The 60,948-nt window shown below is 55.2% G+C and overlaps 1 protein-coding gene and 2 long non-coding RNA genes across 3 annotated transcripts; 2 read left to right on the top strand and 1 right to left on the bottom strand.

Moving 5' to 3' along the window:
- Positions 1-1,074: 1,074 nt before the first annotated feature.
- On the bottom strand, positions 1,075-24,362 carry TTC34 (tetratricopeptide repeat domain 34). Its single transcript, XM_017882417.1, has 7 exons — positions 24,206-24,362; positions 21,918-22,143; positions 20,227-20,431; positions 18,865-19,031; positions 5,020-5,290; positions 3,996-4,210; positions 1,075-1,637 (listed from the first exon to the last, which is right to left on the bottom strand). Exons 1-7 carry the CDS (start codon positions 24,292-24,294, stop codon positions 1,110-1,112), a joined length of 1,701 nt encoding a protein of 566 aa, XP_017737906.1. The 5' UTR covers positions 24,295-24,362; the 3' UTR covers positions 1,075-1,109.
- On the top strand, positions 10,138-11,114 carry LOC108535979 (uncharacterized). The gene is made up of 3 exons (XR_001887384.1): positions 10,138-10,218; positions 10,381-10,867; positions 10,944-11,114. It is a non-coding gene; the product is annotated as an uncharacterized LOC108535979 (long non-coding RNA).
- LOC108535978 (uncharacterized) lies at positions 11,476-14,224 on the top strand. The gene is made up of 4 exons (XR_001887383.1): positions 11,476-11,669; positions 11,821-11,940; positions 12,063-12,997; positions 13,200-14,224. It is a non-coding gene; the product is annotated as an uncharacterized LOC108535978 (long non-coding RNA).
- Positions 24,363-60,948: the final 36,586 nt, after the last annotated feature.

Raw genomic sequence — 60,948 nt, 5'->3', positions numbered from 1 at the left:
ACATTTAACCCACGTATAGGAACCAGCTGTTCTCTCACTCTGTGGAAGCACCGATACCTTCCAGCAGCTTTGGGAGACGAGTCTGGTGGGAGCCTGGGGACTGTGCTCATCAGGGCCCCTCGGTGGTCCTTCTGCTTGGAAGGGAGGGGCCTGTGGAGGAGGGAGGGAGTTTACCCCCTCCTGGGTTCTCGATGAAGGAGCCCCATGAAAAGCACCCTGAAAGGTCAGCTTGGGGTGTGGGCTGGCTGGGCCCATTTGGGAGCTCTGTCTCTGGGGAAGGTCCAGGCTCTACTGGAAGCCGGCCCCAGGCTCAGGCCAGGGTCCAAGCAAAATGCAGCTTCACAGCCAAGGAGGGGCTTCTGGGGCTGTACCGTCTCCCCAAAGGCCCCAGGGTTCTGGCCTCAATCCTGTCCAACCTGTAGGATCCCAGACCAGGGACAAGACCTGTGGCTGCTTCTTCAAGGTCTGAGCCCCAGGTGTGGGCCAAGAGGGCCCCAACTTCCGGGATGAGGTTGCTGGTGGTAGAAGGGACTGTGAAGCTTCTAGGATGGTCCTTCATGTAAGTAGGAAGCTGTCGCCTTTCCTTCCCAAGGCACAAAGGTGTGAGGCTGGCTGTCCAACACTGACTCATGCTGGGGTAGGGAAAGCAGAGTGCGGGGAGGGCTGGGAAGGGGATGTGGGGAGGGTTTGGGAAGGGTGTGGGAGGGCTGGGAATTGGTGTGGGGAGGTCTGGGAAGGGGTGGAGGGCTGGGAAGGGGATTTGGGTTGAGGTTGAAGGGGATGTGGGGAGGGTGAGAAGGAATGTGGGAGGCTGGGAAGGGGGTGTGGGGAGGGCTGGAATGGGTTGTGGAGGTGAAGGCGGTGGGAGGCTGTGGGAAAGGGGGATTTGGGGAGGTTGGGGAAGCGGGATGTGGGAGGGATTGAGAGCTGAGAAGGGGGGTGTGGGGAGGGCTGGGAAGGGGGATATGGGGAGGACTAGGAAGGGGGTGTGGGGAGGGCAATGCGGGTACCTCCCCGATTTGGGGAGCTGGGTGCACTCCTGGGCCTGGACATTGGGTGCAGGTGCTAGGGTGGGCCCGTGATTAGGGCTGGGAGGGGGTTGGGCCCAGTCACTGGAGCCAGCAGCCTGAGGATGCCTCCCTCTGGATTCTGGCCTTCAGTCTCTTCAGGCCACGGTGGTCGGGGTCCACCAGGAGGCCACTCTCAGCTGCTGTCCAGGCCTCCGTGTGACGCTGCTCTTCCAGGCAGCACTGCCCGCGAAGGAGGAACATGTGTGCAGTGGGGGCCCGGCCTGGCTGCTTACGCAGGCTGTTCTGGGCCAAAGTGGGTGCTAGCTTCAGGGCCTGGACAAAGGCCCCTGCGGCTGCTGCCTCATCTCCCAGGCTCAGCAGCAGGCGACCCTGACAGCAGAAGTCCTCTGCCCGCTTTGGGAGGTCACTGTCCCCCAGAGTTTCCTGGAGCACATGGTCCAGGTCCCTGAGGGCCCGGCCAAACTCCTGCAGCTCGGCCAGGCAGGTGGCCCGTAGACGCAGGTGATAGGCACTGCTGCCACCGGTCAGGACAGACAGTGAGCAGTAGCCCAGCGCCTGCCTGGGTTGCCCTGCGTCCAGTAGGGTGCTGGCTTCCCAGGCTGCAGCCTGCACAGAGGACATAGAGGCAAGGAGAGTGGGGTCAGCCTCAAAAGCCCGGCCGCCCCTGCCCTGCAGCATTCTTCTGCAAAGCCAGCCTCTGTTGGCTCCCTGGGTAAGGCAGGGCCCCGGGCTGCACAGAAGCTGCCCGCTGCTTCTGGAGGGGCTGGCTGACCATGGGCAAGGGCAGGAGGGGGGACCCAGGGTAGCAGACCCTTCCCTGCAATTCCCACTGCCCCAGAAGCTGCCAAAGTGCTGTTTTGACCCTTGGAGGTCCAGCAGCAGTCCAAGGCCTGGCATCCTTGCTCACTGCTCTTCTCCCTGGGCCTCGGATCAGGGACCTGGATTTACCTTCTCATGGTCCGTTCCTGGCAGCCCTACCACCCCACCAGCTGGGCCCAGCTTCCCTTGCCTGGGTGACCACAGGAGCCTCCTCCCTCCGTCCCTCTGGGCCAAGTCACCTCTCCAACAGGCCCTCTTGAGGTGGCTGCTGCCCAGCCTTTCCACTCTGCCCACCTTCTGAAGGCTGTCCCAGGTCTCAGGACAGTGGCAGATATGGCCCTTGCCTGGTCTCTGAGAACGCTAGACCCCCTTCCTGGGGCTGCTGGACGGAGGGCACAGCCTCTGCTGTGGGCTGCTGCTGACTAGGCCTGTCTGCACCCTCACTCCTCCCAGGCACTTTCCTGAACCCACCCAGACCCAATTGCCTCATCTGTGACCCAGTTTCTTCACAGAGTCAACCATGACCAGAAATCTGCTTGCCTCACTGGGCTCCTCCTCTGCTCAAGAACCTGCAGGGGCTCCCCACCACCTGAGGAATACGCCATGGTGCAGGCCCCACCTTTCTCGCTGGCCCTGCCTCTCTTCCAGCAGCCAGGCGGTCCTCGACGCTCCCTCCTGCGGGGAGCGCAGCGCACTCAGGACCCCGCCGGGCGCGGCTGCAGGGGGTGAAGCCCAGGCCCATGCTCAGGGTCCGTGCTTGGGAGTGAGGGTGTCCCACGGCCCCGGCTTTGCTGCTGGGCTCCCGCGAGGCACAGTGTGGCCTCTTCTGCCAGCTGTGAGCGGCGCCGAGCAAGGCAGGGGCTCGAACCCACGTCCCTGGCCTGCTGTGCGGCCCGCGGGACCGCCCCTCTCCGGGCCGAGGCACCTGAACACCCCCGACACGTAGCTCACTGCTCGGGATGGTCGCGAAGCCTCGGCCCGCGCAGGCCCCGCACATTTGGGCCGGGTCCACGGCAGCAGGAGGGCGCGGCCCCGAGCAGCTGTCGGACCCCGGGAGCCCCCGGGCCGCCCCCGCGGGGAAGGGGCTCAATCTGACCCCAGATGCCCCTGATCCCGCGGCTCGGGCCGCGCAGGCGCAGTGCCACCCGGAGGGGTCCGCCTGCCGGGGCACCGGGCGCAGGAAGCGGGGCGAAACCGCTGTCGGCTCACTTCCGGGTCGGTCCGCGTCTCCAGGCAACCATTTCGCGTCCCGCAGATTCTTGCCTCCGCCAGGAGCCGCCTCCTGGAGCCGCCGCCCAGCCCCAGTCTGCAGCCTCGGAGACCCCTGCCCAGCCCCGCCTCCGGGCTCCGTGACCCCAGCTCACGAGACCCCATCTAGCCGCCTCCTCTGGGCTCCAGGACCATGGCTCCAGCCAGGCTTCCCTCCCCCTGCTATGCCCTCCTTCCAGCTCGAAGACCCCAGCACAGCCCCCTCCTCCTGGCTCTGAAACCCCAGTCCCTCTGGGAGCTCTGAGACCCCCAGCCCGGCAGTCTCCTCCAGGTCCGGGTAACCCGATCTCAGCCTTGCTCTTCAGCCCAGAGCAGCGGCGCCCCCTCCGCATCACCGAACTGCCCCTTAAACACTGGTGTAGCCCCGACCCCGCCATGAGATCCCTCTGTTCTTCCTAGCCTAGTTTCTGTTTTCCTAAGTGGCCCCTGAGTGCTAGAGCCGCTGGTGTCAGGAAGCATTAAAGAGGTGAAATCCTGTCCAGGCCCCACTGGGGTGTAGTTCTGAGTCTCTGGGACCCCAAAGCCTGCTGTGCTCTTGGCCTCCCAGCCTGCCTTGCCCCCACGTGCCTTCTCCAGGCCTGCCTTGGGCTTGGGGTGGGCTTCCTGCCGGGCAAGGTGCCCCTGGCTGGCTCAGTCTGGCCCTGAGGGCAAAGTCCCCTTCCCTCTCTTGCACCCAAGTCACCTGTGGCTTATACATCCCATGCAAAGAGGCTGAGACGTCGGTGGGGTTGTAGGGCCAAGGGGGCCAGAGACCGTCTTCCTGGGCCAGAACTGGGTGCCTCCCACCCCACCCCAAACCCAACTGAAAACCCAGGGGTCTAATGCCTGTGTGCTGGGGAAGGTGGGGGTGGGAGATCGGTGGGGTTCTTTGCGCACCTGGGCAAGGCTCTGCCGCTCTGAGGCCTCCAGGAGATGCAGCAGGCACCTGAGATCCGGGGCATCCACCTCGGCCAGGCCCTGCAGGTCCCGTGCAGCCGCTGGCACGTCTCCATTCTTGAGCCGGAGCAGGCCCAGCCGGGCCCGGGCTGCCTCTGACATTGGGGCAGCGTGCAGGGCTTTTTCTAGGTGGGTGCCAGCCTCCTCGTAGCTGCCTGTCAGGGATTCAGGAGGGACAGTCAGTGTGTGGGGTGGGGCAGAGATGCAAGAGAGCTCAGACTTGCCGCTCCTTCCCTGCCCTATGCTGGCTTGCGGGGAGGTGACGATGGCTCAGCCCCAGGAAGAAGGAGCTGGGAGCAGAGGTGCACTGTGATTCCAGGCAGGTCACAGGGACTCACCTCTGACCCCACTCCACAATGCTGAGCCCCCTCACCATGGACACTACAAGGGGCTGCTTTCTCTCCCAAGCAACTAGAGGCAAACTCTGGGCCTGCTGGAGCAGAGTAGCATGCGGGGAGCAGCCCTGGGGTCCCTGAAGCCCTTGGTGGGCAAATGCAGACCACAGAGCGAGCTCCCCTTTGGAATTAGCAGTGAAATGGTTTCCACATCACCAGGGGGATGTGGAAATCTGCAGGAAAGGCCTGCATGTTGGCACGTGGGGCTTATGACAGTTCCTCCTGGAACAGGGCCTGGCATCCCATGGGTGCCTGATAAACAACAGCTGGAGGTGCGTGAATCAGTGAGGGGGCCGAGGGTCCGAGACCTTTTATGGACCAAGATCATGCCTCGGTTTCTCCTCCATTGCAAGCGAAGAGCCAGCCAGGTAAAGAGAGGAGAGCCTTTTGAACACCAGGCCTCACACAGGGAGCGGGGCCAGAGGTCATGGGATTTGGGGTGGAAGGGACCTTGGAAGCTATTGTGGTCCACGTCTCTTTCTTCCATTTTATAGAAAAGGATACAGAGGTCAGAGGAGCAGGGACAGAAACCCAGACCCTGTGTTTCCCACCTTGGGGCTGCCACATACCCCGTGCCATGAGAATGTCCACCAGGAGGAGGTGCCAGTCCAGTTGCCCTGCATCGATTTTGATCAGCGCCTCACCCACAACAAGGAGGCCCTGGGTGTCCTTGTCCTCTAGAGGGGCCCCAGAGTCCAGCAGCTGGCTCAGAAGGGCCCGGCAGTGGGAGTAGAGGCACTGTGTGATGAGAGCCTGGGCTTCCAGCTTCAGAGAGCGGAGCTCAGGGACCACGGTCCTGGGGGCGAGCTTCAGAGCAGAGAGGATGTCGTCTACGGCTTCCTGCAAGGTGGGAGGGTGGGTGGGTGCAGAGTTATCCTAGGTAGAGAGACTGGGTGGAGGGTCAGAGTAGGAGGGCTGGGCTCTGTCTTTCTCATTCTCTGATCTTTTCCTTGGGATCCTAGAGGGTCTGAACATCCAGCTTCCTGCCCCTTCCCGCTTTCCTGTGGCTGCAGCCTCCTACCATCCCTCCTGATTCTGGTTAGCATTTGAAAGGACCCAGCTCACTGACCTTGACCCTGAAAGTTGTCAGGCCCAGAACCCCTTTTCTGAGGCCAAATGCTGCTAATCTCCATCTCCTGAGGCTGCCTGTGGTCTGCGAGCCCTCCCTGGGTCCCTCGCTCTCCCAGCTTGTAGCTGGCTCCCTCCACGCCTGTCCCTCCCCACAGAGGCATCTGTCACCTGCCAGCAGGGGATGCTGGATCTCTGTGGGGTATCCGGGTGCTCCTCCCAGTGCGTGTGGCCTTGGGGGTGCCAGAAGTGTAGAAAGCCCAGTTACTGCCCTCCCACAACTCCCAGGAGCGGCGGAAGGAGGGTGCCCAGCCCATCTGGTGCACAATACAAGGCAGGACACAGGGTGGCAGCCAGTTGGGGCAGAGGTCAGAGGTCTGCCAAGGGAGAGATCAGGGTGGAGCCGGCCAAGGCACACCCTGAGGGAGAGCCTGCAGGGTGCAGAAGTGGACTTGGGCTGGTGCCTAAGGCTGGTGGGCACGTGGGTAGGAGAGCCGAGCACTGGGCATGCCATCTGGAGGCGGGGAGGGAGAAGAGGTTTGCAGAGACCCTGACCACACACGGGAAGCCAGGGCAGAGGCTGGGCCTGTTCAGGGGAGTGCTGGTGATCGGTGGATTGATCAGGATAAGTCATTTGTGTCTGACCTTTGACCTGGCCATCAGCAGGGGACCACTAGAGCCTCTTCAAGGCTCTCCTCCTTCTGTTGGTTCTCCGGGTGTCCTATTTGCTTGTTTGCCTGTTTCTTTCTTTCTTGTTTTTTTATTTTTATTTTTTATTTGTATTTTGAGATGGAGTCTTGCTGTGTCACCCAGGCTGGAGTGCAGTGGTGCAATCTCGGCTCACTGCAACCTCCACCTCCCAGGTTCAAGCAATTCTCCTGCCTCAGCCTCCTGAGTAGCTGGGATTACAGGTGTACCACCATCACGCCCAGCTAATTTTTGTGTTTTTAATAGAGACGGGGTTTCACCGGGTTGTCCAGGCTGGTCTCGAACTCCTGATCTCAAGTGATCCACCTGCCTCGGCCTCCCAAAGTGCTAGGATTATAGGTGTGAGCCACTGCACCTGGCCCTCTTTATATTATCTTTATATATATCTTTATATTATAAAGAGGCATATATATATGCCTCTTTATATTATCTTTCTAGCAATTGCCTTGCAGATTACAATATGTAGCCTTACAGCTATGAACAAGCCCCCAGCTCCCAAGGTGAGCACCCTACTACAGTCTATGTACAGTTGATATGGTGCCACTTTACCTAAAATGTGAGATCCCCGCAGCAGTAACTTCCATTGTCCCACAGTTTGTGTTATTGTTGTCATACACTGAGCAATACATTTCCTCATATAGTGCATTATTTCAAGTTAATTAATCATATGTATATTTTGAGACAGGGTCTCTCTCTGTTGCCCAGGCTGGAGTGCAGTGGTGTGATCTTGGTTCACTGCAACCTTGAACTCCTGGGCTTAAGTGATCCTCCCACTTCTGCCTCCTGAGTAGCTGGGACCACAGGTGCATGCCACCACACCCAGCTAATTTTAAAAACTTTTTGTAGAAATGTATTGAAACTTTTTCTAGAAATATATTGCCTAGGCTGGTATCGAACTCCTGTCAAGCGATCCTCCCATCTTGGCCTCCCAAAGTGCTGGGATTACAGGTGTGAGCCACCACACCAAGCCTATTTTTAATTTAGATAGCTTTGTTCAAAGCAATTAAAAGAAGAAATAAATACATCCTTTTGTATTTGCAGATGCTTTTCATTTCTTGCAGCAGAGAATTTCTATCAGGCATCTGTTCTCTTCAATTTCACCACCTTCCCTCAGGATCTGCTGTGGTGCCGTTCGATGATGACAGATCTCTCAGTTTCCATTTGTGTAACGGGTCTTTAATTTCACTCTCGTTTCTGAAGGACATTTTAACAATATGGGTAATTCTGGGTTGGTACTTTTTGCTTTTAGTGCTTTAAAGGTGCTGTCCCACTGTCTTCTGGATTCCATTGCTTCCGGGACAAACCTGCTGTCACTCACATTGCTGTATGTCATTTGCTCACTCTGGTTGCTTTTAAGATGTTCTCTTTATCTTTTGTTTTCAGGAACTTGACCAAGATGTGCCTTCTTAGGGGTGGTTCTCTTTGTGCTTTTCCTCTCGGGATTTGTTGAGTGTCTTGAGAATTTTTCTGCTGTTATTTCTTCAAGTACCTGTGTATATTTGCCCCATTCATTCTCCATATCCTCTGGGAGTCCAATCACACGTATGCTAGATGGCCTGAAATTGTCCCACTGGTTGCTGAAGTTTTCTTCATTTATTTTTTTAATTTTTAAAAGTTTTTTAGAGGTCAGGTGCAGTGGCTCACACCTGTAATCCCAGCACACTGGGAGGCCGAGGTGCACGGATCCAGAGGTCAGGAGATTGAGACCATCCTGGCCAAGATGGTGAAACCTCGTCTCTACTAAAATACAATAAAATACAAAATTAGCTGGGCATGGTGGCACATGCCTGTAGTCCCAGCTACTCAGGAAGCTGAGGCAGGAGAATTGGTTGATCCCAAGAGGCAGAAGTTGCAGTGAGCTGAGATCGTGCCACTGCACTCCAGCCTAGGCAGCAGAGTGAGACTCCATCTCTTCTAAAAAAATTTTTTCTTTTCTTTTTTCTTTTTTTTTTTTTGAGAGGGAGTCTCACTCTGTCGCCCAGGCTGGTCTCAAACTCCTGGGCTCAAGTGATGCTGCCATTTCGCCCTCCCAAAGTACTGGAATTACAGGTGTGAGCCATGATGCTCAGTTCAGCTCTCATCATTTGAAACAGAGTGTTGTGTTTTGTTTTTCTCCCTGCTGTTCCTTAGATTGGGTAGTTTTCTTTGGTCTGTCCTCGAGTTCACTAGTCCTGCTTTGGCAGTTTCCGATCTGCTGATGTGCCTGCCTGGTGAGTTTTTAATTCCAGATACTCTGCTTTTCAGCTCTAGGGTCTCCACTTGATTATCAGTTTTGTTTTGTTTTTTCTTCATTCCTCTGCTACGATTCTCCATCAGCTCACTCACTATAGCAAACAGTTCTTTTACATGTTTATGTTGCTGCTTTTAAAAGCCCCTGTGTGTAAATTCCAAACATCTAAGCCATCTCAGGGTCTGTTTCTATGAAGTGCTTCTTCTCTTATTATTGGTCCCATTTCCCTGGTTCTCTGCATGCCTAGCAGTTCTTGGTTTTGTGCTGGGCTCTGTGTCTGGCATGTGGTAGACAGGGCTGTGGTGCTGTCCTCCAAGGGGGCTGATTTCGCTCTGGTGGGCAGGTAGATTACTGGTGGATCATTCTGGCCCTGCCAGGCTTTATCTTGTACTTTGTTAGGGGAGGATTATTTTTTGAACTTAGTCCTAAAGTATAATCTTAATTTTAGGGTGTGACCTTTCTGGAGTCTCAACTGAGTGCCCAAGATGTTCAGAAAAGCCTCTCTGCACTGGCTGGGTTAGAATTCCAGCGTCTCCCAGCCCTGCCTGACCCTGGTACCCCCATTCAGCTCTTGGCCCCACAACAGGTGGTCACTGCTGGGCAGCTGAGTCTTGCCCCCTGCCTGTGCAGCCCAGGCTGCAGACAAGGACCTGTGGAGAATTCCACGGACACATAGATACCCCTTCCCCACACAGCCCCTCTCCTCCTCTCCCCTCCATTGCCCTCGATGCAAATTCCAGCCACATAGCAGGCTGGGATGTCAATCTCTGTCCCCACAGCTCAGAAATCCACTGCCGCCCTCCATGGGCAGCGGCAGAAATGTCTTCCCAGGCAGGGAACCAGGGTGCGTGGTGCCCGCCTCCTGTGGCCTCCTGTCTCTCAGGGTCGCAGCTCTTTGCTGCCTGTTGTTTGGTGTCTGGAAACATTTGCTCATGCATTATATCCAGTTTATACGGCTGTCAAGAGCCTGGAATGGCACCCCACATCCTCAGGGGAGCGTCTTACAGCCTGGAACAAAACCCCACACCGTCAGGGGAGCATTGTACAGCCTGGAATGGCATCCACACCTGCAGGTGAATGTGTGACAGCCTGAAACAGCATTCTCCAACCCCAGGTGAGGATTTGACAACCTGGAATAGAACCGCACACCCGCAGGTGAACATCGGACAGCCTGGAATGGCACCGCACACTCCCGCGTGAGCATCTGACAGCCTGGAAGGGCATCCCACACGCCCTGGTCAACATCTGATAGCCTGGAAGGGCACCACCACACTTAGGTGAGAATTTGATAGGCTGGATCGACCCTTGAACCTTCAGGTGAGCATCTGACAGGCTGGAACGGCACCCTTCATGTTCAGGTGAGTATCTGACAGTTTTAAACGGCACCCCACACCCCTAGGTAAGCATCTGACAGCCTGGAACGGTACCCCACACCTCCAGGCAAGCACCTGAAAGTCTGGAACCGCAGATCACATGTTCAGGGGAACATTGTAAGCCTGAAATGGCACCGCAATCCCCAGGTGAGCATCTGACAGCCTAGAACAGCACCCCACATCACCCAGTGAGAATCTGACAGCCTGGAGCAGCACCACCACCCCCAGGTGAGCATCTCACAGCCTGGAAGGGCACCCCACCTCAGGTGAGCATTTGACAGCATGGAACAGGAAGCACCCACACCCCACAGGTGAGCACCTGACAGCAGGAAAAGCACCCTCCTCCCTGGTGTGCATCAGACAGCCTGGAACAGCATCACCACCTGCAGGTGAGCAGCTGATACCTGGAACGGCACCCCACACTTCCAGGGGAGCATCAGACAGCCTGGAACTGTACCCCCACCTTTGTGTGAGCATCTTACAGCCTGAAAATAACATCCATGCCCACAATTGTGTGTGTAGCAGCCTGAAACTGCATTCTCCAACCCCAGGTGAGCTTGTGACAATCTGGAACAGGACCCCACAACCCCAGGTGAGCATCTCACCATGTAAAACAGCACCCTCCACCCCAGGGGATCATTTGACAGCCAAGAATGGCACACCACACAGCCAGGTGAGCATCTGACAGCCTAGAATGGCACCAGCACACTTAGCTGAGCCTCTGACAGCCTGGATCAGCACTTCAACCTTCAGGTGAGTGTCTGACAGCCTGGAACAGCACCCCACACCCCCAGGTGAGTATGTGACAGCTTGGACCATCACCCCGCACCCCAGGAGAGGATCTGACAGTCTGGGAAGGCACTCCCACACCCAGGTGAGCATCTGAAACCCTACAGCATCACCCCCCACCAACCTTCAGGTGATTATCTCACAGCCCAGAACAGCACCTTCCACCCCCAGATGAACATCTCACAGCCGGAAAACCACCCTCCACCACCAGGTGACCATCAGACAGCCTGGAATGGTACCACCACTTAGGTGAGCCTCTGACGGACTCAAGCAACCCACATCTTCAGTGAGTAGCTGAGAACCTAAATCGGCACCTTACGCTCAGGTGAGCATCGGAAAGCCTGAAGCAGCACCCCCCCACACCTCTAAGTGAGCATCTGATGGCCTGGAACAGCGCCCACACCCCCAGCTGAGCATCTGACTGCATGGAATATCATCCTCACCTCCAGGGAGCATCCGACAGCCTGGAACAGTATTTTCCAGCCCCAGGTGAGTATCTGACAACCTGGAACAGAACCCCACTCTTCCAGGTGAGGATCCTACCGCATACAACAGCACCCTCCACCCCCAGGTGAGCATCTGACAGCCGAACAGCATCCACAGCCCCAGGTGAGCATCTGGCACCCGAAAGGGCAGCGCACGCCCCCAGGTGAGCACCAGACAGCATTGAATGGCTCCCCACACAACAAAATGAGCCTCTGATGGCCTGGAACAGAACCCCACGTCCCCACGTGAGCATCTGACAGCATGGGACGGCACCCCACACCCCCAGGTGAGTATCTGAATGCCTGGAGCAGCACCCACGCCCCCAGGTGAGCTTCTGTAAACCTGAAACAGCACCCTGCACGTGCAGAGGAGCATCTGACAGCCTGGAACGGCTCCCTCCACCCAGGTGTGCGTCTGTCAGCCTGGAACGGCTCCCTCCACCCAGGTGTGCGTCTGTCAGCCTGGAACGGCTCCCTCCACCCAGGTGTGCGTCTGTCAGCCTGGAACAGCACCCTCCACCACCAGATGAGCATCTGACAACTGGAAACTGCACCACACACTCAAGGTGGGCATCCGATGGCTTGGGACAGCACCCCCACCCACAGGTGATCTCACTGCCTGAAACAAACCCACTGTGAGCCTCTGACAGCACAAAACAGCCCCCCACAGCCCCAGGTGATCATTGGACAGCCAGGAACGACAACTCACATCCCCAGGTAAGCGTCTGACAGCCTAGAACGGCACCTGCATACCTAGGTGAGAATCTGAAAGCCTGATCGACGTTCGAACCTTCGGGTGAGTGTCTGACAGCCTACAGCAGCAGTGACCGCACCCAGGTGAGGATGCTCCCCTGAGGTTGGGCGTCCCATTCCAGGCTGTCAGATCGTCCCCTGGGGATGGAAGGTGCCACTGTAGAGGCTTTTGGATGTTCACATGGGGATGAATGACGGTGTTCCAGGTTATCAGATGCTCACCTGGGAACGCATGGAACAGAACCCCACAACTTCACATAAGCATCTGACAGGTGGGAAAAAGCTCCCCGCCCTCAGGTGAGTTCCTGACAGCCTGGAACAGCACCCCACAACTGCAGGTGAGCATCTGACAGCCTGGAACAGCACCCCACAACTGCAGGTGAGCATCTGATAGCCTGGATAGGCACCCCACAACAGCAGGTGAGCCATCTGACAGCCTGGATAGGCACTCCACACAGCCAGGTGAGCAGCTAAAAGCCTGGAATGGAACCCCCACATGCAGGTGAGCATCTGACAGCCTGGAACAGTACCCTAAAACTTTGGGTGAGGATCTGATAGCTTGGAAGAGCAGTGCCTACCCAGTTAGCATCAGACAGCACACAGCAGCACCCCCAATCCCAAGGTGACCATCTGGCAGTGTGAAACAGCACCCCACACCCCCAGATGAGCGTCTGAAAGCCTAAAACAAGCCCCTGCCTGAGATGAGCATCTGACAGCCTTGAACTCCAGGCCTACCACCAGGTGAGCATATGATAGCCTGGAACAGCACCACACAACCCCAGGTAAGATTCCAGCAGCATGGAACAAGACCACTGCCCCCAGGTGAGCATCTGACAGCCTGGGAAAGCACCCTGCTTCCAGGTGAAGATCCGATAGCCTGGAACAGAACCCCAGTTCTCTAAGTAAGCATCTGACAGTACAGAACAGCACCCTCACCCCCAGGGGAGGATCTGACAACCTAGAACAGCACCCTCACCCCAAAGTGGGCATCTGGCAGCGTAAAACAGCACCTCTACTGGCAGATGAGCATCCGACAGCCTGGAGCAGCACCCCACACCCCCAGGGAAGCATCTGACAGCCTGGAGCAGCACCCCACACCCCCAGGGGAGCATCTGACAGCGTGGACAAGTCCTGCCCCCAGGTTAGTGTCTGAATTCCTGGAATATGCGCTCTCCTTTTCCACCAGGTGAGCATCTGACTGCCTGGAAGAAGCATGTTACCTGGAGTGAAACCAAGGCTCAGAGACAGGACAGGGTTGTTGGCCAAGAGGAGCGGCCGGCTGCTAAGCCCCAGTGCTGACTCAGCGCTCACAGCCTCAAGCCTGTGCCATATCCTCCTCTCAGGGTGAAGAGGCAGAGGGCATGGGGGAGGCGCAGCATCGGCCCACATCCTGGATGTGCAAGTTCACAGGCATGATGGGGCGAGGGGCTCCTGCTCCTACCGTCACTCCCACATGCCAGCCCTCCGACGTCCTGGCTGACTTTCCCTGCCTCTGGTCCTGTGGCCCTGGACAGAGCGGGAGGAAGGGACAGGATCCCGTGGTACCCCTTGGAGGAGGTTCCAGCACCTGTAGGCAGGTTTCCAAGGATCCCTTGTGGCCACATCCAGCTGTTAAATGGGCGTGTTCCTGCCAGCCACAGATGTCTGTCCAGTGCAGGAAAGGGCAGGCAGAGAGCTGGCTCCCAGCCCCGAATGCATGTCTCCCTCCCTGGGGCCCAGCCTGGCATGGAAGTCAGGCCTGCCAGTGGGATTGGGGGAAACTTGGTGCCCTGGGCTGGCAGCCCGCCCTGCAGCAGCAAGCATGGCCTCTGGAGACTGTCGTCCCCCTGGCCTCTAGGATTGCTTCTCCTTGCTTCCTGGAACTCCAGCCCTGAAGAAAATCAGAAACCCTGGGAGGCACATTGCCTCTGTGCTGTGCTTTCACCCAGCGAAGCATCAGAGCAGACAGCCAATTTCAACACTGCTCTCGGCTGGAAAGTGTCCTGTCTCTGGCAGCCTCCAGCGAGAAAGTGCAGGGCCCTGGAGCTGTGACTGCCTCAGGACAGGTCTCCTTTGTGACAGCCTCTTGTCATGGGCCTGGGAGTGGAACCCTCCTGCCCCTGCCCTGCATCCTGTTGAGTCGACAGCTCAGGCTGGTACCCAAGACCGTGGCCAGCAGATCACAGGGGACATCCCTTTTGTCCTGGGTGTTTATGGGCTGGAGGAACCACTGTTCAGCCACATCTCTCCCGCCCCACCTGCATTCACCCGAGGTTGATGGGAGCACTGTGGGGGGAGACAGGCAGGGGAGGGGCCGGGCAGCACCTGGCACATCCCCAGGGTGCCTCCTCTGATCCCCAGGAGGGGCAGCACCCACCCTCCTCTTTCTCCAATTTGTTTTTATTATGGTTAAATATACATAACATAACATTTACCATCTTAATTATCTTTATGTGTACACTGTGGTGGCATTAAATACATTCCTCATGTTGTGCGGCCGTCACCACTATCCCTTTCCAGAACTAGCTCATCTTCCCAAACTGAAACTCTGTCCCCATTAAATACTCTCCATTCCCCTCCCCCAATCCCAGGCACCCACCATTCTGGTTTCTGTCTCTGTGATTCAATGACTCTAGGAATCTCATATAAGGAAATCACACAGTGTTTGTCCTTTTGTGGTGGCTGCTTATTTCACTGAGCACAATGTCCTCAAGGTTCATCCATGTTGTAGTGTGTACCGGGATTCCCTTCCTTTTTAAGGCTGAGTAATTCCCCATTGTATGGATAGAACATGTTTGGCTTATCCACCCATCCATCGGTGGACACTTGGGTGCCTTCCACATCCAAGCTCTTGTGAACAATGATGCCATCTATGAACATGGTGTACAAATGTCTCTAAAAGACCCTGCCTCCATTTCTTTTGGATGTAGACCCAGATGTGGAATTGCTTGATCATATGGTAGGTCTATTCTTTTTTGGAGCTGGAGTCTCACTTTGTCGCCCAGGCTGGAATGCAGGGGTGTGATCTTGACTCACTGCAACTTCCGCCTCCTGGGTTCAAGCAATTCTCCTGCCTCAGCCTCCCGAGTAGCTGGAACAACAGGCATGCGCCACCACGCCTGGCTAATTTTTATATTTTTATTAGAGAAGGGGTTTCACCGTGTTAGCCAGGATGGTCTTGATCTCCTGACCTTGTGATCTGCCTGCCTTGGCCTCCCAAAGTGCTGGGATGACAGGTGTGAGCCACCGCACCCAGCTGGTAGTTCTATTTTTAGCTTTTTGGGAAATGGCCATCCTGTTTTCCATAGCTGCTGCACCATTTTACCTTCCCACCAACAGTGAAGAAGGTTCCAGTTTCTTCACATCCTCACTAGTGCTTGTTATTTTCTTTTTAAAAACCTCGTAGTAGCCATCCTGATAGGCGTGAGGCATATCTCGTCATTTTGATTTGTGCTTCCCTGATGATTGGTGATGTCCGGCATCTTTTCATGTGCTTATTGTCCATTTGTATATCTTTTTCTGGGAAATGTCTGTTTAAGTCCTTTGCTCATTTCTGAATTGGGATTTTGGCTTTATTGTTGTTGAGTTTTAGGACTTCTCTGTGTATTCTGGAAATTCCTTATCAGATATGTGACTTGCAAATATTGTGGTTTTCTTCCATCCTGTCAGTTGCCTTTTTACTCGTTATAATAGTGTCCTTTGGTGCACAAAAACATTAATTTTCATGAAATCCAACTTTATTTTTTCTTTTGCTGCCTGTGCCTTTGGTGTTGTAGCCCAGAAGTCATCGCCAAATCCAACATTGTGAAGCCTCCCCCTGTGCTTACTTCTAAGAATTTTATAGTTTTAGGTCTTTGATCCATTTTGAATTAATTTTTGTATGTGGTGTTAGGAAAGAGTCCAACTTCATTCTTTTGCATAGTTTTCCCTGCAACATTTGTTGAAAAGACCGTCCCTTCCCCATTGAATGGTCTTGGTCAAATCATTTGACCGTATATGGGTGGGTTCATTTCTCGACTCTCTATTCTGTTCCATTGGTCTCTGTGTCTGTTTTTGTGCCAGTACCACACTGTTTTGATCACTGTAGCTTTGTAGTAAGTTTTGAAATCAGGAAGTGTGAGTCCTCCAGCTTGTTGGTTCTTTTTCAGGATTGTTTCAGCTGTTTGGAATCCCCTGAGATTCCACAGGAATTTTAGAATTTATCTTTTCTACTTCTGTAAAAAGCATTATTGAGATTTTGACAGACATTGCATTGAATCTGTAGATCACTTTGGGTAATACTGACATCTTACCAACATGAAGTCTTCTAATACATGAACGTGGAATGTGTTTCCTTTGTTTATGTCTTCTTTAATTTCTTTCAGCAATGTTTTGTAGTTTTCATTGCACAAATCTTTCACCTCATTGGTTAATTCCTAAGTATTTTATTCTTTTTAATGCTATTGTAGATGGAATTATAGCTGACTCTCAAACATGGGTTAAAACTATGTGGATCCACTTTATGTGAATTTTTTTCAATAAATACAGTCAGCCTTTCATATTGGTGGGTTCCGAATCCACAGCCAAATGCAGATCAATTCTTGCGATGTGAAACCCACGTATACGAAGGGCCAACTTTTCATATCTAGGGGTTGGGGTTTCCACAGGGCTGACTGTAGGACTTCAGTATGTGGGGATTTTGGTGTCTGAGGGTTGTCCTGGAACCAATCCCACGTGGATACCAAGTGGTGACTGTATTTTCTTAATTCCCTTTTTAGATTATTCATTATTAATGTATAAAAAAGGAACTGATTTTTGTGTTGCCTTCATATCCTGCTACTTTGCTAAATTCATTTATTAGTTCTAACAGGTTTGTGTGTGTGTGTGTGTGTGTGTGTGTGTGTGTGTGTGTAATCTTTAGGGATTTCTACATATAAGATCCGAGAACAGAGATAATTTTATTTTTCTTTCAAATTTGGATGCTTGGTAATTTTTTTCTTGCCTAATTATTCTGGCTATAACTTCCAGTGCAATGTTGAGTAGAAGTGCAAAAGTGATCATCTTTGCCTTGTTCCTGATCTTAGAGGAAAAGCTTTCCTTTTTCATCACTGAATATGATATTTGCTGTGGGTTTTTCTTATATGGATTTTATATTGAGGCAGTTTCCTTCTCTTCCTAGTTTGTTGAGTGTTCTTATCATAAAAGGGTGTTGAATTTTGTCAAATGATTTTCTGCATCAGTTGAGATGATCATTTTTTCCCCTTCATTCTGTTAATGTGGTATATTACATTAATTGACATTTGTATGTTGAACCATCCTTGCATTCTAGCAATAAATCCCACTTGTCATGTGTGTCATCCTTTTAACAAATTGCTGAATTTGTTTTGTTAGTATTTTGTTGAGGATTTTTGCCTAAATATTCTTACAGGATAATAGTCTGTAGTTTTCTTGTAGTGTCTTTGGCTATGGTATCAGGGTAATGCCGGCCTCATAGAATGAGTGAGGAAGTGTTCCTTCCTCTTTGATTTTTTGGAAAACTTTGAGGATTGGTGTTAGTTCTTTAAAAGTTCGGTAGAATTCACCAGTGAAACCATCAGGTCCTGGCCTTTTCTTTGTTGGGAGATTTTTGAGTGCTGAGTCAATCTTTTCACTAGTTATAGGTCTATTCAGATCTTCTGTCTCTTCATGATTTAGTCTTGGTGGGTTTTGTGTTTCTAGGGATTTGTCCATTTCATCTAGATTAGCTGATTTGTTGGCTTATAATTGTTCCTATTACTATCTTATAATTCTTTTTATTTCTGTAGCATTGGTAATAATAACCTCATTTTCATTTCTGATTGTCATAATTTGAGTTTTCTCTTTCTTAGTTCACCTGGCAAAAAGTTGGTCAAATTTTATCTTTTCAAGGAACAAAGTTTTGTTTTCATTGATTTTCTCTACTCTCGATCCTCTGTTTTGTTGATCTCTGCTGTAATCTCTCTCTGTTTCTTTTTCTTTCTATTCATGTGTTCTTTTTCTAGTTTCTTAAGTTGTAAAGTTAGATTGTCGATTTGAGATCTTTCTTATTTTTTAATGGAAGCATTTACAGCTATACATTTCCCCCTCAGCACTGCTTTCCCTGTGTTTCATAATTTGGGGTGTGTTGTTTTCATTTTCACTTGTCTCTAAGCATTGTCTAACTTCTCATGTGATTTCTTCTGTGATCCATTGGTTGTTTAGCCCCCTCCTCCTTTTACAGAGGAGGAAACTGAGGCCTGGAGAGGTGAAATGATTCAGCTGAGGTTGCTTAGCTGGACCCAACTCTTTTGGGCTCCAGGGACAGTGTTCAGGGCAACAGACCTGGGCTGAGCACACAGGTCCAGTGTGAGTTCCTCAGAGTCAGACCACACAGAATGCAGTGCAGTTGCAAGCAAGGAATGCTCATAATCAAACAGAACAGAAACTGTCTTCCAGCACACAGGCCTCCCCCAGCTGAATGGGATCTGTCTTCTTGCCATTGCCCCTCTCCCAACTTTTATTTTAAATTGGAGCAGTTTCTGCAGAAGACAGTCTTAAATGCATAGATACCGAAGTTAAAGAGCGAGTAAATGAAGCTCAGATCAGGGTCCAGGGGCTGAATCCCCACACCTGTCTGGCAGACATGGCTGACCGAGGCCAGCACTTACTCCAAAACCCTCTCAACACTGGGGCCAGGCAGCCCCACCAATGCAGCCGAGGGAACACCTCCTGGCCAACAGCCCTAGAGGGACCCCTGCATGCACTGAGCATTATTTAAGCTGGGGAGGACCCCTAGTACCTCTGAAGGCTCACACGTCTATCCATGCAGACTGAGGCTGGGAGGACGAAAGGGCAGGACTCCCAGAAACTGGGTTTGTGGGGACCACGCTCCCATGAGCCACAGTACAGGTGGGAATGGGAACATAAGTCTTGATGGGCATCTTGCTGCTCAGGACGGCCTCCTGGCTCCGTCTCTCCTTGGGGTGGAGGAAGGCAACTCCCTGGGTCCCCCACCCCTGTTTGCCCAGGCCCAGGTGGGGAGTGGGGTGGCACCTGCAGCTGGTCTAGGGCCAGGTGCACCAATGCCCGTCCACACAGTGCCTGCACGTTCTCCGGCTCAGCCCGCAGCACTGCGTTGAAGTCGAACATGGCCGTCTTCTTCTGGCCCAGGAACCCATAGCAGCGGGCTCGGGCAAGGAGGGATTCACTTGCCTGGCTTCCTGCAGGAAGATGGCATGGGGTCGGGATGAGCCTGTGCTGGGTCCCTCCCCCAGTGTCCCTCCTGCCCAGCCCGGGGAGAGCAGAGGGTGCATGAGCTTCAGGGCTCACCTTGGGGAGCTCACAGACCATTGGGCACCGAGACACACAGAGACAGTCACGGCGGACCTGGGGGCCTTGGCTTCGGGGCAAGAGGAGCCCCTCCAGGACTGGAGACAGCTGGGGGGCTGCCAAGGGAAGGAGCACTGCAGCTGCCTCTGAGGCCAGGCAAGGGCAGGGGGTCAGGGTCCTGGGGCGGGACCTGGAGTGGCAGCAGCAGGAAGGTGTGAGGCTTGGATATGGGGCAGTCTAGGAGGAGCCCCCTGGATTCTGGGCATAAGAGACCCCTCCCCAAAGAGGTTATCATTATCGTACCCCTTCTGGGTGTCTGTCCGGTGACGGACATGGGACAACATGCCGGGCCGCTCTGGGCTGCTCTGGGCTGTGCGCCCACCAACGCGTGCAGGGCATGCTCTCCGTGCCAGGTTCTGTCCCAGAATGAGCTCTCTGAATCCCACTTCCACCCCACATAGGCTACTCTGCCATCCCCCTTTGAGAGAGGAGGATGAGGGGTGCTCACTAAGTGCATGGCCAGGTTCCACGTGGCAGCCTGATCTAGGTCCAGGCTCTCACACTCCTTGTACCCCAGGAGATCCCTGTGAGTCCTGGGAAACATCCCCTTCCCTCCAGACACTTGATCCCACCAAAAAACAGCAGTAACTCCAAGAAGCAGGCAGCACCCCGTGCTGGGTGTCCCGGGGTGGGGAGCCCAGGTGTGCACGGGAGGAGCTTCAGTCGTTGTTCCTAGGAAGGGCTGAGGGGAGCAGCGACCTCGTCTCCTTGTCATTAACTGGGAAAGGGGCCCTTTCCCCTCAGGGCTGAGGCTTCTGGGACAGCAGCTCAGGCACTAGGCAGGGCACAGCTCAGGTCCCAGCTCAGGCCCCAGGTCGCAGAGGCCGGTCTCAGGCCTTGGTGCACCCACCTTGATGGCGAGATGCCCTCAGTGAGTGGCCCCTGCCCTGTCCACCCTGTGGGTGTTCCTGAGGCCCCTGCACCTGGGCAGCACGCGTGTCCCCACTGTCCAACACAGCAAAGGCTCCCCATGTCTCCTGTGGCCGGCACAAGACTGGGCCCTGGGAGCAGGTGGGCAGCCCCTACCTGCAGCAAAGATGGCCAGAGAGAGGTAGGCGATGGCCTCCTTGGTGTGGTCCCTGCTGTCGGCCCCGCCTGGCCGTGCCCGAAGGATGGCCAGGGCCCTGGCGTGGCAGTGGCTTTGAAGCAGCTGCCGGTCCTCATGGCAGAAGACGTCCAGGGTGGGATGGAGGCAGGCGGTGTCACCGGACTGGACCAGCTTCTTCACTAACTGCAGGGGTGCCACAGTCACTGCCCACACCCTTGGGACCGATGCCCTGGGGCCCTCTCTGTACCGACGCCCCTGGCCATCCCCCATCCCATCCTCACTGCCCCAGGGTCCATCTGGTGCCAACACCCCCAGCCCCACCCTTGCTGCCCCAGGGCTCACCCAGTGCCAATGCCCCTGGCAATTCCTCACCCCACCCTCTCTGCCTCAGGGTCCACCCAGTGCCACCACCCTGATCATCTCGTACTCCTGCCTCGCTGCCTCCCCCAGCCCCTGGCTGTGACCATAAGCCTGGGGGCTTCTCCCTATCTGAGCACTGGGAGGCTGGCTGTGTGCTGTGTGCTGTGTGCTGTGTGCTGCAGCGTGGCCTTTTGAGCCTTTGGGGGCATTTTGTCTCCCCATAGGTGGGGGTCCCACAGCAGGCAGGGACTGTGTGCCCAGCTTGGCGCAGAGGAGTAGGCAGGGAGGGGAGCTGTGAGCCTGCTCTGGGCTGCAGTCAGAGCCGCGTCTGTCTGCTGCATGGCACTGTTGGGCTGGGGCTCTCAGGTTCCTGAGCCTAGGACTTCTCTGTCCCATGGTGGTGGAGACCCCGCCCCAATGGGTCCACTGGAGCAAGGAATGGGCGTGGCCCCATGAGAAGCAGAGGAAGGGGTTTTTAGGTCAGGAAGAGTCAACAGGCGCCAGGGAGTCCTTCAGACGACGCAGAGCAAAAGCCCAGCACGGCCAAGTAGCACCAGGTCTCTGAGCGAGGGGAGACCTCCACCCCACAACCTCCCCTCCCCGCGGCTCCATCCGAAGGAGGCCCAATGCTGCCCCCTGCTGGCCGCTGATGGGCACACGGGTTCCCCAAGCTGAGCAAGAGGACGCAGGTTCAGGGCATCTGAACCTGCGCAGGGCAAGGAGATCAGAACCCAAACCAGGCCCCAGGGGGAAGAAGGCGCGACAAGGCCCTCACCCCAGGCCCCAAGGCCTGAATCCCACCAGAGTGTAACCTTTAGACCCCAGTTCAGACAGGAACCCGGGATAGCACCTGAGGCAGGTGAGGGTCTGCCTTTCCTGGGAGCGGGGGTCTTGGAGGCAGGAAGGGAGGGCCCCTCTGCTACCCTCCCCAAGGCAGGGTTGCATCCAAGCCTGGTTTATGTGAGAGACTTGGAGAGAAGCTCGGCCTGCCGTCGGTTCCTGGCCCTTCTGCTTCATAACCACAGCGGAAGCAAGTACGACAAAGCAGCTATGCATGCGGGGAATCTGCCGACCCCAGGGACCTGCCCCAGCCAATTTCCATGACGACCCATGGGACCCGGACCCAGATAAGGAGACTGAGCGTCAGACAGGTGAGGGGCTGCAGCAGGTGCAGAGCTGGGGCTGAATGCAGTCGCCTGGTCCAAAGCTCAGACTGCGAGGTCCAGCGCCAAGTCCACGGGAGGCCTGTGCCCTCTTCCCAGCTGGGCCCGTTTCCACCTGCCCTCTCTCACGCCCTGGGCCTCCTCACCTGGTTGGCATCATAGAAAAAGCCCCTCCTCAGCTGCAACAGGGCCAGCCGTGCCAGCACAGGGGCTGCCTGGGGCCTCCGGGAGAGGGCCACCAGCAGGGCCTTGTGTGTCTCCTCCAGGCGGCCCAGGCGGTACAGGGCGTCAGCGGCCAGGAGGCAAGAGGCCTCGTCCTCCGGATCCAGCTCCATCAGCAGTGTGGCCAGCTGGTGCACGCCGCGGGCGTCCCTGTGTGGAGATCAGCTCAGAGGGGCCTGCCCCTTTTGACAACCTCTCCACCTGCCCAGGTGATTGGGCAGTGCGGAAATCCCATCTCCTGCACCTGGCCTGGGCAGCTCCCTCTGGAGGGACCCTCATGCCACGCCATCCCCAGAGGCCAAAGGTGCCCTTCCCATCACGCGGCCCTCACGCCCTCCTTCCCCCTTCCCCCACCCTGTGGGAGGTGGGATTGAGGCGGTATAGACAGACAGTGGCAGGGCTGACCCTGAGCAGACCCTGCCTCGGTTTCCTTTTCTGCAAAAGCACAGACGAACAATTTGGCCTTGCTGGGCTCAGGGGTGTGCGTGCAGGCAGAAAAAGAAAACACACGGCTGCATGTGGCACGTTCCTGTGTCCACGTGGGAATGTTAATAAGCGCTCACTGGAAAATGGGGCCAGAGCCTCAAATTTGACAACTCCCAGAGAAGAAATATAAATGCCATCACATAATGAAAGTTCCTCACCACCAGCAAATCAAAGCCATGCAAATCAAACACCTGGAAGGCAGAGGAACTCTGTGTGTGTGTGTGTGTATGTGTGTGTGTGGTGTGTGTTGTATGTGTGGTGTGTATGGTGTGTGTATGGTGTGTTGTGTGTGTGTTATGTATGTGTTGTGTGTGTGTGTTGTGTGTGTGCCTAGGGGTGAAGGTTGACATCAATGACGCCCCCCCCCCCATCTCAGTGCTTTTAACTTTGCTGAAACCCCTTCCTGCCACCTCCCAGCAATTAGACGAGGGAAGTCAAAGCAGCTAGGGATTCACCCACTGGGCTTTGGGCTGGCAAATAATTTGCAAAATGAGCATCAGGGGTGAGTGGGGGATGGGCGGTGGCCAGACTATGGTGAGGGGAGGGCAGCTCCTGGAGTCAAGGATTCTACAAGTGGCTGTGCTCCCTGACCCAGGAACTGCATGCCTGTCTCTGTCTTAAGGAGAGAACATTCTGGATACAGGACATTACCCACGATGGATTACAGCTAAGAACAAAGGTGCAGTGGCTCACTCCTGGAATCCCAGCACTTTGGGAGGCCCAGGTGGGAGGATCACTTGAGGTCAGGAGTTTGAGACCAGCCTGGCCAACATGGTGAAACCCCATCCTACCAAAAATATAAAAATTAGCCAGGCATGGTGGCGCTTGCCTGTGATCCCAGCTACTTGGGAAGCTGAGGCAGGAGAGTGGCTTGAACTCAGGAGGTGGAGGTTGCAGTGAGCCAAGATCGTGCCATTGCACTCCAGCCTGGACAGCAGAGTGAGACTCCATCTCAAAAAACAAAAAACAAAAAACAAACAAACAAACAAAATAAAACAAACGAAACCCAAGACTGCTGGAAGGTGTAGTGGCAGGGGCTCAGGTCAGGGCGGTGCTGACCGAAACACATTTAGCCACAAAGGGAACTGTCATGACCTATTGAGTAAAAAAATTAGCAAATGGGCCGGGCGCGGTGGCTCAAGCCTGTAATCCCAGCACTTTGGGAGGCCGAGACGGGCGGATCACGAGGTCAGGAGATCGAGACCATCCTGGCTAATACGGTGAAACCCCGTCTCTACTAAAACTACAAAAAACTAGCCGGGCGAGGTGGCGGGCGCCTGTAGTCCCAGCTACTCCGGAGGCTGAGGCAGGAGAATGGCGTGAACCCGGGAGGCGGAGCTTGCAGTGAGCTGAGATCCGGCCACTGTACTCCAGCCTGGGCGACAGAGCAAGTCTGCTTTAAAAAAAAAAAAAAAAAAAAAAAAAACAAAAGAAAATTAGCAAATGAACCGCATGTCCAGCACAGACTCGGTTTGGTGAGCTATTTTATATGCACGAAACGAAAGGCCTGGAAGGAAATGTGAGCCGCGGCTTTTAATTTCCCCTTTCCGTTTCGGGACTGCCGCCCCTACTATGGAAGCAGCGGAGCTAGACCTGCCTCGGGTGCTTTGGAAGGTTACGCTGCCCCCGTTCATTCCTTTGTAAGATAGTAGGAAACACATCCGTGGCTACCTCGAAGGAGACCCACAAGAAGCAGCAGCCCCAGCGCGCCCGGGCGGGTCCTCACCCCTCCTGCGTGGTGGGGCCGCCGGTCTCCGCGGCCTCCCTCCGGCCCTGCACTCTCGACGGCCCGGCGCGTGGCGATCGCTGCAGCATCCCACGGGCCTCCTCCCGCAGCACGGCCAGCAGCAGCCCCCGCTGGTTCCAGGGCACGTAGGCCTTGGCGGCCAGAAGCGCCTCCTCGGGCCGCAGCCTGCAGGCGGTGACATAGTCCAGCGTGCCCAGGAACGCGCTGCCCGCCAGCACCCGCAGCAGCCCCCGGCCGCACAGCGCGCGCACACAGCCCCCCGGGTGCGGCGCCCCCTGCTCCACCACCGCCTGGAAGTCCTCCAGGGCGCGCCGCGAGTCCCCGGCGTGCAGCGCGCAGAAGCCGCGCAGAGCCAGGAGGGGCGCGCGGTCCCCGCTCGGTCCCCGCACGGTCCCCGGCAGGGTCCTCAGGGCGCGCGGGCCGCAGCAGGCGCTCGCACATTGCTCGGGCGCGCGTCGCGTCCCCCGCCAGCAGCAGGCACTCGGCGAGGCGGGCTCCCAGCGCGGGTCGCGCCCCGGTAGGTGCCAGACGAAGCAGGACGCGGAGCGCGCGGGTTACCGGGGCCAACAGCTCGCGGCCCGCGTTCTCGCGGAACTCAGGGTGGTTCCGCACGGCTTCCTGGAAGCGGGCGAAGCCCACGTCCGCGACCTCCTGCGCCTGAGCCCGGACACGCTCCTGGTCCCGGGCGGAGAACACGGCCTGGAACTGCCTCCGCGCCCCAGAGGGGCTCTCGCGGAAGGCCTCCTGCAGGTCCCCAAACACGTCCTGGGCCCGGCCGTCCAGGAAGAAGGCCGAGGCCGCGCGGGTGACCAGCAGGGCGGCCCGGCGCTCACCTGCGGAGAGAAACAGAGGTGTGGGTCCTGCCTGGGGGCTGACTCCCCGGGGGTGTGCCACCTGCAGGTCCCCACCAGGTCCGGCGCTTGGACTCAGGAGCCTGTGAGTGCTCCTGCCCGGGGCATCTCCCTCCAGTCTCCGGGTGGCCCTGGGTATGGCACCAGCTGGCAGGAGGCCCGAGGCCCATGAGTGATGGGTCAGGGTGAGAACCGTGCTGGGCAAGCGGCGAGGGGGCAGCCACCCTGCCTGCCAGCGGCACTGTGTTCTCAGGGTGGGTTCAGAGTCACTCCCACCGCTCAGTGCAGACCAAATTCAGTTACAACGCCTTTCCCCTGCCTGACATTTAAATAACGGGTTTTAGAATTGAGTTTCCTCCTCCGGGAATCAGTGTCCCTCCACTCCCAGGGCAGAGCTGAGGCTACAACTCTATGACCTTTGGGGTGGCCATTTATTCCTGGGCATCTTTGTTTCTTGCCTTCTTTGGGCCAAGTAAGGACCCAGCGCTTCCCTCTCTGAAGCCGACCTCTTCCCTTAGGTCTAGGACCGGAGATGCATGCCCTGCCGCTTACTGAGGATGGACCTGGGCATTTATGGAGTCTCCTGCGTCTGTTCCCTGGTCTGCACTATAGTGGGTTATAACGATCCCTGCTTGCAGGGTGTGAGGATTAAACGGATCTACCTACATCCAGTGCCTGCAAGGGGCCTGGTGCATCGTGTGAGTCAGCGAGGTCAGGGGCGGTACCCTCCCCCTACACCCGCCCCCCGCCCCTGCCCCGTGTTACATTTCGTGTCTGAGCAAACGAGAATGCGGCTTTCTAACTGGTAGAGAAGTGTAGCCGCCCCGTCCCAAAAAGGGCCCCAGGCAGGGTGCACAGGCCACTGAGAGAGGCGGGGAACACTCCCCGCCAGGCGGGCTTTAGGTCGTGGCCCCACCCTTATTTTTACAGGTTACGAAGGTGCTGCAGGGGAGGGACGTTCTCAGGGTTCATCCCAGACCTCTGAGCCTCTGCTTCAGCGCTTTCTGCACTGACTCCGTCAGAGTTTTCAAACAGCTTTTCCTTATAACCCCATTCACTAGTAACAACAGCAACAATCCGTTGCATTCAAACAGGACTCTGGAGAGGGCAAAATACCACACAGGGTGCAGAAGCAAAGCCCGTGCGGTCCCTGCCCTGCTGCCCTTGTGGTAAGCGCAGAGTCCAGCGCAGAAAGTGTCTGGCGCCCTGAGCCTAGCCAGGCAAGCAGCCACAAGGTCACTCTGTCTAGTTCTGGTGGCCAAAGTAAAAGACACTTTGAGCCTTTCCTGTCAGCTACTGACCCTTGAACACAACACTACCCCTGAGTTTTGCAGAAGTTCATGGATCCGAGGGAGCTGCAGCCAGGGGAGAATGCTTCCGGCCTGGGGGTGATGGGGGGCTGTTATTTACTTTCCCACGTGAAAGGGTGGTCTCTCCTCTTTCCGAGACTCCAGTTACATGGACGAGATTTTTTGATATTGTCCACAGGTCACCCAACCTCTGTTCATTTTTCTTCTGTTCTTTGTATCGAGTAATCTCTATTCTGGCTTCAAGTTCACCGACTCTTCTGCTGTCTCTAATATTTTCATTTCAATTATTGCACTTTTCAACTCTCGATTTGCTAGATGCTTTTTTTTTTTTTTTTTTTTTTTTTTTTTCCCCTCTTTTTTTGTTTTTTTTTTTTTTTTTTTTTTTTTTTTTTTTTTTTTTTTTTTTACAGGGTCTTGCTGCATCACCCAAGCTGGAGTGCAGTGGTGTAAACACGGCTCACTGTAACCTTGACCTTGGGCTCAGCCTCCTGTGTCGTTGGGACTACAGGCATGCACCACCGTACCCAGCTAACTTTTGGATTTTTTGTAGAGTTGGAGTCTCGCTTTGTCACTCAGGGTGGTCTTGAACTCCTGGGCCCAAGTGATCCTCCCTCCTCAGCCTCCCAAAGTGCTGGCACTCCTTTTTATAAGGAGCCGCACCCAGCCTGGTTCCTTTACATTATTTCCATTTATCTATGAAGATTCCACATCAGTTCAGTCATTAGACATATTTTCCTGAAGTCAGTTTTTAGGGATTTCTTTTTCTCCTGACTGTAGTTCACATTTTATTTTCCTGTCTCTTTTCATGAGTAGTAGTTTCTTCCCACACACCAGGCATGATGGACGCTTTGTGGAGACTCTGAATTCAGTTATATTCCTCTGAAGAGGGCTGAGTTTTGTTTTAGTAGCAGTGAAACTGACTGGGTTTAAACTCCAAATTCTATTGTTTTTTGGTAGACACTGCTGAAGTCTTCATTTAGCTTTTGCAGCTTCCAGTGCCTGCTCTTTCAGCTCACCTAGCCTTTCCCCTGTATGTGCAGTTCAGTGGACTGAAGATTTAAGTAGATTTAATACACAGATTTGGGGCTTCACCCACTCTGTGGCTCCTTCCTTTTCGGGATTCTTCATCTAACTTTCCATCCATTTTTCTCAGCCCTGAACTGTCCTATGCTACCTCAAGCCAGGAGAACTTCAGTGTCTGCTGAACAGTGACTCATAGATTGAGGAGCCCTCTTGGGCAAAGAGCTGCAGGGTGCACATCTCACCTCACACAACACCACTGTTCAGGAGTCAACTGCTGGTTTCTGCCTGCATTGGGTTACTTATCCATGCCTTCAAATAGTCACTTTTTATATTTTATCCAGCTTTTATAATCATCTGGGACATGTAGGCAAGCTATTCCATAGTGACTTGAAGCCAGATCTTCTATTGTTAGATAGACAATTTTTGACTGGCTGAGGGGAATGTAAATGCTATCACATTATTGTTTTAATTTCTATTTTCCTGATGACTAGTGAGGTTCACTTATTAAATTTTTTCCCCAATCTGGTGGGTGGAAAATGGTTTCTCATTGTTTTAATTTTGCATTTGTCTCATTACTATGATGCTGAATATTGTTCACATGTTTTATTAGCCATCTGTGTTTCCTCTTTTGGGGAATGCTTTTGCCAAGCCTTGTATTGAATTTTTTTTCTTATTGATATGTAGGAGTTCTTCAAATACTCTGCATACTAATTTATTTGCTCATTGTATATTTTGCAAGCATTTTTCTCCTTTTGTGGATCGTCCTTTTATTTTCTATAGTTATGGGCAAAATAGAGGTTTTAAATTTTAGTTTAATCAGATGTATTAAAATTTTCTTTGTTGATTCCCTGTTTTGTATCTTAAGAAGCCCACCTGTACATAGAAATCTTAATGACATTCTCAGATATTTTCTTTCAGAAACTGTAAAATGCAGCACTTTCCACCTGGAATTCACTATTTTGCAAGGTGAGAGGTGGAGTAACGTCCATTGAATAGTGCTCCTTTTCTTTCCTTATAAATTTGCAACACTCCTCTGTAACCCGTTAAGTTTTAGATAAATGTGGGTCTGCTTCTGAGCTCTCTAATTCAATTTATTGGTCTTTCTATCTATCCCTGATATATAGATATATATAGAAGTCAATAAGCTTCTATGTTGATTAGTATAGCTTCGTATTAACTGGTAGAGCAAATCCTCTTAACTGCCACATCTTCTTTCTCCATCTTCTGCTTCTCCTTCTCCTCTTCTCCCCTGTCCCACATCCCCACTCCCCTACCTCTCCCTTCCCCTCCTCATCCTCCTTTTTCTTCTGTGGACAGTGAATATCTCTCCATTTATATAGATATTTTTTCTTTTCTGATACAGCATCTTGCTATTGCCCAGGCTGGCATGCAGTGCTGTGATTATAGCTCACTGCTTAATCTCCCAAGCTTAAGAGATCCTCCCACATCAGTCTCCTAAGTAGCTGGGACACAGGTATGCACCACGTGTCCAGATAAGTTTTTTTTTGTATTTTTAAAAGTTTTTAGAGACCAGGTCCCACTATGTTGCCCAGGCTGGTCTCAGACTTCTGAACTCAAGGGATCCTCCTGTCTCAGCCTCCAAAAGTGCTGGGATTACAGGCATGAGTCACTGAGGCATGGCTATAGGTATTCTTTATTATCTTTTAATAAAGTTTTATACTTTTTCCATAAAGTCATATGACTCTTAGAACTTAATCATTTTAGGCCGGGCGCGGTGGCTCAAGCCTGTAATCCCAGCACTTTGGGAGGCAGAGACGGGCGGATCACAAGGTCAGGAGATCGAGACCATCCTGGCTAACACAGTGAAACCCCGTCTCTACTAAAAAATACAAAAAACTAGCCGGGCGAGGTGGCAGGCGCCTGTAGTCCCAGCTACCCAGGAGGCTGAGGCAGGAGAATGACGTAAACCCGGGAAGCGGAGCTTGCAGTGAGCTGAGATCCGGCCACTGCACTCCAGCCTGGGGAAAAGGGGGGACCCCATCTCAAAAAAAAAAAAAAAAAGAACTTAATCATTTTATGTCCCTGTGGTAAATGGTATATTTTAAAATCACAGAACATCTATTTGTTGCTGGTGTTTATAAATATACATAATGTTTTGCATATTTTGTTAAATTTTGCTACTATGTCTGATACCTTTTGGTTGCTTCTTTTGGAATTTCTATATACGTAGCTAATCATATTGCCTGGAATAATGATAACTTTGTGACTTCCTTTCTGGTCTTACATGTTCTGTCTTGTTTTCTTACCTTATTGCATTGGCTAGGATCGCTAACACAATGATGAGTAATTGGGAGAGTGCACAGCCTCCTTGTAATTGATTTTATTTATTTATTTATTTATTTTTTGGAGGTGAAGTGAGTCTCGCTCTGTCGCCCATCGCTGTGGTGCGATCTCGGCTCACTGCAAGCTCCGCCTCCCGGGTTCACACCATTCTCCTGCCTCAGCCTCCCGAGTAGCTGGGACTACAGGTGCCTGCCACTACACCTGGCTAATTTTTTGTATTTTTAGTAGAGATGGGGTTTCACCGTGTTAGCCAGGATGGTCTTGATCTCCTGACCTCGTGATCCGCCCACCTCAGCCTCCCAAAGTGCTGGGATTACAAGCGTGAGCCACCGCGCCCGGCTGTAATTGATTTTAAATGGAAGGCTTCTCAATTGTCACCACTGAGTATGATATTTATGGTAGGTTTTGAGTAGATATTATCTTTTTTCGATTAAGTAAGTTTTCTTCTGTTTCTTGATTGTTAAAATTCTGGGAATGTTAAATATCATAAAAGACTTTTTCTGAACCTACTGCAATGATAATATGTTCTTCTTTATTCCATTAATTAATGTAGAATTAATGTAGTACATTATATAATTCTGGAAACATAAACTTTTAAGTTCTATATTATAATGTTTGACCAAATATTGGCTAAAACATGCATCAAAACTGATGTTTTGACCTAGTCAGCAGTTATTTCAGCTAACTATTGTTAGCTAACCATCCATTGTAAAACTTAGTGGCTTAAAACAACAACCAAGCCTGGGCAACATAGTGAGACCCCATCTCTGCAAAATATTAAAAAAAAAATTAGCCAGTTGTGGTGGTATGTACCTATAGTCCCAGCTACTTGGGAGGCTGAGGCAGGAGGATCGCTTGAGCCTGGGAGATTGAGTGCAGTGAGCCATGATCGCACCACTGCACTCCAGCCTGGGAGAAAAAGCAAGACCCTGTCTCAAAAAGGAAAATCCAACCATTTATATTTGCCCATAATTATTCCTCAGTTTGGGCTGGGCTAAGCTGGACAGTTCTTTGGTTGGTCTTACCAGGAGTTGCTCAGGTGGCTGCAGCCATCCAGTGGCTTTACTGGACAAGAGAATCTAAGGTGGCCTCACTCATGTGTCTGGGGCCTTGGTAATGGATGTCAGGTGAGCCTGTGAGTCTGTGTGTTCTCTCACTGGTCATGATTCCAGCTTCCTTACCCTGGGAGCATTACAAGGTGGAAGCTGTGGGGCCTCTGAGGCTTGGGCTCCAGAAGCACAAGCCATCACTTCTACCATATTCTACTGGTCCCAGCAAGGCACAAGGCCATGCCAGATTCTGTGTGGAGAACAGACTCCGTCTCTTGCTGGGAGGAATGCAGGAATCATGGCTATGCTTTGTCACCTTTCCCAGCAGCTCTTAATGAAGAACCTTGAAGAAGTCGGAAGTGGTTGTCCCGGTCCTTTTGGAAGACAAGCACATAGGAAATCATGGTACCTGGATGCTTACTTAGCAGCTACCTTGAGTGGAAGTGGTATTTATTCTGTATCTCATCCTCATGCATTGTGTGTCCCTGTGTATCTACTTACTAAAGAGGGAAAAGAAAGTTCCCAGGTGATAGAAGGCTTTTGCTACAGTTTGAATGTCCCCTCCAAAACTCATGCTGAAACTTAACTGCCATTGTAATGATATTGACAGGTCAGGCCTTTGAAGATGATTAGGCCAGGAGGGCTCTGCCCTTCTGGGTGGGATTAACGCAAGTTCAGCCCCTTTCACTCTTTGCTCTTCTGTCTTCTGCTAAGTGAGGATGCAGCATTCAAGGAGCCATCTTGGAATCCGAATCCCCAAGCCTATTGGGACTTGGTCTTGGACTTCCAGCCTCCAGAACTGGAGCTCATTCACTTCTACTCATTATGGATCACCCAGCCCATGGCATTCTGCCACAGCAGTACAAATGGAGCGACTGGTTTGTGCAACATTTCCAAGGACTTTGGAAAGTAACCTCCAGATGGAAGGTCATTTGTTGCAGGAAACTACATTTGTAAAAAGTCTGTTATAGGAAAATTCATTTCTTCTCTTCTCATCGTAAGCCATGCTTATGCTGGTGGCGATATGGGGAGTCCCTTGACCTAAATGACTTGGGTCTAATGGATGCACAATTCTTAGTGCAGGTGTTCCCTGTACATTCCAGAGCCATGGCAGACACAGACGAGCTTCTGGTGGCCTTCCTGGAGGAGCTGGGTCTTCCCTCACGTTCCCCAAGGCTGAAACCCTTGGGGGTTTCTGGATTTCTGCAGGGAATTTTAGTGTGACCCCCACCCCCACCCTCAATTCGTGCCCTTGCATGATCTTTAAAGTGGAAGACCCCTCCCTCCCGGGGCCCCTTGCTGTGGGCACGGCCCCCACCCACCAGCCCCTGAGTGCCTATGCTCTGGGCACCCGGGGTCCCCTCCTTCCTCAGAAGCTCAGGATTTGGTGTAACTTTGTTGATCATTTTCTGGTAATGCTCAACATTACCAGAAATGTAACATTACTAGAAATGTGGGGGCTGGATCTTGGCATATCCGTTCTAGCATATTTCCAGAAACAAATTTTCCCTCTCACTTTGCAGCTCTCTCTAACTGGTTCCTGCCCCATCCTCTCGTTGGGGTCACCAAGAATCTTGGCACCACACTCCCAATGCACGCTCCTTGTCCTCTCCTTATGGACATCGCGGCCGCTCTCAGTGCTGTCCACCTATCTTTATCTTGCAAACACCCTCCTCTTCTGGGCCTGATTCGTCACCCCGTGGACTATGAATTTTCTTCCTTCTTCCTGTCCTTCTGGGCTGCTCCTCCCGGGAAGCACAGTATGGAGGGTGGTTAAGAGCACCCCAGGAGCCAAGTCTCAGCCGCCTGCACTCCGTGTGCCCTTGGCAGCCCTGTGTCACGTGGGGATGGTAGTTGCTCTGCAGATTCCATGATTATGCATATCAAACCCATCAAATGGGGCCCACCCACTAGCTCTTCAGTAAATGGCAGCTAATACTGCCATCCTCACCTCCAGATGTCTGCTGGCCTGGGATGGGGGCTGGAGGGGTGGGGCATGAGGAAGGGGCAGGGAGCTGCAGTGCCCTGTGACACACTCATGTCCAGGAGGTCCTGTCTGCTCCAGAACGTCTCGTGGCCCCACTCCCTGCCTTTATCAGGAGCCTTGACTTTCAATGCCGTATTTGTGCTGACTCTAAATCCCCCTTTCAAACTAAGCTCCTCTCACCTCAGGGCTCACCTGTCCGGCTGCCTAATGACATGAGGCTTGATGGGCTCAAAGGACTGTGTGTAAAGCACTAAGTGGGTGACACTATTTTAAGGGTTTGCTACGCATGTTCACTGAATTCAAACAGCAGCCTTTGGGGTGGGGACGCAGCCTCGTCTATGAGGCATTCGGGGATCCGAGGGTGGCGGGTGCTGGCAGGAGGCTGGGCTGTGGCCCCCGGGTGCTCCTCCAGAAGGGAGAGGCAGTGAAGGGACCAGGCAGGAGCAGTGTCTCAAACTGGGAGTGTCTAAACCTCTGATACCCTTTTCCCATCTGTACTTCCCTCCGTAGTTCAGTTGTTCAAGACAAACTCTCAGAAAATATTCCTGACCCTCCTTCTCTGTGCCTGTCTCTCCACCATTAAATCTATCCACAATCTTGTCACTTCTAACTTGCAGACACATGGTTTCTCTGCAACTCTTTCTCCCTGATCTGAATCCCATCATCTCCCTCCTGAACCATTGTCTCAGTCTCCCAGCCTCCCAGCCTCTCAGCTGCCCAGCCTCCCAGCCTCTCAGCCTCCCAGCCTCTCAGCCCCCCAGCCTCCCAGCCTCCCAGCCTCCCAGCCTCCCAGCAGGTCCTGTCCTTACCCTGGCTCCTCTGGCACATTCTGCACACAGCAGCCAGAGGAAAGTTTGAAAATGCAGATCAGAGGCTGGGCTGTGGCTCACGCCTGTAATCCCAGCACTTGGGAGGCTGAGGCAGGTGGATCACCTGAGGTTAGGAGTTTGAGACCAGCCTGGCCAACCTGATGAAACCCAGTCTGTACTAAAAATACAAAAATTAGCCAGGCATTGGTGGTGGGTGCCTATAATCCCAGCTACTCGGAAGGCTGAAGCAGGAGAATCTCTTGAACCCAGGGGGTGGAGGTTGCAGTGAGCCGAGATCTCCCCACTGCACTCCAGCCTGGGCAATAAGAATGAAACTCCTTCTCAAAAAAAAAAAAAAAAAAAATGCAGCTCAGAGCTCCTCACTCCACAGCTCAGCATCCCAGACTGAGGGTAACATCCAAGGGCCTTGGGAGGCCAGCAGGATCTAGCCCCACAGTAGCCATCTGCAGTCTCCCATCCCTTTTCCCCTTCCCTCCGACAGTCACCCTGGCCCCCTCAGTGGCAGGGGCTGCCCAAGCTCTTGCTCCCCTAAGGACTTGGCACTTTGCTTCTGCTGCCTGGAACCCTCAGTCTCAGCCTAAATGACCCCTCTCCTGAGAAGCTTTCTCTGATCACCGGCTGGAGCAGGACCTTGCACGTCCCATTTCTTAAAGCATGCATTTTGTTTGTGTCTTTGGGTGCTCCAAAGGGGCAGGGCCTGACTTTCTTGTCACTGAGGCGCCCCAGCTCCATCACAGCCTCACCCCATCACGGCAGGACATAACTATGTGGGGAGGGAGTGGCGGGGGCAGCTTTCACCCTGGCTCTGCAGGGGCCATGCCGTTCTCCTACCTTTGGGTCCGCTGCCGGTGGGATGGGCTTCGAGGGCCCGGCTGCATGCTGCCAGGCAGTCCTCATACCTGCCGCTGTGGAGCAGAGCTTCAGGTGACAGGGTGTCACTCTGGGTGCCCTTGGGGTCTAGAGCAGCCAGGAGTTGCTGGCCACCGGTGTCCCACTGGCCGGCACTGTGCTCAACCTCCAGGTGCCCCGAGAGGTAGTCCTGAAGAGCACTGAGCAGCAGGGGGAGGTAGGGCTGCTGGTGGGTGCGAATGAAAGCTACTGTCCGGTCAGCACTGGAGGCAAAGGCCTGGAGATAGGCGGCCACACCATCCGCTGCCTGCACCCCGGACAGGACCCAGGCCAGGGCGCGGGTCAGCTGCAGCTCCAGGATTTGCTGCGTGTGAGAGTCCAGCAGGGTGCTGCAGCGCTGTGCCACTTCCTCATGGCACCCGCGGGCCAGCAGACGTGCCAGCAGGTGCAGGACAGCAGAGGGGTGGTCTGGGCAGAGGGCGCTGAGGAAGGCAGAGGCCAGTGACCCTGTCAGGGAGACCACTGCCATGCCGTCCCAGTGGATGGCGGGGATCTGGCTGTCCCCGCGGCACCAGGACTCCAGGGTGGCCACCACTGCCGCCCCCCCAGCCTGGGTCAGGGCAGTCCGCACGCTCTGCAGAGCTGAGGGGGCGTGGCAGCTGAATGCAGCCAGGTAGAAGGCGGTGGCCAGGGGCGGCTCCCCCAGTGCCAGGTGCTGCTCCCCCTCCCGGCAGAGGCAGGCCACAAGCTCCTGGGCTGACATTATGGCCGGGACCCCGATGAGCCCATGTCCGGTCCTCAGAGTACCTGGGGGTAGGGGAGTGTGGTAAGTGCACAGAGGGCAGCCAGTTCACCTGCCCTGTGGCTACCCATGCCCAGCCTTGAGCCACCTCCACCCTTTCCCAATGACCCCAGGGTCAGTGAACCTCACTGGGTGAAAACTGAGGGGATCCTGGACTGGTGGGGTGGGGCCTACCAGGTGTCCCAGGCTGACTTCCAGCCCACTGTTCACCTTTGAGGCCTCAGCCTGGTCCTCTGCAGAATGGGACAGTGGCCCCACCCAGCTCAGTTCCCTCTAAGAACACCTGACCCCTGAGTGCCCACATCGGAAGGGTTACGGTGGCCTGAGGGATCAGGGCCCAGCGATAGGACGCCCAGACCCACCCTCTGCCCCTCCCAACCCTGAGCCCCTCAGGAAGGCACACCCCCCCGTCAGCCCAGGCAGCTCTCTCAGTGGGACCCAGGACCACACCCCTGCCCACCCTCTCACACCTGGGCCATTCAAGGTGGGGGCTGAGTGCACCTGCCAGGCCCTTGGGTTGGGGGAGCCACCCTAGCCCATGGGTGGGGGGTTCAGTTCTGAGGTTGAAGTTCCAGGAACAGCCCCTGGTACTCCCCTCTTCCCGGTCCCCACGCTACTTGACCTGACAAACTAGCTCCACACAGCCCTTTCTTCCCCCATCAAGCAGGCAGCCCACAGCATCCCTCTCAGACACACACACAGACACTCACACTCGCCTGCAGCTTGGAGGCTGAACCGGCTGTGCCCTGGGGACCCAGATTCCCTCGTGGGTGGTGGGGGATGGAGGGATGTGGCTGGCTGGAGGGCCCAGGCCTGGGAGGGGCTCCTGCGACCGCCCCGTGTGGGTTGCGGAAGGCATAGCCCACGGTTTCCCGGGAGAGCGTCAACACCCTTGGGTCTCCTGGCTGTCCTGCAGCGCCCCGCTGTGGCCAGAGGCGACCAGGCTGAGGTCCCACCCGCCCTGCCCCAGCCAGGCTCCAATGGGCTGTCTCAGAGCAGAGAACCCTGAGGTCATGGGGGTGTTGGGGGAGAGGGGGCCTGTAGGTGGAGAACCCACACCCAGGACCAGCCTCCGCCCTGCCTGCCCTGCCAGGGTACCCCGACCTCCTCTCCCCACAGATGAGGAGGGTGCTTCCTGGAGGCAGGTGGGGCCACCTGCCCACCCAGTGCACTCAGGCTCTGGATTTGTCCCCCAGAGCTCTGCCTGGGCTGCTACGCGGACCCCTCACCACTCAGCCTGACTTCTCTTCTTGCAGGTCCCTGTCACCCAGTCCTGGGGCCCCCCTCATAGGCTGTTTCCAGTGTCAGCAGCTGGGACTGGGGCCTTTCGTGCACTGCCAGCCCATTTCCCTCAGCCTTCCTCCCTCTGGGAGGCCTAGGCAGCCCTGTTCTGACTGTGCCAGCTGAACCAGCTGTGCCCTAGGAAGGGCAGGGCACATGTGCCGAGGGCACGCCCCTCCCCCATCACGGGGTTTAGGCCCAGAGGCAGCTCCAGGAGCCATGACCAGAGCCTGCTGCGCCCTGATTGTCGCTGAGGAAGGGGTGGCAGCATCAGGACTGTTTCAGGAAACGTCACCCCCAGCCCATGGCCACCCTCAGCCTGTGGCCACCCTCAGTCCGTGGCCACCCTCAGCCCGTGGCTACCTTAAGCCCATGGCCACCCTTAGCCTGTGGCCACCCTCAGCCAGTGGCCACCCTCAGCCCATGGTTACCCTAAGCCCATGGCCACCCTTAGCCCATGGCCACCCTCAGCCTGTGGCCACCCTCAGCCCATGCCGCAGGAGTAGAAAGACTGAGTGAGGTGGCTGGAGGCAGGCTCAGGTCCCTGAGGCTGAGACCTCAGCGCTGGCAGCTGCCCTGGAGGGCAGGCATGGGTGGGGAAATGGGGGTGGTGCGTCCCTGAGAGAGCTCCCTCCCGATTCAGGATGCCAAGGTGCTTGGACACCAGGCCAATGCTGGCTCTTCTGTGGGGCTCAGGGAAGCGGGGTTGGGGGTGCCCTTTGGGGGTAGGGACCTTGGGAGTGGGGGGTGGCATCCCTGATCCCCTCGATGGCTGGGGCTCCTGGGATGTGCTCCCCGGCTCACTGGGGAGGGTGTGGAGCCCCTGTGGTGTGGGCAGAGCCATCAGGGTCAGTCTGAGGGTGCAGGGCAGGGGGGTCAGCAGGGCCGGGGCTGCCTGGCCTAGTTCTTCAGCTGCATGACATTCACCAGGGCCCAAGGCCTGTGCGGGCAACGCAGTGGGGGCAGATTATTAAGAGATTTCCCATGACTCAGTGTTGATTACTTTCATTTTAATTGCCCTAATTAGGCGAGAGCTATAATGGAGTGGGGCTGTCACCAGGGCTGTGGAAGAGCCTGGGGCACAGAGGTGGCAGGTCTGTGCGACAGTTGCCATCACAGCAGCGCCGATAGGCCCCCTGCGTCTCTGCCCTGTGCACGGTGCCCTGCCTGGGGCCCACAAGCACTGGCCAGATGAGCCTGGCAGTCTTGGAGGGTCCCGAGCTACAATCACAGCCCCTGCCTGAGAACAGCCCACCTGATGCAGGTAATCCCAGGGCCTCCTCCATGCCTCCCACTCTGCACTCTCGTTTCTGATTCTGCCTCAGACAAAAGCGGGCGGCTGGGCTGGACCGGGAGGCTAAGGCTAGTGCCTGGCAGCTTCAGGGTCTTGTATTTGGGTTTGTGTTGCTTTAGTTTGTGAGTCAAAAGGATTTCCAGCATTTCCAACTCAAGGCTGGTGGGGGGCGGGGGCCACTGATCATTTGCGCTCTGCACACTTTCCCATTCAAGACCGTTGGCAGACTGACAGCGCAGGGAGCTGGCTCATCTGACGCTTCGGGGGAAACAGGGTTTGAGGGTGACGGAAACATTCAGCACTGACTGGACCCACAACAACCGCTTGTCCTTACAGACCCCTGCGAAGGGCCCAGGAGCTGCTTCCGACGCCCTGGGAGCCGCTCCTCCTGCTCTGAGCCTGCTTGGCTGCCCCCGTTTACATGGTCAGACCTGGCTGGGTGGAGGGAGGGGCAGGACTCTGTGTCAGCCCCCAGCAAGGACCCCTTCACTGCCCACACTCAGACTTGTAGAAATGAAAGGGCCTGGCTCCCACGCCCGGGCCGAGCAGGAGCATATGGTCCCCACCAGAGATGCCCTCAGGAGGGCCCGCAGCTGGCAGGACCCGTCCCAGTCACACCGAAGGCCTGGGATAAAGACGCCATCCTCTGGGAAGAGCTCTGAGCCCTGTCACCAGAATGTTCTTGAAGCCGGCAGTGAAAGCAGTGGACTTGGTGGGAGCTGGGGACGCCCTTGAGGCTGACCTCATGTGCTCGTGGCTCACAGCGTCGTGCATGGGGCTGCCGTAGCAGGCGTGGCTGCAGGCGGGGCTCGCTCTGCTCTTTCTGCAGGTGGCACAGAGCAGAGAGGCGTCTGCCCCGGGACCAGGCTCTCCAGCCTGTCTGGAGCTCCTTTTCTGCTCCCTCAGAGTGGGCATGGGTGTGCCTATTGGGCAAGGGAATCTTTAGGAACCCTTCCCAGCGCCTCCTCAGAGGCTCCTCGAGAGGAACGGGTAGGAGGAATCCAGGGCGCGCATTGTCTTTATACAAACAGGTGAGCTTCATTCACCCTAGTCCAGGGCAGGAACCCCCTGCCCTCCAGACACTTGAGTGCCCTCAAAGGTCAGGCATGCAACTGGGAGGCGGGGCCTGGCCGTGAACTGCTGCTGCCAAGCACCTGCCTGCAGGCCCTGCCAAGGCCCCACCAGCACCAGCAGCCCCGAGGCTGTTTCTCCCCAGCTGGGAGGGAGGTCTGCACCCTCCTGCCACTGGGGGCTGCCAGCGTGGCAACAATCTGGGGCCCTTGGTGACCTTGGGGTGGTGGGGCATGTCCTTGTCCCCCTCCCATCACAGCACAAAGAGAGGGATCCCCACAGCCTAGGCCTGGGGCCCAGCCCTGCACTGCCTCCCTGCAGATTCCCCAGGGCCACAGCCTCCCCACCTTCCTGCCCCCCTCCCAGGCAGGTGCTCACCTGGGGAAGCAGATTACTTTGGGCTAAGCCAACCCCAGTTAGAGAGGGGAAGCCTTAGCAACAGCTCGAAGCTGCACCCCAAACCCCAAAAAGGGTGGCCCTGGACTCTCTCAGGGGTGCTCCCCCGCCCTCCTGACCTGGGAGCAGGTGCAGCTCTGGCCATTTCTCTGGCCTCAGTGTCCACCCCACCCAAGGCGCCTCCATCCCATGTGCCCCAGAGTGCCCTCCCAGGGTATGTGAGCCCTCAAAACCCCGGATGCCAAACCTTAGGACCCTCCCCCAAGACTCGGAGCACCTTAGCTCAGGGGAGCCCCTTGAGCCCCGGGATTTACCTGGGGTATCGTCTAGGAGACCCGGGCAGCTTCACAGGACCAGGGTGGGACCAGAGGGCTTGGTCATCACCAGATGAAATTTTTGCCTCTTGACCCTGAGCCACACAGGCAGGACCTGCAGGTGAACAGCCAGGCAGAGAAGCGCAGAGCCCCCCTTGGTGGAGTCTGGGGTCGGGGAGGCCTCTCCACTCCACGCCCTCCCTCCCCGAGCTAAACTACCTGCAGGCCTGGCAGCCGGCAAGCGGGGCAGAGCCCACCCCCACCCCTGAACTCCTCTTGTTCCCCAGGCTCCTGTTCCATCCTTGATCAATAATGCAGTGGAGGGAGGAGCCCCCACCCCTCCTGGCCCCGACCAGCCAGCTGCTCCTGCTGTGTTGTGATCTCAGTTGCAGGGGTGGTTTCTGAGGGCCCCTTTGCATTCTGGGGGCTACTGTGGGTAAGGCCGAGGGTCAGATGCCTGTTTAGGGAGGAGCAGGTTTGCCATATTCACATCCTGGCACAGTGGAGGCTTGGGGTTCCCTTGGACCCACAGTTCAGTTGTAGACTTCTCATTGCCTTTGGGGGACGCTGGGGGAGGAGGCTCTCGGGGGCTAGCACTCTGGGTGGGGAGGAGCTTTGCCGAGCCCTGTGTGGCCGGTTTTTGAGGCCTGCAGGGGACACTCAACCCTGCAGCATCCTGCCTGGCCTGCAGGGAATCTGACCACCCAGCCCCGGGGGACGGGGCCAGGGCCAGGAAGGGGCCACAATCCCAGTGGCCCCTCCAAGACCTCGTCTGTCCTCACACCCACACCTGGCCCATCTGTAGGTCCCCAGCTTCCCTGCCAAGGCATATCCTGGGCGTGATGGCTTCTGATCTCCCACTGTTGTGAGGCTGCACACCCGAGGCTACCCACCGTGTTCCTGTCCGCTCCCACCTTCGGGATCTGCACCGTCATCTCCCAGTACCTGGCCACTCAGCCCAGCCACGATGACCCCTTCCGGGGCTGGGCCCCACCCTGTTTCCCACAGCCTGTTCTTGCCCCAGGGCCTTTGCACTGCCGGCTGCTGCCCCCACAGCTGTCAGGTCTGGGCTCAATCCTTCCTTCAACAGACCTTGGCCGACTTCCCCATCTCATGCAGCCCCACCCCTGCTCCTCCCTGCCCCCACCCCTTCACCACCCGACACTGACATGAGCTCTTGTTTGCATTGGTGGCGTCCCGCCTTGGTGTGCAGGTGAGGTCAAGGTGGGGCTCCCGCCCCCCAGCAGGTGCCTGGCAGGTAGAAGAGAAGCAAAGGAAGGAGTGAGGGAAGGAAAGAGGGAGGGAGGACGTGCGGAGATGTTTTCTCCGACCTCTGTGTTACACTGGGCAGGGGAGAGCCCGGCTTCCCTGGGAGGAGGTCAGCCACGAGCCACAGGTCTGCCCGGACTCAGCTGGGCAGGGCAGAGTTCTGCTCCCGTCAAACCGAGAAGTTTGAGAAGCTGCCACGTCCTCCTTTGTCTTTTCCTTTCCCTGAAACTTCCCAACCAACCGGCACTGGGGAGAGATTGATGAGCGTGGTGCGGGGGCTGGGAGCCGGGTTGTGTACACAGCCTGTATCGGTTTGAACTAACGAAGTTTATTAACCAGGCAACCCAGAATCATTAATCATGCAGAAAAATAACACAACGAAATGACTTTTCAAAATGCCATTGGTATAATTATCGTCTTGCCCGTTACACTAAATGCCGCCATTTATATCTGTGATACTTAAGTATGCAAACAGTAATTAACGTGGTAATGAACCGGGGGCCCCAGAGCCTCCCCTCCCTGAGCTAATTTGCATGTTAATTATCATTAGCGACCAGGGAAACAAGTTATAAACAGCCTAATTAACAGCCAGATCATTTTTACAAGAGATCGCGTGTACTTTGACACGTGAACCAGTGTGAGATTAATGAAGTCAGGCGAGGCCACCCCTCCCGCGGGATGGGGGTGGGGTGGGGTGGCCTCAGTGCGGTGGCCTCAATCGTCTCTGGGATGCCCATCAGCAGGGTGCTGTTAGCAGGTGACGGTTGATGACCTCGGGCTGGCCCCTGAATGGCAGGGGCTTGGGCTGGGTGAGACCAGGAAACGGGGGGCCCTGGTAAAGGGAAATTATCCTGACCCTTGGTGAGGAAGACTTTATTCAAGACTGTTGTGTAGGAGAGAGAGACAGGGTTCGATCCTGGATGCCAGGACTAGTGGGGGTTCACAGCCCAGGAGCAGGGTAGGGGCGGGTGGATGGGAGATTACAAAGCGGGGACACCACGGCAGAGGGATTCTTGCAAACCCACTTCACCGGTTCTTGCTCAAGGCAGATTGATCCCATATCCAGGGCGGGGATAGGCTTGAAACTGCCTGAGCCGGATTCTTGCGACAGCTGGACCCCGCAGGCTAAAGCAGGGCTCAGGTGAGGCTGAGCTGAGAAGAGAGCTCAGCAGCCGTCCGGACTTTCCCATCCCAAAGTCCAGGTCCTCTGCTTTTGTGCCTAGCCCCTCTCCTGGACGCTGAGCCTCTCGGCCAACCCGGGACTTTGCTCCTCCCAAGAGATGCCATTTAATCAACCAGACATATGTGCCCCACCCTCCCCACCTGCAGAACAGCCCTGTGGGGGTGAGAACCATCACCCTTTTCAGCAAGCAGGAAGCCTAGGCACAGAGAGATGGCAACCTGCCCCAGGCCTGCAGCCCTAGCTGGTGAGTCCCAGGCCCTGATGCCGCAGCCTTGCTGCTGCCCCTGGACACGCTGGGCAGTTCCTGCTCCAGAGCCTTTGTGTCCCAAAGAGCCCTGCGCACGCTGGCACCCATCCTGACTGCCCCATTCAGCCTCCATCCCGTCCTCCTTTCCCTGGTATTTTTGCTCAGGTTCTTGCCTAGCGTCGGCGTTTTCCTGTCTGTCTCCCTGACGAGAGTGCCAGCTCGAGGGGGGCAGGACACGTCCCGTCGACTCCCTGCTCCCCAGTGCCTAGATCAGCCCGACAGCACTGTGGAGTGGGGGCACGTCTGGCCGTGAATCACTCCAGAGTAGGGGCTGAAGATGTGTTTTGGAAAGGGTTCCAATTGCAAAGTTTACATTCCACTCAACCATGGCAGCACAAAAGCAGCGTGGACAGCTTGCAGACACACGGGCCAGCCCTGCACCTGCAGCATCCGATGTTGGCATCCTAAAAACAGACACCTGGCCGGCTACTTGCTGCCTCAGACACCCACCATGCTCCATTTCAGACCCTCTGGGCCTCGCTGGCCTTCTCTCCGTTTGATGTGGGCTCTGGGTGATTTCGGTCAGGCATCACCCAACACAGTAGGGCTGTCTCTTGCCTCCTGCCTGGGTTCCTGAGGACGCAGCCACAGGGCCATGCCCAGAGCCTGCAGGACAGTCAGCGCCTGGTGGGGGGGCCGGGGGAGCAGGGAGTGTGAGCACCTCTCCTTTTCTGCTGCACAAAAGAAGGCCCTGGGCACAGGTTGCTGCGTGGGGTCCCCCGGGCCAGGTACAGGGGACACCTGGGGACTCATCTTCCTTGGGACCACCTCCTACGGCTTCCCACCCCTGTCGGTCACCAGCGCGCTGGGGATTGTTCTTCCTGTTAGGATAACGGCCCCAAGGCCCCCTGCCCCCTGCATTAGGCTGTGCTTTCTGGGGATCCCAGGTCAAGGTGGTCTTGGAAAGCAGACCTTTAGGGTGGGATTTTGGAGCTGGGTCACTCACTGGCCTGAGGGCCACAGGGCCCTGGTGCTGGTGGGAAGAAGGGGCGGTGAGGACCCTGCCAAGCAGCCTCACAGTGCCCTGGCCTTGCTGGGCTGACTGGGCTGTGGTGATGGGAGGAGCCCGGTGGGGACACACGGAGGAAGGTCTGGGGCTGCCGGCCTCGCAGGTGTGATTGGGGTGGGCAGGGCTGCTGCAGACCTGGCTCCACAGCTCTGTGCAGGTGGCAGCTGGCGCCGCGTGTCGTCACCTACACAGGAAAGACGAGCTCGGTGGCGGAGGCCGTGTCCATGCCATCATGAGAACTGCAGCTCTTCCCTCAGTTCCCTGTGCCCATTTATTGAGGTGGGGGGGCTGGTCCTCCTCGGAAAGGACCTGGCAGTGTCCCCAGGCGTGGGACATATGCCTCGCAGCAGAGTTGGTGGTGGACACAGGGCGGTGCCCCGCCTTCCCTGCACTAGAACCACAAGCAGCACACAGTCCCCAGCTCGGCCGCTGACCACGTCCTGCTCAGGTCTCCTGGGCTGGCCCTGGTCCACTCAGCCTGTCCTTGGGTGCCTGTGGCCGGCTGCTCGTGCCTTCCCATCCTGGGGCAACCCGGGGAGTGACTGTGCAGCCCCAGCTGAGAGGCCACCATCCCTGCCCTTGGGTCTCCCGTGGGGAGGCAGAAACATGCCTGATGGCTCGGGGGCAGCAAGCACCAGCAGCCAGCACAGGCCACTCCTGGCACGGAGGGAGGCGGCCTTGTTAAGGGCGAGGACACAAACCCAGAGTAGGGAGGGGACAATGAGGCAAAGCCACCTGCCCTGCGCCTCAAGGGACCTGCGGCCTTGGCCTGGGAACTGCCACATGGGAAGGGAGTGTGGGCCTGGCCCAAGGTTCTGCCGGCAGGTGGGGTGGGGTGGTTCTCGCCCTCTTGGGCCTAGGGCCTCACCCTGGGAGGCCTCGACTGGTGCAGGTGCCCGGCCTCATGGCAAGCGAGTCCGATTCCTTAGATCCGGCCCAGATCTGCCTGAACGAGAGCCTCCTGGGAGTCTGGGGCAGCATGTGGAGGATTCACTCTGAGAAGCGCGTGGACTCCCTGGGGAGGCCGTGGCCCCAGCTGAGCATATGGCCTGGGTTCCGCCACCCTCACCTCCCACTGCTCCTTGGTCACAGTGGGCCCGGCAGGCCACAGTGCAGCATACGGGACATACTGCCTCCTTCCTGGCACCAGCCTCTGCCTGGTCAGTTTCCTTTTCTAGAACCTTCTTCCTGGTTCCCTGGACTCTGCTTAGACACTTGGTCCTCCCAGGACCTCCTGAGCCCTCCTGAGCCCTGGACCCTGCTTCATGTGCCCTGGGTCTGGCAGCCTGCAGCCCCTGCCCTCCCCTCCCCGTGCCTATGTTGTCCCAGGCCTGAGACTGGCTGAGTGGCTGCACGTGCTCCCGGACTGAATGCTGCTAACGTAACTTCATCAGCGCCCTCGAGGCGAGGACCATGTGTCCAGCCCCTGCTGTGCACACGACTGGGGGTTGTCAGTTCCCTGAGCTCAGCTTAACTCCCTCCTGCCAGCTGCAGGGACTTGATAGCGGTCCCCACCGCCCCCTGACTGGGGAACTGTCCTCCTGGGGATGCTGCACTCCTCTCCATCTGTCTCGGTGCCCCTGCCAGCTCAGCCGGCCTTCTTGTGGTGAGGACAGCAGCAGGACTGGGACTCCCAAAGCCCTCTCAGCCTGGGATGAACTGCAGGTATTACTAGGTGTGAACATCAAAGCCACCCAATGCCACCCTCCCCAGCGCCAGGGTCACCCTCTCCCTGTGCCCCTGTGCAGGGCCTGGGCACCTGCCCCTCGTTCCCTCACACCGGGGACTGCTGGGGGCTGGGTGGGGTCTGCACAATTCCTGGACGTGCGTTGTGGTGGGAGACCCTGGGGGAGACAGCGGCTTCACAGCAGTGTGTTTAGGACCGGGCACATTTGCTGACCACTTCCTTGGTGTTAGGCCCTGGACTCAGCACTGCATAGGCCCTTCCTGTTCCTCCCAGCAACCCCGTGGCGCAGGACTGGACATGGGGGCCTGGATCACGCTCTGGGAGGAGGCAGAGCAAGCCTCTCCCTGTGAGGAAATCATGGGGACTCAAGGATGCTGTCCAGACGTCTGGACCCTCAGCTCCCTCTTTCTTCCCACTCTTGGGATACCCTGGGGCCTAGGTCAGGATACCAGGCCACCACTTCTGGGCAGCCACCTCCAGGCAGCCCTCCCAGACTGCCTAAGCCCTAGCTCTAAATCTGCAGCACTTCGGTCTTCTCTCTGTTGAACATTTCACCCTTCTCCTACTGTGGGGCAGAGAGACCCTGTCCTGTGAGGATGTGGCCTCGAGTGGACCAGTGGGCCATGGATTCCTCGGGGCCAAGAGCTGCATTCTCCCTGCCTTCCCTGGCGCCCAGCCCAGTGGGAACTGCTGGGCAGAATGACCTGGTTTGTTGGTTCCAGGCAGGCAGGGTGGGGGTGGACCCCAGGGGTCACAGGCCAGCAGGGTAACAGCCACGGGGGCAGCTCTGGCTCAGCGTTGCTGGCCCTCCCAGGGGATTAAGGTCCTTGTCACAGGGCCCTCCAGGCCAGCCCCAGCAGCTGCCACAGGGTCAGCTCTAGCTCTAAGGCCCGTGTCTGAGCCAGGGAAGAGGGAGGAGGAGCCCCTGAGAGCGGCACAGGGGATCCTCAGGGGCTGAAGCCGTAGTGGGGTGTGAGGTGTGTGGAGGGCCATCCACAGAGGGGCTGCATGGTGGCATTTTCAGGCTCGGGCTAAAATAGGAACTGAGCTGGGCTATGTGGCTGCTGAAGGCAGCCTGGCTGGCAGTGCCTTGGGGACAGGGAGGAGTGGGGGCTGCAGTCTCCTGCAATTGCCTTGTGGGCCTGGGGGCTTGACTGTGGCTCCATGGCCCTGGGGAAGATGTCGTCCCTGGGGAGGGTGGGCCCATTTGCTGTGCCTGAATGACCTTCTGATCTGACGTGTGTGCAGGCGCCTGCCTCTGCAGCTTTTATTGTTGATGACCATGTTATCTTCTTAATTATTAGATGTGGGGAGGCCTCAGGGGAAGTTCTTGGTGGTAGAAGGGAAAATCCCCTTCTTGGCTGTCAGGAGAGAACCCCAGGGTGTAAAGTTCTAGGAAGTGAAGTGAGAAAAATACTTTAGGCTTCAGTTGAAAAAAAAAAAAAAAGCCGACTTTTAAAATTATTTTAAAATAGTTTAAAGATATTTAAAAATAATGGCCAGGCATGGTGGCTCACACCTATAATCTCAGCACTTTGGGAGGCCAAGGTAGGAGGATAGCTTGAGGTCAGAAGGTGGAGACCAGCCTGGGCAACATAGGGAGACTCCATCTCTACAAAGAAAAGAAAATCCACCTGTCACACACAGCCTTGGTGCCCTTGTGTGCCCAGGATGTGCAGAGAGCAAGTATCTGCCAGTTGCTGCTGCTGTGACAAACATCTCCACTTCTCAGCAGTTCCCAGCTGCTCATGGGGTGGCTGCTGCCTGTGGCTCTGCTGGCTTAGCTCAGCTCAGCTGATTTGGCCCCACTGGCCTTTGCATTCCAGGCCCCAGGCTGCAGGAGAATCTGTCTGGACCATGATATGTTCATATGGAGGTGTGGGAACCAGCATCATGGCTCCCCTAAAATGCCCACACCCCAGTCCCTGGAAGCTGTGCACGTGTGGCCTCCTGTGGCTCAAGGGGCTTTGCAGGTATGATTAGAGATGCTGAGATGGAGAGGGCCCTGGCACCTGGATACTCACAAGGGGTGGCAGGAGGATCGGAGCCCAAGAGCAGAGTGACAGTGAGGATGGAGGCTGGGCTCAGCTGCGTTGCCACTGAGACAGTGGAGGAAGGGGCCGTGAGTCAGGGATGCCACAGCCTCCAGAAGCTGAGGAGGTGAGAAACAGATTCTTCTGTGGAGCCTGGAGGAGGAAGGCAGCCCTGCTCACACTTTGATTTTAGCCCAGTGGGACCCACTGGAGGCTTCTGACCTCCAGAACAGTAGTAAATTTCTGCTGTTTTTGTTGCAGCTTTGATAGGAAACTACCAGAAGGGAGAAGGAGCAAGAGGGGTTCGGCCGACCCCGCAAGTACATTTTCCGTGGATCTGATGGGGCCGCACCTCACCTGTGTCCACGTTCCATGAGTCATAATGCATCACAGTGGCACCAGGGACACACCTTCCTCCAGGGAGGCAACAGGGGAACCGGTGATGGTGGGAACGTGAAACCACCTGCCCCAATACTGGGTCACAAATGTCTGCTTCACTGACACATGCAAAACACCCAACCTCTGAAAGCTTCAGCCAGTCACGGCGTCGAGCATGGCACCCAGCACCTGGTGATGACCTTCGTGGCTCACGTGGCTCCTCTCAACCTGGTGCACTAAGAAGACGAGTGACCGGTCCTGCTGGGCCCCACACAGCACGGAGACGGGGACAGCCTCGCCTCAGTAAACGCGCCCACCTAGAAGGGGAATCAGGGGACCCACAGCAGTCACTGGTCCCTGGGGATTCTGAAACACCCCTGGGACTGGCTGCAGTGTCGCCCGCGCTGGGGTAGGAATGCCGGTTCTTTGCCCTGGGAGGAGCTCCAGACACTGGGCCGTCCTTCCTTTGCTGTGTCCTCCTGGGCCGCTTCTGCAGAGCCTTGAGGAACACCGCTGAGGGCTTAACTGGCTCCCTGGCCATGGGAAGCTGGGACTGAGGGCTGCATCTCATCTTGAGTGGGCATCGTCTGTGTTAAGCTGGGCTGGATGCCCTCTGGTCAGCATGATTTTCTGGAAATCTTTTTAGAATTAAGATATTCGATTCCATCCATCTCCATGTTCCAAAGCCACAGCTCTTTCCAGACCTACTTCTCTCTTTGACTTCATCACAGGTGTCTAGGAGGAGCTGCCCTAACCTCACCTCAGGGGCTTTACAGAGGACACAGAGCCCTGACCCTGATTTGGCCTCTGTCTCAGGCTGTGTCTTACTTGGGACATCTTGCTGCTATCCCTGAGAATGAATTGCCTCTTTTGACCCTGCAGTCCCAGCATCTCTGGTCACCTTCCCCGCTTTCATCCCGCCTTGTAAGCAGATCAGTGATTCTCGAAGGCCCCCTTCTTGCAGAGCCTCCTATTCAAGGCAGCTAAAGGAAGCCAGTGCACCCTGCCTGGAGCCTGTCTCAGAAGCTGCACAACCACAGGTCATCAGGTGCAGAGTCTGCCTTCCTGATTCCCCTGGGCAGCTGTTGCCTGAACTTCGTGGCAACTTGGTAGTGCTTCCAGCCTCCTGCAGGTTTTCTTGCCACTGAAGCCTGTGGCACAAGGCTGCTGCTGATACTGTGGCTGACCCCTGCTTCTGGTTGTGATGTGGTTTTTCCTGTACCAGTCAGCTTTTGCTGCAGTAACAAATGGGCCCAGTGTCTTGGCAGCTTATAACAGTTCACTCCTTGGTCTTCTTCCATGGGGACTGCTCACAGCAAGGGCAGGTGCAAGAAGGGCAGAGCCAAGCCACAGGAGGCCTGGCAGACAGCATGCTCACTCCCACACCATCCACTGAAGCAAGGGAGGGGGCCAAGCAGGGTCAGCGGAGGAAAGCTCTGCCCACAGTGAGGCTTGGCAAGGTGGGGGAGGAAACAGACCACGGTGAGCAAATAACACACCCTTCATCAGGGCCTGGGAAACCAGCTCTGCCATGTGACATGTTTGGGGAAACACAGGGTCAAGTACAATGAAATGTGTTTCCCCACAACAGGACTTCTCAGAGCCTTTAATAGTTTAAAGTGTCGTGATGTCCCTGAATGGGACTCTAACACACAACCTCGACCAAATGCCTTTACTCAGGAGGCACTCCCCTGCCACAGAGAACTCACACACATGTTACAGGGCCGAGCGGCGAGGTGTTGTTCTCACATCCAGGTGGGGAGGTGTGCGATTTTTGGAATTGCATGCTTAGTGACTAACAGGATTATACCTACATATTTTGGAGAGCTGTGTGTAGCATGATTTCAAGCAGAGAGAGACAGGCAGAATTCAACTGGAAGCCACTTGATCACCCAAGGGAGTTGTCCTACCCTACGAGGGCAGAGGAAAAGAATCCAAGCTCAGTGGAGTTCAGTAGGAGGTACAGAGGGACTGAAGGATGTGACGGGTGGCATGCTAGTGTCTGCAAAGCCAGCTGAGAAGACATTTTTGTGTTTTAAGAGGAGCAACAAAAGTACCTCTGCCAGCTTTTGCTGCAGTAAGAAACAAGCCTTGTGATATGGTCTGGCTCTGTGTCCCCACCCAAATCTCATCTTAAACTATGATCTGAATTACGATCCCCACATGTTGGGGGAGGAAGCTTGTGGGAGGGGATCAGATCATGGGGGCAGTTCCTCCATGCTGTTCTCATGATAGTGAGTGAGTTCTCACAAGATCTGATGGTTTTATAAGGGGCTTTTCCCCCACTTTGCTCTGCACTTCTCCTTCCTGCCGCCGTGTGAAGAAGGACGTGTTTGCTTCCCCTTCGGCCATGACTGTAAGTTTCCTGAGACCTCCCCAGCCATGTGGAACTATGAGTCAATTAAACCTGTTTCCTTCATAAATTACCCAGTCTTAGGTATTTCTTCCTAGCAGTGTGAGAATGGACTAATATACCCTGTATCTTGGTGGCTTACGATGACTGTTTATGGATTACATTCTATGAGGACCTGTGGTTGACTGCAGCCTACTGGGCTCTGCTGGGTTCATCTAGTCTTGATTCAAATCTGTTTGGTGCCAGGGAATGAGGCCAGCCCCGTTGAGGGTGACAGACTCCCCTGGGGCACTGGGAGATGACTGTATTTAAACCCACAGCCTTGGACTGTGAGACCAACCCTGTTTAGTTCTGGAGCCATTTCACAGTGGTTTTGAAAAGCCTCACTGTGTGGATCGTGAGAAAGGCAGCTTGGACCCAAGTCATCATCTGACTGGTGAGCCACCACCTCTCTCCGTTGGAGAATAGGTGCCAGCACGAAACTGGCACAGGGAGGCCAAACGATCATGTTCAGATCTTGTGGATAAACTTAGAAATAATGTCTTTCTATTTGGTATTTTAGCACTTGCCATGTTTAGGAGAATGTGGCATGTTACATTATCCAATAGGTTGGCCTTTTGATTCTAAGATTTGTAATAGAGGAATTGACTCCGATTTATAATTGTAATTTCAATGGTATAGAATGACTTTACTAAGTTTGTAAATAGTTTTGGAATTTTACGATAATTTAAAGATTATTTTATGTGTATCGATTTAATTCACTAAAATTCCAAGAGGCATTTAATAAGTATCAGAGAAGGTTTGTTTATGAGATGATGGAAGTACTTAAAAAAATTGAACTGTATTCAATTTAAATTTAAATCCTTCTAAAATGTTTTAAGGAATTTAGCTATTCCCCATCAAAATGATTGCAATTTAATTTAATTTAATTTAATTAATTTTTTAGATTTTTTTGAGATAGGGTCTTACTCTGTTGCCCAGGGTGAAATGCAAAGTGGTGCAATCTCGTCTGCCTGCAATCTGCCTCCTCGGCTCAAGTGATCCTCCCACCTCAGCCTCGTAAGTAGCTGGGACCACAGGCACACACTACCACACCTGGCTAATTCTTGTCTTTTTTGGGGAGGTGGGGTTTCACCATGTTGCCCAAGCTGATCTCAAACTCCTGGGCTCAAGCAATCCACTTGCCTTGGCCTCCCAAAGTGCTGGGATCACAGGCATGAGCCACTGCATTTGGCCTGCAAATGATGATTGCAATTTTAAAACTAAAAAAAGAATAGTAAGATTTCTGTTGGCAACTCAGGAGCTTAGGAAGAACTGGGTTTTTAACTTTTTAAGACCACTGTGGGGTGGCAGCTGGGGCTTGGCGACAGGGGGCAGGAGGGCCAGGCTGGGCGAGGACTCCGGCAGAAGGAAGCAGGTGTCTCCACCTGGGGCCAGGTTGCTCCCTGGCCTGAAGGGTGAGACTGGCCTTTCCCTGGCCCTCCCATTTGAAGCTGCAGCCTCTGCCCAGAGGTCATCTGGGAACGCACCTAATCACGCAACTCAGTTCCTGTAGTCCTGGCGGTGGCCTCAGCACAGCCAGCACCCCATGCTGGGCAGGAGGACGAGGACCCCAGGGTCTGGATCAGGCAGTGCTGACCTGGGATTTGTTCACATTTTTAAGCGTTGCCCAGGCTTTGGCAGTGGTGGCTGTAGAGCTGAACATGGTTCTGTTCTGCTGTTTATTCTCATGATATTGAAAAAGCATATTATTATTATTAATTATTATTTTATTTTTTTTTTTTTTTTTTTTTTTTGAAAAAAAAAAAAAAAAAAAAAAAAAAAAAAAAAAAAAAAAAAAAAAAAAAAATGAGACAGAGTCTCGCTCTCTGTCGCCCCAGGCTGGCAGTGCAAGTGGGCCGGATCTCAAGCTCAGAGCACACTGCAAGCTACTCCGCCTCCAGGTTTACGCATTCTCCTGCCTCAGCCTCTCCGAGTAGCTGGGACTACGAGGCAGCGACCTCGCTGGTAGTTTTTGATTTTTTAGTAGAGAACGGGTTTTTCACGTGGGTTAGCCACAGAATGGTCCTCGATCTCCTGACTCGTGATCCGCCCGTCTCGGCCTCCCAAAGTGCTGGGATTACAGGCTTGAGCCACCGCGCCCGGCCAAGCATATTATTTTTAAAGTATTCGAATCTCATTTAAAAATCAGATAAACTAAACATTTGCTATGTTTGAGATGTAAAAGTTCTTAAGTATATTACAACATCAAGCAAAAATGTATGTTTATAAAATAGAGACATCAAACATTTACTGTTATTTTAAAAGACAGTTTTAGCAGATAAATGAATTAAAGCAAGGTATGTTATAAAAAATTAGACATCATGTAATAAAAGAAAAGCTGGAGAGGCTGGATGTGGTGGCTCACACCTGTAATCTCAGCACTGTGGGAGGTCGAGGTGGGCAGATTGCTTGAGCCCAGGAGCTCAAGACCAGCCTGGCCAATATGGAGAAACCTTGTCTCTACAAAAAATACAAAAATTATTCGGGAGTGGTGGCATGCACCTGTAGTCCCAGCTAATCAGGAGGCTAACATGGAGGATTGTTTGAGCCTGAGAGGAGGTCAAGGTCAAATTATTCAGGAGAGGTGGCTTGCACCTGTAGTCCCAGCTAATCAGGAGGCTACTATGGAGGACTGCTTGAGCCCAAGCGGAGGTCAAGGCTGCAGTGAGCCATGATAATGTCCCTGCATGCCAGTCTGGGTGGTAGATATGGGTCAGTGATCACTGCTTAACAAATCACCCCAGCAGTCAGTGGCTTGGAATAATCCACATCAATCATTGTTCTTGTGGTTTTGGTCAGCAGAGGATGGGGTAGGGTGACCCTGCAGGTCCAGGCTGGCTCTCTCCATGGTCGAGGGCTGGGCTGGCTGTGGGCTGAGGCACCTCAAGTCTCCTCTGTGTAGCCTCTCATCTAGCTTGAGCTTGTCCTCATGGCAGAAGCAGGTTTTTTTTGGGGTGGGGAAGAGATGGACTGAGGAAGCCCCGGGGCCGCTGTGAACTTGTCTGCTGCCACATCCACATATCCCAGTGGTCAGCCTAGACTCGAAGCAGGTGGAATCAGCCTGCATCTCCTGTGGGAAAAGTAGCCATCCCAGCTTGCCAGTGATGCCATGATGGGAAGGATGGAGACCCAGCCGCGTAGCCACCCCAGCTTGCCAATGATGCCATGACGGGAAGGATGGAGACCCAGCCGCGTAGCCATCCCAGCTTGCCAGTGATGCCATGACGGGAAGGATGGAGACCCAGCCGCTCCACAGTGCCACCGCTCTTTGGACTCTGAGACATTCTTTTAACCCTTTTCCTGTTTGCCCTGAGAATACTCACCAGAAGTGCCTGTGGCTACAGCGTTTACTGAGATAGCTTTGCCAAAAAATATCTCGTTTTTATTATTATTTTCCCATCGCTCTGGAATATCGACTTTGGAAACAAAAGCCATCATTCTATTTCTGTTATTCTGTTTTTAGTCATGGCATTTCCATTTAACAAAACGCAGTAATTTTCGATCACTGCAGAAAACCATGCCATTCCCGTGAGTGATGGTGACATTGTTCTCAAACACTTGTTGGCCGAAGATTCGTTTGATGAATCCGATTTTTCCGAAATAGACAATTCTGATAATCAGACGATTCTGATGTCAGTTCTGTTTAGAAATAACTCCAAGAACAGTTTTTATATTTTATTTCCACATTGAAAATCAGTCAGATTTGTTTCAGTCTCAAAGAGCGTGTTTACGTAAAATTAAACGAATGCTGGCAGCAAACTGCACTTTCTTTTTTCTAAACAGGAAAATTAAATCTTCTTGAAGGCCCTGCTCTTTTCCTCTTGACAGCAAGCTATCACTGTTCAGAGAGCATCTCCTGTTGTCTTCGTCCTGCGGCTTCCTCCGTCTGCACGGAGGTTCTGATGCGTCTATGACTGTATCAGTCCCCCTACCATGGGGCACACATTTCACTGTTTTGGAAGAAGGCCTTTGGACTGAAGCTGGAATCACTGCTGCTCTGTGGGTGCTGGTCATGACTTCTGTGGATGGGAACCCGCTAGGCTTCCAGGCTCTGCCGGGTTTGTCTTTTTGAATAAATTGAGCAATTGGATTATTGATCTTGGCCTCATGATATAAAGGATTGGATTTTGATTTCTTAAAAGTGCTGAAATCATGGCAGTATACCAGTAAACGCTCTAGGACCTTGGCTCTTACAGGTGGCCTGGTGCCGTGGGATGCCGGGGGCACAGGAGTCCTCGGAAGTGGGCTGTGGCTTACGTTCTTCGTCTGCTGGTCAGCAGGAGCCCCCGTTCTGAGGATGCTGCTCCCCTGCCAAGCCCTTCCCGCGCCTCCCACAGCCCCAGGACAAGGCCCACAGTGCCCACGGAGGCCTTGCTGTCTGGCTGGTCTTGACCTTCCCACGGAGGCCTGGCCGTCTGGCTGGACCGTCTGGCTGGAACGTCTGGCTGGTCTTGAACTTCCCATGGAGGCCTTGCCGTCTGGCTGGTCTTAACCTTCCCACGGAGGCCTGACTATCTGGCTGGACCGTCTGGCTGGTCTTGACCTTCCCACGGAGGCCTGGCCGTCAGACTGGACCGTCTGGCTGGACCGTCTGGCTGGAACGTCTGGCTGGTCTTGACCTTCCCACGGAGGCCTGGCCGTCTGGCTGGTCTTGACCTTGACTCCATGACACTGGTATGTGCTGAATCTTCTTAGTGTTTTTTTTTCTCCAGCTCAAACACACCCACCTTTTTGTCCTCTCTCGCCTCCTGAGGGGTTCCGTGTCCATCTTTTCTGGGCTCCCCATCCCCACAGTGTTGTAGAAGCCTCCAGGCCCTCCAGGGCTCAGGGCTGGCTGGGGGCCCTGGGCTGAGGCCCACACTCCTCCTGCCCCTCCTCCCACTGGGCCGGGGTGTCAGCTGGGGGCCCCACTGCTTCAGGTCTTGGTGGGGGCCACTCACAATCAACTACTATGGGAACCAGGTGCACCCCAGGCTCTCCCTGCTGCCTGCCCTGTGGGTGCTGCAGGGGAAAGTAGACACTGCCATGCTGGCCGTCTCCCCCTGGGTCTTGGGCCTTCCCTGGACTCTGGCTTCAAGTACTCCCTTCATGTTCTCCTCTCCAGGAAGTCCCAAGCTTTCTCAAGGTACCAGAAACACAAAAGCCCTTTCTTCATGTGTGCCTGCATGTGAGTGTGCCATGCTCACGAGTCTGTGCGTGTGTGCCTGTGCATAGAGGTGCATCTGTGCATGTGCCCAGGTGTGAGTGCACATACATAGACATGCATGTATATGGCCATGTGAGTGTGTGGCAAAGTGCAATGTGCACATGTACATATGAACATATGCATGTGTGCCTATACATGTGCGTATGTGCCTTGGTTGCATGTTATACATGTGAGTGTGCATGTGTGCACATGTGTGTACATATGTGTGTACCCCAGGCCATTAATGAAACCTGACACCTGCACAGTGCCAGTCCTAGGCAGGTATTCCCACAGTCCTGTCCTGCCCTGCCTCTGATCTCAAGGCACCATCCAAGGGGGGCTATATTTCCCCATCTGGACACATTTATTGGAAAGCTAACTTCAGGGTCCTCATTTGCATGGGCCTCTTCCAGGCACTGTGCCTAATTTTATATCCTTTCTCTTAAAGTGGGCTCCCAAATTGAAAAGCTTCATGCCTACAAAACCTGGATCTGCCCTATTCTCATTTTAAAATGGAGGAAACGGAGGCACAGAGAAGTCCAAGAATTTGTGCAGGGTCATGTGACCAGTGCCTATGTTCTGTGGTCCAACCATTGCAGCCTCTCTCCCTACATACACCTGCACACAATCACCTGAACACACACCTATGTGCACACATCACATACACACCAGTACACACATACCTGAATGGATGCACATACCCACACACATCTGCACATGCCTGTATGCACACACCTGAAAGCTACACACACTTGTATGCACACACCTGCAACTCCCACACACCTGCACCCACACATCTGCATGCGCACACACGTACATACACACCTGTACACCCATCTGCCACGCATCACACTGTACACACACCTACACAACACACCTGCATGCATACCACATGCACCACCCCAAACACCTGCCACACACACCACCCCCTGTAATTAACAGTCACATGAGACACTCACACACACCTGCTGGCACACACATGCACACATACATACATCTGCACACACACACCTGCATGCACACTCCTACACCTGCTGTCATACACACCAGCATACCTGGTGGGCATGCTTGCCTGGCTCTGCCACACAACTGTCCTTTCTGGGGATGCCCTGTGAACCCCAGGATAGATGCGGCCTCCTCCTTTCTGTTCCAGAAGGAGCAGCTCTTTCCTTCCTCCTGAGTCTGACCTTGCCGTGCCCTGACCTTGGGACTCAGCTCCCCTGCCCCACCCTCCCACGTCTCTTCCCTGGGTGCAGCGCCCAAGCCTGTGCCCGTGGGGCTCTGGAGTCAGCGCATCTGCATCCAGGACTGACTCCATTACTTCCCCGTCCCTTTGCCGCCCCATGACTGATTCCCCGTGTTTGAAGTGGGGACATTATGGTCTCCCTCCCAGGAGGACAAGAGTGAGTGAGTGAAGTGAGACAACCATCTGCAACGGCTCAGCCTGAATTACTGCTCAGCCCTAATGATCCCTGACCTGCACTGGCTCCAGGACCTGCCTTCACCTCAGGGGCCTTAGTTTCTCCCCATGGCAGTGACCCCAAGTCAGCTGAGAGGCCCAAAGAGTCACTCACAGAGGCTGCCCTAGGAGCTCTAGGTGTGCAGTGTGGGCCTGGCCCAGAGTCCTCCATGCTCCTACCCCTGTGCATGTGAGTCCCAGGCCAGGGGTCCCGGGGCCAGGGGTCCAGGGACCAGGGGGCCAGGGGGCCAGGGTCAGGGTCTTGGGGACAAGAGACTGAGGCGCTGGGGCCAGGGAGCCAGCAGGTGGGGATCCAGGGCATTGGGGTCTGGAGGCAGGGGGTCAAAGTGCTGGGCCAGGAGGCCTGTGGGGTAGTGGCCCCACATTCTTAGCAGCCAGGCCTCTGGCGAAGGGTGGAGGTGAGCACAGCCTTGGGTCTGAGTCCTGTCCATGCTTTGGCCAGTGTCCAGCTGCACGGACGTTCCAGGAGTGAGGGTTCAGGGGACAGAAATGGCCCAGCTGTTGCCGTCAGGACAGATAGACAGTTGACCCTGATGTTTTTCCCACCAAGACCAACAGGCCCCTGTTTCTGGAGCCAGAAGCCTTTCAGCTACATCGGCTGGCACGTTCTGCCGGCTGCTGCTGAACCCTGGCATCTTGAAGAGGCTATGGCTGGGGGTGGCACCAGGGTGGGACACAGAAGTCAGAACCTCCGAGCCAGGCTTTGCGTTCAGCTCTAGAGAATAGCACAGCCAGGTCTCAGGGGGTCAAGGAGGGTCCCGGGGCCAGGGCCAGGCCTCTGTGGCTTCTGGGGAATGGTGGGCTGGGCAAAAGAGCCTGCGGGCTTGGGGGTGGCTGCTGGACACTGGTGGAGTCAGGCCTTGAGTGCAGATCGCCTGACTCTGCAGAGCCCTTCGGCCATGCGTGCTTAGATGCGGCACCCAGGGAGGGAGTCATGGGTGGATGGGCCTGGGGGGAACCAGTTTCTAGGGGGATGGCCCAGCAATGTGCAAAAAGGCCAGCCAGGCCCTTGCCCCTGAAGCCGGCCAGCCTGTGCCCGGGCATGGCTGCAGCCGGTCCTCACACTCACCTCCCTTGCAGACAGACCCTACATCCATTGAAATCCCTAGCCCACCTGGGGGCCGCTTTGGAGAAGAGGGTCTTATGGGGTCCAAGGGCAGCCCCAGTCCCACCAGCCGAGGCCTTGCCCAGCCCTCTACCTCCCCTGCACCAGACGCCTCCCTCTGGGCCTCCCTCCAGAGCGTCCCTGGCTGAGGCAGTCCCCGGATCACTGCCCTGTGGGAGGATGAGCTCTTGAAAGGGGCCGGCCAGGACATGGGGCCTGGGGCTCCAGGCCTCAGTTTCTCCATCTGAGCAAAGGGGTGGGGAGGGCACTGATGCTGATGTGGCCCCCTGTTCAGGGCGAGACATGCCCTCGGGAGAGAGGTGCTTTCACCCAAGGTGGGGACGTGGGGGCCGAGCAGCTCCACTCTCAGGTGGCTGTCTCTCAGCTGTGCCTTAGTTTTCTCCTCAATGCAATGAGGCTAGCGATGCCTCTGCCGAGGCTGTGGAGGGAGGGACTGGGGGACCCTCCAGAGGTCATGGTGACTGCTCCTGAGTCCTGGCCCTGCTCCTCTTAGTGGGCCCCTGGGGGGCCTAGAGTCTGAACTGGGGCAGGTGGCTGCTTGGCCTCCTCCTGCAGTCACTGCTTGTGGACACCAGCAGAGGGCGACTGAGCACCACGCACAGCTGGGCTGTCCCCACTGGAGCCCCCCCTCCAGGTAGGAGTCAAGGGGAGGCTGAGGAGGGGCTCAGGCCGCAGGAAGACCACTGCTCAGGGCATGGGAGGGGCCTCGGACCTGGGCCTGGAGTGGGAAGAGTGCAGTGGGGGTCCTGGCCGGTGCCCTTGGAGCTGGGCCTGCACTGAGCATCCTCATGGCCACATACTGGGCTTGGGCTTGGGGGGGTGCTTGAGGGCATGGCCACCCCAAGCTTCTCCAAGGAGTGAGGAGACAGGGCAGGTGGGCAGGAGGTGCTTGGGCTGCAGGGCCTGCGACCACAGGGGTTGTGGTCTGGAGTCCAAGTGCAGCCCCCCTCCAGCTTCCAACCATGGTTGAGCTGTAGAGGGCAGAGGGGTCCTGCTGTTACTCCCGCAGAAGTTTCCACCAGCTCCTTCTGACTGGATCTTCCCCTCCTTGCATCCTCACAGGGGTCTCTGCTCCACTGGACAAGCGTTGAAACACGCCTGGGGAAGGGGCTGGCCCCCTGCTCACGTGACCCACATGACATGATGGGTGCAGGCCATTCTCTTGTCTGGGGACTCAGAGTAGACAGAGACTGGGAGGTGGTTGCAGGACAGGTGGGGGGTGCCTGGCAACTGCCGTGAGCAGGTCGTGCTCCCTAGACAGAAGAGCCTTTGCAAGCGGCAGAGGTCTCGGGGGATTGGCGGCCTTGGTGCCGGACGAGGACCACTCCTGAAGGAGGGTTTGCCTCAGGCCTGGGGCAAATGAGAGTGCAGCCCCACCCCCATGTTAGGCCAGGACTGAGGCAAGTTGTCCTTCAAGCTGACAAGGCCCCCCTGAAAGGGGCGCAAATGAGCACTGGCCCCAACCTCCTTCCCCACCAGCCCCTGCTGCAGTGGACAGGGTGGGGCTGGGGCTGGGCTTCTGGAAACCCATCGGGCACCTGCCTTAAAAGCAATAGAAAATGCTGGGGGCCTCTGAGAACAAAGATGTCCATTGCAGTGTTATTTACGATGCTGGAATTGGAAACAACCAAGTCTTCAAAACTGGAAGAACAGCCGAGAAATTACTGCACAGACATCAAATGGAATTTTATTCTACTAACAACATGAATGATGTGTTCTTTCCTTTGGCTGCTATAAAAATTGAAATCAACTTAAGGCTTAGAACCACAGATTTCTTATTGTAGAATTCTGGAAGTCAGAGTCCTAAAATGAAGGTGTGGCAGGGTGGGTTCCTCCTGGGGGTTCTGGGGGTTCTACTGGGGAGAATCTGTTCCTCGCCTTTTCACTTCTAGAGACACCCATGTTCCTTGGCTTGTGGCCCCTCCTCCATTCTCAAAGCTGGCAGCGCAGCTCCTTCCAGTCCCTCTCTCTGACCTTTGCTTCCACGCCCGCATGTCCTTCCACTCTGACCCTCCTGCCTCTCTCTTAGGAGAGCCTGGTGATCACACTGGCCTCACCTGGGTAATCCCGGATAATTTTCTCATCTCAAGAGCCTCAATTTAACCCCTCTGCACAGTCCCTTTTGCCAGGCGTGATGGTTACTTTTATGGGTTAACTTGACTGGGCCGTGGGGTTCCCAGACGCTGGGTGTGAGTCTGGGTGTGTCTGCGAGGCTGTTTCTGGGTGAGATTGACATTTGAACGGGTAGACAGGGTAAAGAAGGCTGCCCTCTGTCACGTGGGTGGCCTCACCCAACCAGCTGAAGGCCTACAGGGAACTAAAGGGGTGCCCCTCTCCAGAGAGGAAGGAATTCACTCTGCCTTCAGCTCTGACAGAACCAGGGCCTTCCTCCCGGGTCTCGAGGCGGCAGATGGCAGATTGTGGGATCTGTCGGCCTTCCTGATCCCCTTTCCCCTCACACACACAGCCTGCTGGTTTTGTTTCCCCGGAGAGCCCTGACCAATGTGCCAGGTAAGGTTCTGGGGACTGGGATGCGGGCATCTGTCGGGACCGTCATTCAGCTGACCACAGACGGGGTGGACAGTCCCATCATGCCCACCTGAGAACACAGCAGAGCCACCCAGAAGCACGTGCTCTGAGAGCACACAGGGTGTCTCTGGGTGTTGGGACTGTGGCTGACTGCCTTCCTTCTTTGGACATTTCGGGGTTTTCGTCTTCTGTTCTAACGAGGAAGTTCAATGTAGGTGGCACATCCCAGCCCCAGGAGAAGCAAACGCCCCAGGAGCTGCTGCTGGACAAGGCGTGTGCATTAGGCCCTTCTCATGCTGCTGTAGAGAAATGCCCGTGGCTGTGTAACTTACAAGAGACGCTCTGGTTCTGGAGGCTGTGTGGGAAGCACAGTGGCATCTGCATCTGCGGAGGCTTCAGGAGGCTTCCAATCACGGGGGAAGACGACGGGGAAGCAAACGTCTTGTGTGGCGGGAGCAGGAGCAAGAGAGAGAGGGGGAGGTGCCACACACACACTTTAAACAACCAGATCTGCCGCTAAGACAGCACCAAACTAGGAGGGCTCTGCCCCCAGGACCCAAGCACCTCCCACCAGGCCCCACCTCCAGCACTGGGGATTTCATTTCAACTGGAGATTTGGGTGGGGACAGCTATCCCAATGATGCCACCTTGGTTTGGGGCTGCCCTGGAGCTGATGGATGCCTGGGGGCGAATCCTGACCGCCCCTCCTCCCTCTGCCCCATGTCCAGGTGTTCTGAGGTCATCCAGGGCTTCTTCTGTCCAAAGAGCATCTCAGTGTGT

This window comes from Rhinopithecus bieti, unplaced genomic scaffold, assembly GCF_001698545.2.
Source record: "Rhinopithecus bieti isolate Rb0 unplaced genomic scaffold, ASM169854v2 scaffold_13351, whole genome shotgun sequence".
NCBI classification, from domain to species: Eukaryota; Metazoa; Chordata; class Mammalia; order Primates; family Cercopithecidae; genus Rhinopithecus; species Rhinopithecus bieti.
The sequence above is the reverse complement of the archived record's forward strand: the minus strand, read 5'-3'. Positions and strand labels throughout refer to the sequence as shown.

Excerpts from the sequence above, each read along its gene's own strand:
- TTC34 (XM_017882417.1), bottom strand. The coding sequence starts at position 24,294 with ATGCTGCAGCGATCGCCACGCGCCGGGCCGTCGAGAGTGCAGGGCCGG. Across the intron at positions 20,432-21,917 it reads TTTTCTATGATGCCAACCAG|TTAGTGAAGAAGCTGGTCCA; the intron begins GTGAGGAGGCCC and ends GCACCCCTGCAG. Across the intron at positions 5,291-18,864 it reads TGGCCCTAGACCAGCTGCAG|GAAGCCGTAGACGACATCCT; the intron begins GTGCCACCCCAC and ends CCCACCTTGCAG.